The sequence below is a fragment of the Elgaria multicarinata genome, chromosome 10, assembly GCF_023053635.1.
Source record: "Elgaria multicarinata webbii isolate HBS135686 ecotype San Diego chromosome 10, rElgMul1.1.pri, whole genome shotgun sequence".
In the NCBI taxonomy this organism is placed as follows: domain Eukaryota; kingdom Metazoa; phylum Chordata; class Lepidosauria; order Squamata; family Anguidae; genus Elgaria; species Elgaria multicarinata.
Window position 1 is genome coordinate 58,373,560 of NC_086180.1, and position 61,108 is coordinate 58,434,667.

Here is a 61,108-nt window from a genome sequence, read left to right on the forward strand (position 1 = left end):
TTCGCAATAGAACTGTTGTTTTTAAATGGATACTGTTGTTTTTATGTCTTTGATGGTTTTAAATTTTGTATACATTTTAATTGTTTACTGTTTTTAACGTTTGTAAACTGCCCAGAGAGCTTCAGCTATGGGGTGGTATATAAATGTAATAAAAATAAATAAATAAGTAAATAGGTAACTGCAGAAACAGAGGGTGAACAAAGAGGGGAAATATATCCGGTCCTATATAAGTACCCAGGTGTGTTCTACTGTTAGCCATAGCTGCTTACAGGAGACAAACACACTTTGTTAAAGAGAGCATTGACTACAGGCTGCTTATGATTAAACAGCATCTCTTACTTTTCTCCCAAAAAGCATGTTCGAATGCTTCTAGTACAAGAATGTGATCAAAACAGATTCTCTGCCTGGCACCAAAATCCTAAACATATGACTTTGGAAGTTGCTCCTGCTGATTTTAGGTTTGGAATATATAGCTCTTTTCTTAAACAAATTTACTTAAGCTTAAGATCCACTTTTTAATTATGACACCACTGGGCTATATTCCTTCTTTATTTAAGGTATTATCCTCCCCAGGCTTTTGGGTTTTTTTAATGTACAAATGTCCTTTCCAGCAGATGGCTTTTCAAGTGTGGATCACTTGTTGGATATGCTTCACACACGCAAAAGATAAAAACATGTGGATCTTCCTTAGATCCACATGTGCATCCCATAATAAATAGCTAGCACTGTCAGAACTTTTGTATGTTAAAACGGCTATTGTCTATCCTGAAATTTGGGGACAAAATGAAATATAACTTTTAATTATGAAGGAAGTACAATTGAATAATGCTAAAAATAATTTGAAGGACTGTGGCCAAATATTTGTATAAAAGCAAGAATAGTTTGAGGCCTTAGCTAGACCTAAGGTTTATCCTGGGATTGTCCCGGGGTCATCCCTGTTCATGTAAATGACACACAGGAGATCCTGGGAGCAGGCAGGGATGACCCTGGGATGATCCCAGGATAAACCTTAGGTCTAGCTAAGGCCTCAGATACAATATGATACATTCAACATATATCATTTCTTATTATTGCTTTGAATCTTACCTGCAGGATGTCTTGCTGCCTCCTTTGTTTTGGGCAAATATGTAACAGATGCTTAAGCTTTTCAAAATTGTTGTTCTGCTACACAAAGAAAATGTAAACATTATCTAGTGCCTTGATTGCAGCCTAGCTATTCTCCTTGATACTTGGGATATCTTGTACAGTATAAAGTTGTAGAATGCAGTCATGGGTACCCCTTTCACCTCTGTATTTATCTTGGAATGACTATTTTCTAGAAACTGGTTGCAGCATACTTTAGAGATGTACTTCTTCAAGAAAATAATCCATATATATGCATGTTTTCTTGGAAGTAAATCCCATTTTATTTAATAGAGATTTTTCCACAGTAAGCATGCAAAGGACTAAAGCCATAGGCTATAATCCAGTGCATTCCTAATCAGGAATAAAAACTGAACTGAGTAGGACTTAATTCCAAGTAAACATGCATCCTGTAGGTTAATCTGTTGCAGCAAAAAAAAAAAAAAAAAAACCAGAGTCCTTTGTTGCACCTTTTAAAGGTGTAAGCTTTCATGGACATGAGTCCACTTCACCAGATACATGAAAAGCAACAGAAAATAAAGATGTCCTATCTTGCCGCAAGTATTAATTAACAATGCAAATTTAGGATGACTGCTTATCACCAGTTACTGCTGTTGTGAATGGTTACTGTGTTTTTAACTGAATTGCTTCAGACTATGTTTTGCCTTCTATGTTGCCATCTGATACCACTGTTTACATTTTTCCTCTACATCTGCACACATATACTATTTATTTAATTTATGAGTCACTCTATAACAAAAATATTCTTAGACCAAACAATAAGTAAAAACAAACAAACAAAAAATGGTATGTGTATATATAATCGAACTGAACATTAAAATCAACACGTAAAAAGCAGCACAAACAACTACATTCCCATCAATAAATGTAATTTGTTTTATCATATCTTTTGAATGTTTCTGAAGTTTTGCAAAGGCCCACGTCCATAAGCAGTAAATGTTTAACTGGCAGGCAATAAATACAACACAGAAAACACAAGAGCTTACAGACATTTAGGGCAGAATCCATGCTGGCTGGGGCATGCTAGTATTTGTAGGACCTTTTTTTGTATAAACATGCACAAGATTGCACACTTAGATAATAAAGCCTTTAAAACCCTGGATGAATTAAAAAAAAACCTATTTTCTTGATGCTGAAAAGGTATCAGCATAGGTGCCAGGTGAGCCTCACTGGATAGTCACAATGGAGAAGGCCACCTTTCTCGTGTAGCCACACTTGAAATATCCGACCAAGAAATGGTGCTCAAGGTGATAGCTAATGAAGCTTATGCTATCATAAATTAATTTGTCTTTAAAACTCTATTATTTATGCACAAGATTGGCCTTAGATTTAGGGGTTGCATTATTAAAATAACAAGCCTGATAATAACAAAATTGTTCTGTAATTTGAACAGGATTTTCTGCTAATTCATTGACTTGGATCTAGAGAACTGCAAACAGAGTTCCCCTCATGAATCAAGGCTTTTTTGCCGCCTCCTTCCTAATGTAGCCCCTTGTGTCCCCAGAAAAGCCATTCCTGAGGATCATGGGACAGAGCACTATAGAACTGTGTACAATGTGACATGGGGAATGGTGGGGCTACAGCTGGAGACACCTCCCTTTACAGGGGCAGGAAGTGCTCTCTGCTTGTGCAAGGGGCAGTCTAGATACAAGGCATAATTAGTGGGATTTTTTTTGGAGCACATTCAATGTTATGTGCCTCTACAAAATGCTGATCACCTTGTTCCCAAACAAAAAAGAGGGTGTGCTTATATTCTCCCACTAATGTATCCATCACCTTCTGGATGAGGATCAGAATTAATCAAAGAAAACTCTGTGAACCTTCAGGCCAAAGAGTGGTATAGATTTTTTTTAATAAATACACAAACTGTGACCAAAGACTCACCAAAAGCAATATTTTCACTCTTAAGAAATATGTTCACTATTACATCTCATGTGTTAATGTTGATTCTAATATAGCACTTTTATACATTTGGTCATTTGATTTACTGTGCCAGAAGAATAAGCGCTTAGGATGGGATATACCAACCATCACCAGAGATGACATCTCCCTAATGAGGTGTCAAAATTGTTATCTTTTCAGCACCAGGTTAAAACTGCCCTCTTCTCTCAGTCATTTGGAAGCATACCAGTCTTAAATTAGGTTTTGGATCATCTTTGGCTGATGGTTTAGCAAATTGCTTTTAGATATATGTTGTCTTTCTATGTGTTATCTGTGTATATGGTTTTATGTAAATACTTTTCTTTTTGAACTTTGCATGTGCTTTAATGGTTTTTATTTTTTTGTGAAACGCTCAGAGAACTTTGGCTATGGGGTGGTATAGAAATGTAATAAATGAAATGACAATACAAAGTATAATGTTCTGTACAAATGCTTACAACTGAGAAACTATCCGGTATAGAAATGTAATAAATAAATAAATAAATAAATAAATAAAATATCCTTTAAATAGCCCTTTAAGATTTGGCACTATTACCTCAATTTTGCAGATAGTGAAATGAGGCTAAGAGTTTATGACTCACCACTCGCTCAATCCATGGAAGAAGCTAGAACAGAAACCCAATTTTCTGGGTCTACATCCAACACTCAGGAGCAAGTGATCCATCCTGGCTGCCAAATCTGGAGATGCATTTTTAATTTACAGCTATTTAAATGAGAAAGCATAGCAGCTTTCCCCAAGTGTATAGGTTTCCACATGACTTATGCGAGAGAGACCACAGATCATTTTCCAAACAATTCACATGCATAATCTCAAAGCAATCTTGTAGGATAGGCAAATATTACTTTCCCCATATAACAGATGGAAACTAAGGCTGCATACAGCCACCAAGCAAGACCCCATCACCTTGGCTTTAGAGATTAAATGTTCATGAAACATAAGAAGGCCCATGCTGGATCAGACCAAGGGTTCATCTAGTCCAGCTGTTGATGGAGAATTCACAAGCAGGCCACGAGTGCAACACACCCTCCTGCCCATGTCTCCCAGCAACTGGTATACATAGGCATACTGCCTCTGATACTAGACTAGAGGAAGCACATAACCATTAGGACTAGTAGCCATTGATAGCCTTCTTTTCCATCAAAAATACTCACAAATGGTTGTTTAGAATAATCACTAACGTTGAACAAGAGGTCACTTCTGAAGTTCATCTGCCTCTTCAGGTGAAATTTTGCCCATTGCACTGCTGGACTCCTTTCAATATATCTACACAAGGGGGGGGGGAATGCCGTAATGAGCTATTCTGAAGCAAAAAAGCTTACACATTATTTATTTGTTATTGTCCTCCCCTTCCTCAAAGAGCTCAGGATATCCTGCATTTTAAAAAGTAACATATATTTCTGTATACCAATATGTTTTTATTTATGACTTTGTGGGCAAATTTAATGTTCAGCCCATGTATTCTTAGTATCACTTGATTTTTGAGTGAGTTGTGTAAACTGTTCCTAACCAAAGTATTAAGCTAAGGATGCAATCCTAAACACACTCACCTAGGAGTAAGACCCACTGAATATAGTGGGCTAACTTCTAAAGCAACATCCATAGGATTTGGCTGCACATTTCTCAAACTCAAATCCAGTGTGAGCCAGTATTGGACTGGGAGTCAGGAGATCCAGGTTCTAGTCCCCACTTGGCCATGGAAATCCACTGGGTGACTTTGGGCCAGTCACAGCCTCTCAGCCCAGCCTCTCACAGGGTTGTTGTTGTGAGGATAAAGGGGAGTAGGAGGATTATTAGGTTCTTTGGAGGAAAAATGGTGGGATATAAATGCAATAATAAAATAAATAAATAAATCTGTTTGGAAGTCAGATTATTCAGGGAAACAGACTCAGAAACAGTGGCTTCTCTGTTCATTTGATTTACCACTTCACAATACTAGGGTTGAACCCACTCACTGAAAGTAATTAAAACCAGGTTATGGGAGAGAAAGTAAACTCTGGGTCTTCTAAGCATGATAAGCTTCTTCTTTTTAAAATCTATCTAGCTATTTCCTCTGTGTTAAGGAACCAGTCAAAGACAAGGGACCAATTATATAAATGCTATCTAGTAAAAGCTAAAGAAAGGCATTGCTCCAAATTGTGGGCACCACGTATGTCAAAAAGCAACACAATGCATATAGCATGCGCAGAGTGCATTTCCTTCCCCACTGAGTAATGCCAACCTTATACACACATTCAATGAGGTAAGCGTTCCAAACTCAGCCTATGAGGCTTCAACACCAGCATATATGTATAAGCCAAGGTGTCGGGGGTCTTGCAAGGTGGCCTTAGGCATCTTTAATATGGTGTGTGTTATATACACTATATATATGTATATATATATATATACACACACACACATACACACACACACACCATATTAAAGATGCCTAAGGCCACCTTGGAAGTTCTCCAACACCTTGGCTTATACATATATCGTCGTCTGACCCCCAGTAACCATGAGAGAGTTGGGACGGAATGGAGCAGATCGCCTGCTCTGTGGAGGAGGTCGAGTAAGTGACCTTTTCCCGCTCAAGACCAGTCCGCAGAGATGGGCGACGGTCGTGGCTACTTCGCGGAACCGCTGCCGCCGTCTCGACGGCCCTCCTGGCGCTCCCTGCAAGGCAAAAGGCGCGCGTGAGGGAAGGAGAACGACTGCGACCGAGGGCTTCCTCAGGGGACAAAGCGCGCCTACCTCCTCCGCTTGCTCTGAGGCGTCCATGGCTCAGTCCTTCTCTAGCACCAGCAGCCGCCTCGTCAGGGGTAGCCTTGGGCGGGCTCATTCCTGTGGTAACAGAGAACCACAACGAAAAGACCGCGCCAAGGGAGTTGCCTGCTCTTTCCATATCAGCATAAGCAAGCAAGGGCAGGACTGACCCTTCCTCAGCTTAGGCAAACATGGAAACTTCAGGCCACAAGCGAAAGAGAAATATACCGTTGCCACCCCCCACCCCTAGACTCTGTGTATCTTACACAAGGGCGTCTTACTGTCGTCAAGTTCTTTCGGGCACCTATTTCTATATTTGCACTGCATACACTAATATAAATACATATCACTTTTCTCTGTATAGCTAGCACATTTTTTTTTGTAGTTGTTGCGTGTCTCAAAAACAAAAACTCACCACACCACCCCTATCCTCTGTCCCCCCCCCGACCCTTTGTTTTGTTTGCATAATAAAACTTAAAAATATGTTTTTAAAAACCCTATTAATTAAAAAAAAAAAAACTCCAGCTACAAGACAGAATTTTAACAGGTGTGGCTTCCCGTATTGTTCTGGGTGAAGTTGGATTTCTGTCTCAAATATTTATTAATGTATACAGTTCTTCCTCAAGTTGTGACAGTGGTTTGATACCAGGCTGAAAACTGATGGCTCTGAGAAAGAACTTGTATCTAAACATATTGGGCTTAATAGAATTGTTATTTATTTTTGTTGGGTTTTGTTTTCTGGGTGCACCAAAAAAGGGGAAACGGAATAAGGAGGGAATATGAAAATAAACAAATTCAGGTACTAATTCTTCATAAAAGTCTGTACTGAGTATTCAGAAAACTGCCATGCAGAATCGCCTTAAAAGCGGTGATGGGGGAATCACACATGGCCCATGCAGCAATCCTATTTTTACATTTATATGTGGGTGGCTTTGGATGAGATGTAGAAGAGTGAGGAGAGGAAGCACAAGCCAGTAACACTTCTGCTTTGCATCACATCAGAAGTAAGCCCAGCTGAGGGCCAAATCACACATTATGGGTGTAAAGGCCCCTCTCTTTTTTTGCTTGAAAAGCTGTTTTGGGCCAGAGCGGTTTGGCAAGTGAGGAAAAGATTAGCACTTTCAGTCACCCACTCTGGAAACAGTTTTTCAGAATAAAAAGGGCTGCCAGGCTTGTGTTTAGTGTATTTATTTGACCCTGAGTACAATTGCACTTGCTCCCTAGTAACTCTGCTCAGGATGGCACATTTACACTGCAGTCCTATGGATGTCTACACGTAGATAAGTCTCACTATGTTTCATGCGGCTTACTCCAATAAAAGTGCATGTAGGATTGCAGCCTTAGAGTGCCTTTGAACCTCCTGGATTCCATTTGTGTGCAGGACAGAAAGTGGAAGAGACTTAAGTTTAAATTGATTGTGTATTGTAACTAATATAGTCTTCATATTGCATAGGAAATTTAAAGCTGATTTAAGCATCACTTGTGAAAATGGCCTAAGTGGTCATGTATTGCAAACAGTCTCCTGGGGGAGGGGAAGAAAAGAGAAAGCAATTCTACTAATGAGCAAGGAGATGAATTAAAGATATTATTCAAAATCAATAGTGTATGTAGATGCTCGTTCCAATCCAAATTGTGCATACAAGACTCAGCTGGCTAGCTCAGGATAGCTTGCCAATCTAGTACTTTTTGATTCCCCCCCCCCAAAATAGGCTCAATCCTGTTAAAATAGGCAGCAAATAAGTTGAGCTTAATGGGGGGGGGAGTGGCAAACAATGCAAGTAAAGTAATTAAGGTTGCATAGAAAACATGAATGGGTTAGAAAACTTTTCTGGAAGTGATTAGTGTTGAGCTTTGTGAGACACTGAAGGACATGAATAAATAAATAAAATGATTTACGACACTGGTATCATATTGGAATAAAATGCTAGCAGGGAAGGGGTTACAAAGAAAGATCAGCTTTCCACAATTATGTAACCCGGATGATGGATATTTTTTTTCCTAGTGACATGAAAGTGGAGACTTGGATTTAGTGCTGAATCCCTTTCTGAACTGGTAGTGGTTTTGGAGCCAGAACTGGCTGGCTTTCCTTTGCTTCTGAAGTGATGCACGTAGACTTGTGGGAAAAGTTAAGTGTTCAGATCAGCAGCAGCGTCATGATGAGGGCGGGTGAAGAGATGTAGCTCCTGCTCCTGTCTCTTCTTTCGCCAGTGGTAATATCCTTAATGGAAGATCATCCCAATCAATACCTCCAGGCAGCTGTTAACTGACTGGGGTAATGGAATCAAAATGAGTTAGTGCGGATGGGGCTTTCTTGCTGCTTTGGTATTAAAGATGCCTCTGACCTATGATTGTCAGGGGGTTGCTAAGACCCACAGGAAAGAATCTCCTATCACATCAGCAAACTATGTCAGAGGAGAGGAACTTCTTCTGCTGGTCTGGGTGCTGAATGGGGCTGCTGCTGCTACTGCTTCTCTGGCCAGCAAGCTGGACAGTTGGAAGCTGGGTGCGGTGCCCTGATTGCTGTGTGCCTGAACCAAATCCTATCTCCTGGAGGGACCCAAGAAGGAGAAAGAGGAGTGGGAACAAAACAGCATTATCACCTGTGATCGACGGCAAGGCAATGTCATCACTGGTGAAGGAGGACCTCAACAAGAAGCTGTTCAAAACCCTTGGGCAAAGCTTGCATGAGTTCATTGAAGTTGAATGTACAGGCCAGGATCGCTTCTACCTCTGTGCCTCAGGTAAGTGGGGCAGGGGCTAAAGGGAGACTAATTATGTCCAGGCACCAGGTATTCATTCTGGTATAGTATAGTGACTAAGAGTGTGACTTGGAAGCCTGGAATTCCTGATTCAAAACTCATCTTAGCCATAAAACTAACTAATTGACCTAAACAAGCTACTGTTTTCTCAGCCCCAGTCCATTTATCTGCAATAGGGACATAATACTACTGACCGACTGACATTAAGGGTTGTTATTTCAGTAATTTGTTACAATGTTTTGAACATTGTAAAATGCAATACTAATGTCAATGTCATTGTTATTATTGTTAGGCAGGGGATCTACAGTTGGGCTGTGATTGTATGCAGTTTCCATAAATGGCATAGCATTTATTTTCAAGTGAGACAGCAATCCTAAGCACATCTCCTTGGAAGTGCGATTTACTGAAATCAATGGTACCTTCTTGAAAGTAAATGTGACTGGGATCAGGTTTTACCCAGTTGACTGGGAATAAGGCCCATGGAACTCAATAGGACTTATGTTTGTGTAGACATTTGTAGGATTGCATTGTTAATGTGTTTAGGAATAAGAGGCTAGTCCTCCCAAGATGTTTGATTTTCAAAAACTAGCAATCTAGTTTTGCAGCACAATCCTATACATAGTTACTCAAAAGGAAATCCCAGGGCATTCAATAGGGCTTACTCCCTAGTATGTGTTTGTGTTTGCAGTTTGAGTAGTAATCCCTACTAAATTTATTTTCAAATCAATGTGCTCAGTATTGACTTACCTGTATTGTTAGTTGCTCCTCTTTCCTAGTTGACCCAATTTACATGACATGTTTATGGTTTCCCTAGATCTTCCAATAATTGGGAGCTGTATTTACCTGTATGGAGCTAGATGATATATTATTCTAGAGAGAGACAACAGAAAGATATATGGCTTTGTTTTAACAGTCTAGATATCTTGTGTTTGTTGCTATGTCTAATGTACAGACAGAGCATTTTCCAGAAATAGTTTGGAGATTTTGTTTGCATTGTGTAGGCTTTCCAAATGCAAGATATACAGATAATGCAGGTGAAGATGGATAGGTTTCCCCCTGAAATAGTGATGCAGCAATATTGTTTTGTAATCAACAGAACTGTGTAGAAGGGAATGGTGGAGAAAATTTGTGCAACATTTGGCTCTAGAGTTTTAGAAAAGATAAAGCAGGGACACCCTCAAAGGCCACATTTGATTCAAAGTGCAGAATCAGTCTGAATGATGAATGGATGGAAGCAATTTTTAAAGACTGAGGAAATGAAGAGCAGAATAACTCTGGGACAACACTTCCATTGTTATCTGTAGTTAAAGACTTTACATGAAATTGTTGGTAGTCTCAAGGAAGTCCATTCCCCAAAAAAACTCCTTTTATTCTTACTAGCCTCATTCAAGCAGCTCTTTTGCAGTCTTTTCAGTGGCCATCTGCAAAATCAGAGAAAACTCCCTCAAGATAGAATCATAGAATAGTAGAGTTGGAAGGGGCTTATAAGGCTATCAAGTCCATCCCCCTGCTCAATGCAGTTAACATCCTTTGGTATCTGTCTATATATTTCACACTTTCATCCAGTCATTTCTTGCTGCACTGCTTGGCAAAATGACTGAAAGCCAAGCTAAGGTTGGGAAAGTTACTAGATTATTTCAGAAATATTTCTGTCACTGAATCCACTTTGATAACCACACCTCTCACTTTAGTATCCACATTCCTCAGTTTGGTTTACTCAGGCTTTGCCCTGACACTATCAAAAGGAAACTCAATTCCAATAAATTTGCTTGACAAATTGTGTAGTCCAAAGAAGAAATATGTAAACTTCTCTTCCAAAAAATATTTCAAAAGGAAGATTATATTTATATTTAGAAATTGCAAGTTTCCAAAAGGGATTTGTGATTGTGTTTCTGAAACATTAATCAATCAAGCCAAAAAGTAAATCTCTTTTGAATGTGAGAGAGTTCCAAATACACTGTGATGTCACATAGGGATCTGCTGTTCAAAGTGGGGTGGGGGGAGTCAAATATTCCACTGGGCATGCCCAAACCTTTTCATGTGCCTAAAGTAGCTCTTTGGGTTTTGGCCAATGTATTTAGAACCATGATATAAAATGGCAGTTGTAACTATACTTACTTGAAAATAAATTCCACTGGGATGAATAGGGCTTTCCAAGTACATATGCTGATTACTGTCTATTGATATCCAAAAGGGAAAATATAATACCGTCAAAATCAAATTGTTGAATATGACATAATATTGAACTTTTTCAGGCAACCATTCCCCCCCAAAATACTCCTTTTATTCTTACTAGCCTCCTTCAAGCATCTCTTTTGCAGTCTTTTCAGTGGCCACCTGCAAAATCAGAGAAAACTTCCTCAAGATAGAATAATAGAATAGCAGATTTGGAAGGGGCTTATAAGGCCATCAAGTCCAACCCCCTGCTGTGGAATTGTGGAAGGAGGGAGTCAGTGCTCTATCCCTGCTATGAGTTCTGCAGGTTCATCTGATTGTTGTACAAAGCCTATGTGGGTAGAGCTTATATGCATAAAGTTTTTCCATGCAATAGGGAACTTTTAAAATGCATGGAGAGATTACACACAGAGAGGCTATGCATGTTCAAGTGGTACACATTTATCAGATGAATGTGCAGAGATCAGGATTAGGTACAGCAGTCATGTTCTCAACTCTCCTCCATGCATTCATGGCCATCTGAAGCATCTCTAGTGTTTGTCCAAAACTGATTTTCGATACTGGTGTTATATAACAATGATAAATACATATTTCATGATGCTGAAGGGCATTTAGTGTTAAAGGGCATTTCTAAATGAGGCTTTTATCCCACAGCTTTACTGGGGCTTCTACTTCTGGATTCTTTGCAGGATTGAGATCTGCTTCTTTACACATGCCTTTTTCCAGGGGTGGGGGAGTTCTCTCTGCCCTTCTCTGCATTTCATTATACAACCACTAGATGACACTGCAGTATAGTAGAATTGCACTTTTCCATGCAGCTTCTATGGCAGGAAGAAAGAAAATATCAGCGTTTCCTTGTTATGAAAAAAAGTAGCATTAATGGTTGCAAAGAACAGGAGATGCCCTGGAGGATGAAGATGTCATCTAAAGGACTCACAAACTACCATGAGTAAGCAATCACGAGCACACAATAAAAGCCTTGTGTAGAAATGCCCAGAAGAACTTTTTTCATTTAAGGTTCAAAATGCACCGTTCAGATTGAAGAAATTTGAAATTAATATTCCTTTGGATAGGTTTAATTAAGAAAAAGAAATCTTTGGATTTCATTATGATGATGATACAGACTGTGTATCATCATCATCATCATAGACCTATATCTAGGGATGGCAGAATTTTGTGAAATCCATCCCACATGTGTTTCATAGATCATGTAGTGTTGTTCGTTCCAGGATCCATTCACAGACAGACCTGATTTTTTTCCCCTGTTATGCAAAAAAATACGCAAATAATTCCATAAAAAAGTTTGCAGCAATTTACATAAGTTATGTTAGTACATAACATTTAGCGTATTGTCGCCCCATTCCATTTAACTTTTTCCTGCACATATTTTCCAGCATGGCATATGTCTCAGCAGAATTTTTCATATTTTCTGTGAATGAATTTGCATAAACTTTGGGAAAGTAAAAAAAAATCCAGAAAGTGTGTGTGTGTGTGTGTGTGTGTGTGTGTGTTTGTGTGTGTATGTGTGTGTATGTATGTATATATATATATATATATATATATATATATATATATATATATATCAATCCTGGGGAGACCAGTCCACAGCGGAATCCGCAGATCAGATTCTTAGAAATCCAAACTCATTTTTGTTCATCTCAAATTTCTCCTCTATCCCTACTTATACCTCTTTCATGCTAGATACATTTATCTGTAGGCATCCTGAGTATTTTAGGGAAAGCTTTCCCCATGTGTATGAGGATTCACCAATGAATCCCTTCTATGGTTACCATCAATAGCAGATGAGAGGCTGAGTTCAGCAAGAAGCAGGTCTGTGGTAGCCCCAATTCTTTGGAAGTCTCTCCCATTGGAGGTGCGTGAGCCACAGCCTTTCCTCTGCAATCTCGAAGCCAGTTAAAATGCTTTTGTTTCTAACCAGTACTTTGGGTGAGCTTTTTAGAGCAGGGAAAATGTGGCTTTTAATTGTGAAAGTGAAAGGAAATGTGACTGTGATGTTCAGCTGCCTTATATGCCATTATATTTGTGAAGTTGTTGTTTATATTATGCAGGTTTGAATATATGTCTTTAAAAGAGTTTAAAATACGTACAGTTCCAGGACATAAGTAGGTCTAAATGTACTTACAGTCTGGCTGACAGGAGCAGACAGAAGTGTATGATTATGTGAAGAGTAGTAGATGAATATATGTGTGTTAGATTATATGGTGTGAAGGGATTGATAGGCAGATACTGGATAAGAAAGATTTATGTGGAATATTGTGTTGGGGATATAGATATTTATGATAAGGAACAGTAGAATTCCACAATGAAACCTTTTAAGAGAGAATTTACAGAAACCAATATGCATTGAACCTTGTAACCATATGCACTGTAACCGAGGAAACCATCAAGCTTGTTTACATGCAATTACTTCTATTAATAAATTCCAATTAATTTGAACAACTGGTTCAAATCTATCAGTAACAACAGGCACCACTCTCCTGGGATGGACACAGGACACCTTCCATAAGCTGCAATCAGCACCCTGGATAGCTCCACAGAAACAAAGCATACTCATGGGCTTGCAATATACAATATTGCTAATATTGTGTTGGTTCAAATCAATATGGCAGATTAACCTGGCATTCCATGGGCTAAGAAAAGATTATTAGTTTAGAAGATAAACAATTAATTAACAATAACACACCACTTCCCTGACAATATGCACACACAATCACTGTACAAATAAATATAGTAAATATACAGAAGCATAAGAAAATTCAGTGGAGCTGAAACTATGTTTCCTTTACTGTTTTAAACTGCACTGAAATTAATATAGAATGCCATAATTTAAATATGAGATCCCCCCCCGTAAATCATTCTCTTGTATTCCTTAAACAGCATGCAATCTCTGAAAGGTCTTTACATGATTTGATAAGGAAGTGAAAAAGACAATTGAATGAGCAGATTTCTTCATATTGTTGTCTTTGATTATATTTGCTTTGTGAATGGATTTATAAAGAAGAATTTCACAGAACTGGTGCAGAGCACAGTGGGGACGGCTTCTAACCTACTCCACAACCCATGGCTTGTCCCTGTGCCTGTTTGCATTCTCTTTCCCTCCTTATTGTTTACTACAACTTTATTAGATTGTAAGCCTATGCGGCAGGGTCTTGCTATTTACTGTGTGGTCTGTGCAGCACCATGTACATCGATGGTGCTATATATATAAATAATAATAACAATAATAATAGTAGGGGTTGTGGGATGGATTCAAAGTCAGATTTGGTCAATGCAGCATGGCTACGTAAGCAAATGGCACATGCACAGGGGAAACAAGCTTCAGTGTGTAGTTTCCCCCACTGCTTGTATGAACAACCCCAAACAGTATTCTGCTAAAGCTTAACAAATTTCAGGCCCAGTTCACATGATTGCAGTTGGCGAAATAAGCCCTGGTGATTTATTTTTCTACTGCGCATACTGGTCACATGCCAGGGGGATTAGCATAATTCCATTGGGAGTGTGGCTTGTCTTGTCATGTGAACTTAGGATGGCTTGTTGCCATGGTTAACAAGCCACCTCAGAACCCTACAACAGCCCAAGGGTTCTTGGTGGCTTGTTAACCATGGCAACAAGCCACCCTGGCTGGGTTCTCACAACAAGCTGTACTGCCAAGGGTAATTATGCTAATCTCCCCAGTATGTGACCAGCATGTGCAAGGTTAATCATCCAGTGAAATATCACTGTTGGGCCTAATTCTTAATTGCCATCACAAAACAGGATTTTTTTTCCAGATGTGTATGAAAATATAGTATGTGTATACATTTTTGTCTTGCAGTGACAAAAGGTGAAGAAGTACAAATATCTATGGTGAAACACTTTAGAATAGGCCTTGATGAGAACTACGAAATATCTGAAAAATGGTTTCTTGATGATTTGGAGATGATTGATGGAAAAGAGGCTGATGCTGTAAGTACTGCATTTTATTGTAAGGCTTGCTTTTCCTGCAGTCTATGACGTAATAGCTGGAGTGCAGGACTAATGTAAGAAGGTATTATGTTCAAATGGGATTATGGAATTTCAGGTTTGATATTTCACAGCACCTCCATACCATGTTTGCCCAACAATACAAAGTAAGTATGGAGCACAGAGGATGAGTGCCTGCCAATACCCCTATGCAGTTTATTTGAACTTCATAATGTTTATACCAGCCTTGTCTTCAAGCAGTGGCGGTTGCCAAAGGCTACATGGAATCACTTGCAGGCGGATGGTGGAATTCCATGCAGGCAAGTGAGCAGGCTGGTGGAGGAGGGATGCTCCATTCTTCCTATCTGCCCAGCAAAGAAACCCAAGTGGGCTACCAGAAGGAGAAAGCCCTCTCCTCTGTGCTCAGCATAGAAAAACAGCAAGTTGCTGCAAAAGGAATCAAGGTCTTTGTCTCTCGTTGCCAACCCCCAGCAGATACTGAACATTTCTGCAGACCAGTAACTTTTGTGGGCTCATTTACAAGGGTAGTTTCTAAACACACACACATACATAATACTATTAAATATCAATTTAAAATGCACAAATAAACAATATATGAATTAATATATAAGTCAACAAAGTTAAATGGAAGACATGTAATTCAGGCAAGGCTGGTGGCTCAGATTTCGATGGGGCAGAGATTCCATCCTGGGTTTTAGTTACAACCAGCCAGAAGGCCAAAGGATCTATCCAAGGTGCTGAACCCTATCCCCAAAACGAGTCCAGCACATTGGATAGCTCATTTAGACTTCTGGCTGGTTGTAACTAAAACCCAGAATCCAATCTCTGCCCTACCGAAATCAGAGCCACCTCCTGATGTAGCTTCTGAGAAACCAGGTTGCTCTGTGGGTGAAGAACTCACTGTTACAGCTATTAAGAATATTGTGTTGTGTTCATCCTTAGATTTCTGGAATTTAAGGGTGCTTTCATACGGAGGTGGGGGTTGTTGTTTGTTTGTTTTTTGAGTTTCAGGTATGCTGAATCAGTTAGATGGGGATTGCGATAATCTCAGTGTGATCCCACTAGCAGGAAAACACTAACAGAAGCAGCAAAAGTGACATATTCCAAACTGTGTTTTCCCCAACATGCTACAAATTGACACCTCTTATATGTGCTACATTTCCCCTCACTCTCCATGTAATTCAGTTTTAGCACATTTTGAATAGCCAATTCGGCATGTGATGATATACTATTATAAATATAATTATTCTAACCTTGTGATCAAAATTGATAAGACTGTAAAACAGGATTCAGACAACTGCTCTGTAACATACCCAATTGTACCATGATTAGAATTCATTATATAAGAACCAATTCTGAATTTGTGTGAACTGGCCTTAACTATTGTACATAGAGTTGTTCTTGCATACCTGCTTTGACTGTATCCTGAGTTTTTGCAAGAGTGAATTGTCTTATAATTTTAACATAAATCCTGCATTATTTTGAGTTTAATTGTGGTCAGGTGATTCCCAAACAAAGACTAGCTTCAGTTGGCATGAGGTAAAAGATTTTAGCATTTTTCAGAAAAATATGAAAACCTCAAGCATTTTGGCAAGAGAAGCTGCTCTCCCACAAAAAGACATGTTACCTATGTCTTTCACCCTTCCCTGATTAATGGCAGTACATATTTTAGGAGCAAATTATAACTATTCAAATCATTTTATTTCAGCAAAAATTCTGCTACCCATAGAAAGTGCATTCCATCCTCTTCTTAAAGAACTGACTCCATTTGTAAAAATTATTACCTCTCAGCATTTTGAAAATATTTCCAAAAACTATTTTGGTTTAATACATAGTTTATTAAGCCAAAGCTCCAATGCGTTTGAGTGCAGTACACTAAAGGCTTCAGAGACTATGATACAAGCATTAATTATTCTTTCTTTCTTTCTTTCTTAGGATAATCCATGGTTTGATATGCATTTCAAGAAAGTCTACAGTTGGGAAGCTTACAGCTGTGCATCTAAATATGCCTTCGCACGAACACTAAATAAGTTGAATGAGATGTACCTCCAGAAGGACTTGAAGATTGTGAACTTTGATTTCACTTACATCAATGAAGAGGCACTCTGGTCATCCAGCAATGGGGACTGTGTTGTACTTATGAGGATATGCTTCTATGCATCCAACCTTTTGTGTCTGTCTCTGTGCCCTCTGCCAGGCTGACTGTTATTATTTTCTCCAGATTTCGATAAAATTTAGAATTAACAATTTTAAAAAAGATAGATATTAAGTACTGTCAAGGTTTCTATTTTTCATAACAGTTACAATTTTTAACTCAATCATTCTCTCAAAAATATAGTCTTGACCATATTTATCTGTTTAAATATTGATTTATTAACTATTCATTCAGCATCATGAAATGCATATTTAGGCTGCAATCCTTTCAGTTGCCTAGGAGTAAGCCCCATTATACTAAATGGGGCTTATTTCTGAGTAGACATGTAAAGGATTGCACTTTAAGCCTACATCTACATGAAAATGTAGGTTAGTTTCAGACCAACCTAACTGTCCTGGCTTATTTGAAATAATCCTTGGAATTGTAATTTGGCATGGGGTGGTGATTTGGGAGGAAGAAGCTCCTCCCCTTTGCTACTGTGGAGCTTCTACCTCCAAAACCAGTGGAGTAGGGACAGCAAACCCAACATTAGTTATTGTTCCATATTTTTATTATGTCATTTATATGATTATTTTCCTTTTCTGCCACCTCTGGGGTTCCTAATACCCTAAAGCAGGGATTCTCAAACTTTCAACCCCCAAAACCTGCATGAGAAAACAGAAAATGACTGACACCCACCTGTCACAAAATAGTGACAGATGGAGGTGAAGTTTGGCATAATCAGCTGGCAATTGCAGATATTATTTTATATTGCTATCTAATCCCTCTTTGAAAATGGATTAATTCTTTGCCACAATTCTTTCCTCGTAACAGGGAGTTCCATAATTAAGCTTTCCTTGAGTTAAGTACAGACATTGGCTCTGGATGTATCATTACTCAGCCTCCCCTTTCCAGGAAGAATTTGCTGATCTTGAGGCTTCAAGTTTGGGTTTCCAATATGATGTTCATGGGCACCAATGTGACCATGGACACCTCTCTTGGCACTCACCAGCTTCCCTGCCTCTCCTGATTTTAATTTTATTTATTAAGATTATATTAATTATTTTTAACTGGGAGATTGATATGCTGAAAAGCAAAGTACTGCCCTTTATTTGGGCACAAAATCTTTATTTTGGGTACAAAATCAAAAGAGTAGTTTTTGTATTTTGGAGCTCAGACAACACCTCTTGTCTCATACTTAGGTCCTTCAGCTAGTTACTTTTCTATTAGTCTCACCAGTTTGCCTTCTGGGAAAACAGTGTTTTGTGATGGGCTAGGCCCCCTTCATGGCGGTTATTATATGATGCTGCCCATGTCACTCTCAGAATTCAAAACGCACCCTACCAACCCCCAAATCTCTGCTCTTAAGTAGAGAAAACTGATTATTTTGTTTTGTTTTTCTCCTTCCCCCACATGCCTCTCAAAGTCTTCTTATTCATTTCCTCCTATAACAGCATCCTTCTTTTATCTTGTTCCTCTTTATTCCCAGTAATAGTTGTTGTTGTTAAAAGGATTAGCTTTATTCTCTAACCAACCACATGCAAAGAGGCACTGGGCATTCTGCAGCACTGAGGCCCACATGGCATATGGCTGAGACCCACTAGTGGGTTCCAATGCACAGTCTGAGAAACAGTGGCCTAGAGTGCAATGCATATGCACACTCCTAGTCTGGGGACTGATTATTGCAGGCTTGAACAACCTGTGACCTACCGAGCTGAATATAACCCACCATCTGCAGATAATGGCTCAGCAAAGATAAACCTGCTTTTGTTGGCTGTCCAGGACCACAAACAATGGGTTTGTCTTCCATCTGGCAGTCCCAAAGCATGGCTGGTTAACTGTGTTCATCATTGCAGATCACAGGCTGTGCATGCTTGGACTATAACAAACAAACAAACAAATTATGAAGACTGAACAGTGTGTGCAGATAATGGTTCCATTCAGTTAGGACTACAAGTAGTCATGAGGTGGGCTGACCAGTCTTGAGGTGTTTCTACATTAAACAAAAAAACAAAACAAAACCTGCTACCTCACCAGGGCTTTCTTCTTTCAGTTTCTTTGCAGGTTTAGAAGGGGCTTCTTTGCACAGCAGACATATGGTTTGAATTGAGGGAGGGCATCTCTGAATCAACAGAGGACGTTGATTCTGAGCTTGGTGGGGTAGGGGATCAGATCTATCTCTGTTCATTGCAGGAATGCATTTTACCATCTTCTCTGTCCAATTGGCCTGCAATTGAGAAATGTGCTCAAACATTTACATGGCAGATAAGTGGTTTGAATCGAGAAAAGTCCCTGGGCAAGTTCGTAGTACTGCCCCGGCATTACTCACTGCCGATATGGCACCATTAACTTGTATTACTAGCTTAACTCTGACTTTTTGAAAGGAAGATAAAGGAGGAAATGTGCAGGAGATGTCCTGGAGGTTGACAACATCGTGTAAAGGACCTGCAAATGTCTGTGGATGATCAATCACAAGCATGCAATAAATCACTCACATAGCGACACCCTTGAACTCAAAACTTCTTATAAAATTACATTACCCTAATTATGAGCTGTACAATGATTTGGTGAACAATGTACTATGCATTCAACACAGCTAAACTGAAGATTTTTTTGTCAGTATTATGTATTGATCTGATTCAAAATTAAGACATTTCCCCACAACTCTTGAAGCATATTTGAGCCTTTACATGCTGTTCATGTGCTTGTGTGAATATTTATGTATATTCAAGTGAATGTCCATTTCCAGCATCTTTTCACATGGACCCTAGCTATAATATATTTGCTGGTCTTTACGATATCACAGGACTATTTGTTTTTCCTGAAAACAGAGTCCGGGATGTATAGATGTTGTCAAGACTGGATAGGAAGCAGAGAACGATTTTTAAAAGAAATGTACGGCTAAATTGCCATCTGAAAAATACAAAGAACTTATCTAAGACTCACAACCTGAGGCAGTCCCTCATAACTATCAATGTCATATTTAGGAGGCATGAGGAAATACTGATTGCTGCAAGTTAATAGACTTTTAGAGTGCAATCATTTGCATGTCTAGACAGAAAAAGTCATACAACTCCCACCTTTCTCCAAACGGCATGACTGGCTGGGTAATGCTGGTGTGTGTGTAAGTAAACATGAGCAGGATTGCATTCTAAGCCTTTTTAAGACCTCTTAATACTTAAACAATATAAATTAACCAGCCAGCTGTAAATACTCTGTGCCATTCTTTCTTAAGAAATATACAAGTAATTGATACTTTTGACAGACTTTTTTGTTTTATGCTTAAAATTGATTATGTAACCCTAAATTTGTTACATTCAACTGTTTTTGCTCTTGCTTGGCTCTTATTGTATATGTAACAGGAATAACAAGGTAATAAAGTGTATACGTTAAATACCAGTGCTGTGAAAAATGGATACAATATATGCACTTCTGAACACTTTTGTGAAAGAACTGTGTAATGCCTCCTTTGCATTTTCAGAGAACAATAGCTCAATCCTTAATTTATTTCTAGAGGTGTACATCATTCACAAGAATCAATTTGGACCCTGATTCAATCCTTTGGAAAATGGCCTAATGCTGCTTGGACCAATTTGAATCCATTTCAATCCAATTTCAGGCCTTGATTTGGAACAGAAACTGCCCTGGTCATTCTATGGGGGTCGCACTCCTCTAGCAAATGGGGAAGTATGACTCTGTTAGTTCTTGTGGAACTCTGTGTCTTTCAATATCACTGACCACAGTATCCATGGGCAGGCTGTCTGAATTGTGATGTGGTGCACTGTATTGTAGTGATTCTGCTCCTACTTAGATGGCTGATTCCAGAAGTGGTGCTGGACTGTTATTTCTCTGTCCCATGGCAATTGTGCTAAGGGGTTCCTCAGAGCTCTATTTTATCCCCCGTGGTTTTCAACATCCACATGAAAATATCGGGAGGTTATCTTGGGATGTGGGCTGAGGTGTCACCACTATTTGGATGATACCCAGCACTACATCTCCATTTTATCTAATACAGACGAGGCAGTTGATGTTCTGAACCAGTGCTTGGGCAGGATAATGGACTGAGTGAAAGCCAATGCAAACAAGATGAAGATACTTGTGGGTGATTCATCTCTCCAGTTAAGTGGCATTCAACTTGTACTAGAGGGGGCTACATTCTCCCTAAAGAAGCAAGTTTATAGTCTGGGGGTGCTCTTAGATCAGTCATTGCAAGGCTGGCCCTCCCATAAGGCAGTGGATCAGAAGAGGCACACATACAACCTGCAAAAACATGGATCTGAGGAAGGTATCTTTGTGATTTTTTCAAGAAAAATACCCCTGAAAACCATGATATTCAAGAGCGCATCTGTCCCCACAGACTGAATCTGGTTCAGGGATTCACCACTCATGGGTGTCTCCACAGCACAAAAACGTAGATCCAAGGCAGGTATCCTCATGATTTTTACGTGGAAAATATCCCAAACCACAGTCCAATCACAAAGCTTATTTGCCTCCACTGTACAAGAAAAATCTGGGATGTGCCACTCGGAGGCATGGTCATGGCACAAAAACATGGATCTGAGACAGGGAACTAATTTGAATCCATTGCAGATATTGCCAACACCCCTTACTAAAAGTTATGTTATTTTGTTTCTCTGCTCTTTGATTTCATGGTGTTTGGGGGTATTTTTGTTGTAAAAATCTTGAAGATCACTCGGGATTCTTGCCTCGAATCCACATTTTTTTGTGCCATGAAGGCAGCCATGAGTGGCAGTCTGTGGAGGCAGATGTGCTCTGTGATAATGCTGGCGTTTTTTGGGGGGGATTTCCTCCGTACAATTCATGGCCTTGGAGCCATGTTTTTGCACTGTTGTGATGCTCAAAAGTGATGGATCTGTGATTTTTCTAGGGCCGCATCTACAGTACTGCTTTAAAGCGCTTTATAACAGTTATAAAGCGCTTTAACTGCTTTAAAGCGCTATAAAACTGTTATAAAGTGCTTTAAAGCAATAGTGTAGATCTGGCCTAGGACAGTCGGTGGAGGCAGCTGTACTCTGTGATTGGATGGTGGTTTTGTGGGTGTCCTCTTTAAAAATATTATGAAATCATGAGGACCCCTTTTGATTTCATAGAGCATTGTTTTATTTTCTTCCCTGTAAAAACCATATGAAATCAAGAAAATTCCTGTTTCGGATCCATGTTTTTGTGCTGTGGCCATGAGTGGCAGATCCCTGATTTTTCTGGTTCAGTCCATGGAAGCAGATGTGCCCTGTCTGGATGGTGGTTTTATGAGTATCCTCTTTAAAAATCATATGACATCACGAGGGACCCTTTTTGATTTCATGGTTGTGATTTCACAGGTTTTACTGTTCCTAAACTGAGCCCCATTGGGCACCTTATAGTCCTGTCCTCTTTATCGCCTCACTTTTCTGGATTTGCATAGCAAGATGCAGCAAGGACAGCCTTTTCTGTGACATAAAATCAAAATTATTTTAAACTCTGCTAACCCACTTCTGGACTTATACAAGACAAAAGGATAATCATAGAAAACTATGATTCTTGTTTAATTGTTACCTTCAAGCTAAAACAAGATTTTTCTTCTTTCCCCACCAGGGGCGTTCTCGCGTATACCATTAACTTGTGGCCCATGTTGTTGGACTGCAACTCCCATCATTCCTCAGTATCGGCTACGCTGGCTTGGATTGATGGAAATAGAATCCAACAACCAAGTCTTGGACCAAGTCTTCTACCCCAATTGATTTCTCTACTGCCCTTTGCTGGGGAGAGCAAAGAAAAGACAACGCTACGAGCATCACTTTCTTCTCCCCGTTTCCCAAACCAACTCTCCTGCCCCCTTCTCCGATTCTCCGCCCCCTGATAAATCTCTCGCTCTCGCTCTCGCTCTCTGGCAGACGCCACTGAGTAGAGAATGTTTAGGCCTGCATTGGACGCCATTTTAAAACCTCCCTCTCGGGCCATGAGAGCCGCCTGTTGAAATCAATGGGGGACCCTAGACCTTTGTCGTTGTAGTGATTGAGAACTAGCGTGTCCAACTACAAGCAAAGGTCGCAGAAAAGACTTTTCATGCCCTTTTAAAGTCAGGCCTTGTTTCGTGTCGGAAATGTTTGGTTTGCGTGAGGGTGTTTTTAGTTTTTAAAATTTAAAAGTGCAACGAGAGAGAGAGAGAGAAGTCATTGAAAATGAACTCGGAAGTTCGTCTGTGTGTCACTCTATACTTTTCTATCTCTACGTGTTTTCCCCGTCCCCAAGTCTCTATGGTGTGCGCGCATCGTATCAAATGTTAAAAGTTAGTCTTTATGTACTTCCGCTTCTGTCACGTGACAGAAGCAGGAAATGCAAGTAGAGATAGAGAAGGCGGGGCGCTAGAGACTGGCGGTGACCATTGCTGTCTTTAGAGGACTTGGTCGGGAAGAGATCTCCGCCCAGCCCAGCCAGCGGGGTAAGCAGAGGGAAAGTGCTCTCGGCCTGGGGGCAGGCTGCGGGGCCCGGACAGTGGTTGTGGCGACTCCTTCGATGTTTCCGCTTGCCTCATCCTACCGCCACGCCTTCATCTCACACTGTACATCAGCATTTCCCAACCTGGTGCCTTCCAGATACTAGGAGTTGTAGTCCAAAACATTTGGAAGGAAGGCATCAGGTTACACACAGGGGCCGCTGTCAAAATCCTATTTATTTATTACATTTTTATACCGCCCAATAGCCGAAGCTCCCTCTTTCCCTCAGGCACTGCCCCATTCAAACAGAAATCACAAACTGGGCATGAAAATCGATTTTTTTTAAAATGTAAATGATCGGTTATTTTTCAGTAAAATCATACTGCAAGAATTCAGTGCTGGTTGTGCCCCCTTAAGGGAACATCCGAGTTCAGCCAAACTCTGTGTCTGGATAGTTAAAGGGTTTACTAGAACACTCCTATTATAATTGTTCCTTATTCCAGTTCTTTAGATCCTCACTAGGATAGCAGGTGTCATGTGCTTCATAACATTATCAGGTCCACAAATACTACAGCTCTGATGCCCCCTTACATGCTTTAAGTTTCCATTTTGTCACCTGTGTGATACAGGCTGCAATTCTGTTTCCATTTATCTGGGAGTTAGCCCCAGATTACCTCTTCACCTCTCCACCCTCCTGCCCTTCATTGGCATTTCAGAGAGAGGGGGTGGCAGAGGTTCAAGATAGCTTCTCCAGTCTCCTTTACTTCCTCGCCCCCCCCATGCCCCCTTTCCTCATCCTCAAAAGTCAAGTTCCTGATTTTTGAGAGCAGCCAGTGCAGTTTTTTTTCCATGCTGTATGTTGTGTTGGAGCGCCAATTCCCTCCTCCAAGGTTGGAGCGCTGTCTGCAGCCTTAGAGCTCGGAATCTGAAGTATCCAATGGCAACTCAGATGCTGTCTAGGGGGCATAGGATTGCTCCCTCCATCATTGTCAGCTGCCTTAACATTTTAAAATCTCCTGAACAGATTTTAATCTTATTCTACCTCTTGTTTGTTTGTTTTGGGTTTTATTTGCATGCAGCAGATTTTCTCATTTAAAATGAATGTAGCCATTGCACTCATTTGTGATTGTTCTCAGTGATCTAGGATATGATTTATATCCCTAAATGGCTTGAGACCTCGGTACTTGAGGGAGTGCCTCTCCCTATATAAGCCTGCCTGAGATTTGAGATATGTTGGAGGAGCCCTCCTCTGCATCCCACCAACATGAGACAAACCTTATGGTGGGACGTGGGAGGGGGCTTTCTGTGTGGTGGCACCCTCGCTTGTAGAATACCCTCCCCTTGGAGGCCTGACTGGCGCTGACACTGGCTTCATTCCGGTGCCAAGTTAAAACATGGCTTTTTATCATAGCTGTCAAGGGCTAAATTCTCCATGGTTACACATAGTTTTAATTGTTTTATTTCTTTTATAAAATTTATGCCAGTTTTAATTACAGAAGTTTGCATGTTTATCTTTGATTTCAGCCAAATCACAATCTAAACCCTGTTCAAAGTCCAGCTTTAACCAATACACAATATTTAATACACTGTTCTGTTGTTACATGCTGGTATTTTCAATTTCTCCTTCAGTTAAATATGAAAAATCTATACTGGTATTCCTGTAAGTGTTCAGCATCCATACAGTTATACAAATGAATTGTGTTTTCTTCACATTTCAGAATAGCATGTGTTGCAGCTTGAGAACTGAATCTGGCACACATACCTGTTATTTCTTTGCTTTTTTAAGTCAAGCCACTTTTATTGTATTTAGTCAATGGCCAATTGCAGCTTATTCTGTGGAAAAAGTAAGGTGTTTTGTAAAGAAACTAAACAGAATAAAATATTTGCCTGTTGAGAAATGTAATTGAATGTAGTGGTCTTGAGTATTGCCCATATCTTACAGCTTAGAGAAAATGACTGCAATCAAGCATGCCTTACAGAGGGATATTTTCACTCCAAATGATGAACGTTTATTAAGCATTGTTAATGTTTGCAAAGCAGGAAAAAAGAAGAGAAACTGTTTTTTGTGTGCCACAGGTAAGCATGTTTTTGAAGCATAAGTAAACATTTTCTCTAGCTCTTCTGTCAATGATGTGCACTAAGCTTAATTGAATGTAGATTTATGCTTTCTTTACCATAATTTTGTGCAACTTTCCCTATACAGTGTAGTTGATTAAATGTTATTTACATTAGCGGCACTACATTAAAAATAATCCTGCTTTGATAGGAAAAATGATGTGATTTGGTAGTCCACACATCAGTGTTGCTTTCATAGTTTGTTACCTTTTCTCTTGACTGCCCAAAATAAAGACAACATGAAAAGACCTTGGGGAGCACCTTATTTAAGATAATTGTAATGATGGTTCTACTCTCTTTGGCATATACAGCATGAGCCATTTTGAATGAAAGCTACATTTTTATTTTAGCTTTACATTTTCATATAAATTAAACAGGGGAGGGATATCCGTTTTAGAATTGATGATTGTCTTGTGGAGATTAACTATGTGTTGTACTTAACAGTGACAACTGAACGGCCTGTACAGGTGAATGTGGTAAAGGTGAAAAAATCTGATAAGGGAGATTTCTACAAGAGACAGACTGCATGGGTGCTTCGTGATCTTGCTGTTGTTGATGCCAAGGATGCCATCAAAGTAGGTTGTAATTATAGTGATCTGTACTGCAAATCTCCACTCTACAAAGACACTAAAAACGTCTTTAGTTTCAATATATTATCATGATGACTATCTGTGACCAGTGGCCTTGAAAACCAGGATTGCCATCCTATGAGAACTTACTTGAGAGTACATCCTATTAAACTCCATGAGACTTCTGAGTAAGGTGCACATAGGATCAGGCTACATATCAAATTCTACAGAAAAGAACCTCCTTTGGAGGATAGGTGTAAGGCTAGTTCTGAGGGGTTAGTTTCTATTTCTTCTATGTACTGAACAAGAATTGTGGTTTGAAATCAAACCAAGCATTACTCAGAACCTTTTGCATGAATATTGCCATGTTTGTGTTTCTTATAAAGCAGTTTATTTTAACCAGACAGACAATTATAATTCACAAGCCTTTTATTAACTTACTATAGAAGTATTAAACCTTGGTTCCCTATGCCACCTCTGTGTTTTTGTGTGCAGCAACTGGCATGTTCCATAACTATATTAAAGCAGCCCAGAATCCTATATAACATTTGGTGTTTAAAAATCTGTTGTGTAAAGAACATATTATGATTTGTATCTGTTTTTCAGGAAAGTCCTGAGTTTGATCTACATTTTGACAAGGTGTACAAATGGGTTGCTAGCAGTATAGCAGAAAAGAACATCTTCATTTCATGTCTTTGGAAACTTAATCAGCGGTATATTAGAAAGAAGATTGACTTCATAAATGTTAGTTCTCAGCTACTGGAAGGTAATATTTTTAGGCTTATCTTTTGTAATGCTATATTATAGTTTAAATATTAAATCAGCATACATTAAAACAAGTAAAAAATTCATATAATTGTTATTACCTTCTCTCCTGCATCTATTAATATGTATTTTTTCACCTTTGGGCTTTTTGTGTTTTTCACCTTGATCCTAAATTCGTTGCACAGAATGATTTCAGTTGGCTCTTACTTTCACATGGTAGTTGTGATCCAGACCTGATATTGTATGTATGTTATTTTTAAAAATCGTAATCCATATTTCCATTAAAGTGGATGTTAAAGGTGAGCGCCACTCCTTTCATATTTTTAATGTACTTAATAATTTTTAACTGCTTATCCCCCAGTCTAGTGGCCACTTTGATTCTTTGTGTTAGAATCCCTGATCTGTTGTAATGCAGATGTAGGTTTGTATTTGAATATACAGTGCATGGTTCATAGGGTGTAATAGGAAATTGATTCTACTGTGCCCTACCCCTCGCTCTCATTAGCGGACCATGGGGTCTCGTAAAAATAACAAAGAAGATTGCACAAGCCCCAGGTCTGCCCACTCCTGATCTACATTGACTGGCACTGGATCTCCAGGACTTTTCAGGCAGTCTTTCCGAGCCCTACCTGGATATACAAGGGACTGAAACTGGGGCCTTTTGCATGCAAAGCATGTGCTTTACCACTTAGTTATCGGCCTTCCCAATGTTCTCTGATTCCCAGCTTGGAAATAACTAAGCAGCAGAACTGAACTATTTGTAGCTTCCAAGCAGTCTTTTGTGGCAACTCTGTGTAGAGTTGTGCCAGTTAGACCTCAGTGGGAACATATGAATTTTTCCCGTCCGTATCTGGCTGCAGAGATGTCCCACTTGCACATGTGAGCAGTTTTATTGGATTGTGTCTCATGTATATAGGACTGGGGAATTATTTCTTTTTTTCTTTAAAATATTTTAAACCCACCTTTCAGACAACACTGCCCTTACAAGTCAGCTTATAATGTTATAAAAACCTGAATATACAAATTTCAATTTAGCACACGCACAGCAGGCAGCAGCAGTTAATGACTTTTAAGCAGCAAATGCAGACTAGAATAAATGTGTCTTCAGGATTAATTTTTTTAAAGCCAGAAGTGATGAGGCCATACAGATCTCCTTGGGCAGGAAGTTCCAAAGGTGTGAAACCACTACTGAGAAAGCCCTATCTCTAGTACCTGCCAGCCTAATGGCTCTTACCAGTGGATCAGAGAGTTATGCTTTTGATGCTGATGTTAATGCTCGAGCACACTCATACAAGTGTAGGTGGTCCTTCACATAACGTCACTTAAACCATTCAGTGCTTCAAAGGCTGAAACCAGCTTCTTAAATTGGGCCCAGAAATATATCAGGCAGCCAATGTAAATGTTACAGAATAGGATCCAAATGCTTTGCTATCATATGGAATTAAGCCATGCTCCACTTTCTTGGAAGTTCCATTGAAATCAATGCAAGTTGTAAGCCTTAGGATAAAGGTGTTTGATATGGTTTGCTTAGGAAATTCGGTAGTTCTGGGTGGCTTTTGACACATTTTAAATTCAGCTTTAGTAACAACTTATCAGATCAGCTTTGTAACATGTACTGCTTGGCAGGTCTGGCCTGTTTATTCCTGGAGTAACAACTGAATACAAGTTTATACAAGTTTATGTATGATTTTAAGGTGACTGCAGCTAATATTAATTGCTAAACTTGCACGTGGGTGTGTTTTTAAACGTAACAGTAAATCATGCGGTAATCCAGATGTTGCATAAGTTTGATGAAATCTGCTTTGTAGTCTACTTAAAAGTTCTCATAATTTTTCAAATCTGTGAAACTATGACAACTTATTGCCATTTTTTAAAAAAAGGTCTGTGTTCATTCACTGCTTGGCTAATATTCTTTGCTTCCTTTCCTCTGCTTTTCTCATACTTTTAATTCTCCAGAACTACCTAAAGTCACTGAAGGTGCGTAACACCTTTTCCTTGTGTTTTTCTTCTTCTGTGTGACTAATTCAGTTGCTTTTTGCTTTGTTAAGATTGTCTGTAAACAGTTTTGTTAAGCGAATCACATTCCTCAGGTCATTTCGGAATGTACTGAAAATGCAGGTGAAAATATTATTATTATTAATATTATTATTTTTTAAAATCCATAACTCTTTCAAGCCTTAATGATGGAAGTTGGACTAATTCAGTTCATAGATAGCTGCAAGTTGGACCGTCTCAGTTCATAGATAGCTATGGTGAAAGCAAAAATGAATACCTGATGTCACTCCACACCTGAATTTGTCAAAATCTGCCTTTTGAAGTACAATCCTTGTTGACTTGATTTGTGTGTGTGTGTGTGTGTGTGTGTTCGTTCTGTTAGGACTAAAGTTTCCAATAATAACTGAATAAATGGTCTGATTCCTTACTGAAAAATCTGCATTATAGTTTCCTCCAAACTCAAGATTATGCTCAAAATCTCGGATCAGACCATTTTCAACATGTTCTTTTGAACATATCTTGATGTTTAAAATATTTATCTTGAACTAATGCAATACGTATTACATTTAACATACCTACACCCTGATCTAATTTACACACTCAGGCTGCAATCCTACACAGACTTATCTGGGAGTATGTCCCATTGGATTAAGTGGGGTTTATGTCAGAATAGACATGCCTAGGATTGCACTGTAAACTGACCCTTTTATATACTAACTAATTTTGAAAAAGAAATTGATGTTTGGCATTTACTCAAATTCTTTCGGCAGTAATTAAAACTGACTTTGAGCTTATTTAAGTTTTTAAAGACATTTTAATAAATCGAGCTTAATGGCCCTGGAGTTTATTAGATTGGCACATGTTAGCAAGAATAAGGAACATATCAACAATGCACATATCCTTTTTTACATCACTTATGGGTTCTCTTTGCTGGTTTTTGTGATCCTGTTAGATATATTTCATTAATTCTGTTCTGGAAAAGAAAAAGCAGGTATTTCCGATATTAGGAAAGTCTCATACTTTGAGCTATTGCCAGTGAAACTTATGATGGATTAATACATAAAACTATGTGACTGCTGCCATTCAAAGCCAGTCAAAATATTGCTTTAAGTCATATAGCGCCTTTCCCAAGCCACAGCAGAAGTCAGAGTTCTTCCCTTTTAATAAAAGCTTGAAGCTTGTTATATTTGAAGGATGTTTTATGAAGCTCAAATTAAGGTAGGGAGGCATTCCTCATCTCAAAATTCAGAAAGGCATCTGGCTTTATAACTAGCTGGGGAATAGTTATAAATATTGTGCTATTTCGGGCTCTGTGGGTATGATTTTCATTTTCTGTATACCAGATAAAGAGCCAACCAGGAAGTAATTTGTCTGCAGTTGTTGCTACCTGCAAGTGTTATAGAATCCTTAGAGGTTTCCTGTATAGTAGAACATTCTTTTAGTATAGAATATTCTTTCAAAAATTGTAGCCCACAGAATTAGCTTTAAAGTGACTTTTTAAAAATACAAACCTAGAAAGTCAGTGTTTGCATTTTAACACCGCTAACTGACTAAGTGGGGAACAGGTGAGGAGTAAAATTCAGAGCTTCTCGAAATGGGGAGACATTTGTCAGGATCTTTCAGTGAGGTGACAATGAAGTTTGTTGATGTCCTGGAGGAGGTGGCTCACTATGTGCAGCATGGTGGCAAAAGCTTCCCCCTTTTTTGTTATGGCTTGTCATGGCAGCATCAGTAGCAACAGCAGTTCCACTCTTGGTGGCCTGGCTGCCTTTTTCTTTCTCCCTATAATGCCCCAGTTATAGCATCATTCCAGGATGAATTTTTATTTATTTATTTATTATGGTCATAGACCAGCAGATTAAAAATAGCTAGAAATACAGTAATTATAAAAGCAAGCCAAATTAAGAACAGGGTGACAAAAGTCACTAGCTGACAAGTTAAAGTAACTACAGTTACAACTATTGTGAAAGCAAGCCAGTTAAAGACAGAGGATCAAGAGTCATATATCTGAAACACAAGATGTCATAAACGTAATAGTAATGGTACCTCTATAAAGGCTTACTGTCCTGTCAGGGATGCTTTAGGGTGGATTCTTGCATTGACCAGGGGGTTGGACTCGATGGCCTTGTAGGTCCCTTCCAACTCTGCTGTTCTATGATTTACCATATTTTTTCTGTAGGTGATAGCAGATGCACAGAATTGTGCTACGTTGTGTGTAATCAAAGGGTTCCAATCTGATAGTAGACATTTTAAATAAAATGCTTCAGATCTGCCTGGGTTTTTTAAAAGAGGATTGGGGTAATAAGATCTTTGCAGAGGTCAATGGAGTGATACGTGGGCTTCAGTTTCCACACTAAATGATAAGGCAAGAGGTGAGGATTGGCTCTAGGAAAAAATGTATGGGGAAGAAAGTCAGATGTATACAAGTTCCCACGTATGGTCTCGATTGGAATAGCCCAATCTCAGAATTATCACCTTAGAACTAGGCCCTTCTGTATTGTAATATATGATATTTATGACAAATGGTAGTCAGTGTATTCCAAAGTTATCTTATTGTTTATTTATGTTTTGTTTGTTTTTTAAAAATCAATAAAATTAATTATAAAAAAGAACTAGGCCCTTGATTATTATGTCAGAGAGTAGCAAGCCAGAGCTGTTTACAGCTATTTGATTGCCTGTTAAAGTAATGAGTCTTCTGGTGGACTGTTGTATAATGGTAAACATTCTAAAGGGAAAATGTAAATAGTGGAAACCTTGCAATGGGATGGGAGAAGGAATTGACTAGAACTGGCAGAAGCAGGTTTAATATATTAGATTAAAAAGTATCATTAGAATGCTTCCAGATGTTTGCTTTTTCTAAAATCATAGTGCTTTTGTGGATGACCAGCACACCAACATGTCAGCATTCTGCAAACCTGAAAGGGACTGTGCGATAGGAACTGAGACAAGAAATTATAGCTTTGTGTGCAGGTTCAGTAAACCCAGTGATAGTTCAATTACATGTATAAACAAGGAGGTAAGAGAAACAATAGTATATGCTTTGTGATTTCAGAGGAAGTCTTTTTATATGGGTGCGAGTAGTAGGATAGGAATCAAATAGATGTGGTTTTGGATCTACTCAAACCTTTTGCGAGAAAAGAGAGAACACATGTTTTTTACTGAGAAAGTTGCAAGTACAATATAAATGGGGAATACCTTTGGAATTTATCTGAATTTCATACAGTTGTGTTTAAGATTTATTAAGAAGTTCTATAATTGAAATAATTATTCCTCTCTCTGAAACATCATGATCTAAAGATCTATTCTCCCAAAAGGCAGTAAGAATAATAAGGAATGATTTTAAAATAGTCACTACTAGCTTTCGTCTTTCTCAACATTCAAGTTGAGCAAAAACAATACAAGCTCTGAAGTCAGTTAACTTTCTTTTTCTTAATCATGAATACTATTCATGATTTCAACAGTAAATATTAAAATAATTAAATGAGAAAAATGGTCTCTGGGAATATATTAGTCCTCTAACTCAGAATGCATGATTGATAATGCATGTGCTCCCAAATTTTATCTTTCTTTCCTATTGCAGTATGAGTTACATTTCTGTACTATCTGCAAACTGAAATTGAAATTTATATAAGAACAAAAAAGCCTGTCTGCATAAAGACACACGGTGCATAAGGATTGGCCATTCATGATAAATATTACCTTGCATCCCAATGACTGTCTTTAGCTTATGGGTTTCTTTCAGATAAAACTTGTTTGATATAATATTTAATAGAATCAGTTAGAATCGTATTTTCTCCTTTGTTCCAAATTGATTGAAAGTCTGGTTTAAATATAAAAGTAAATTGTTGCCAAAATTATTTCTCGATTTTGCTATTGTATCAAATTGAGAAGGCTATAATGAGAGGTCCAGACTCATCTTTTTAGAATTAGAAGGGCTGTAGTTTGGTACATGGACAACATGTGGTCTCATTTCAAGGTGTAACAAGGGTGAATATAATATCTTGTATTTTACAATATCAAGAGTTAATATAGACCTGTTTCTGCAGGATATGAAGTATATCCCGGAATGATCTGCTTTTAAACATATCTTAAAAGGGACAATAAAGATTAAAGGAGTATTTAAATTATGTAAGCTTTTAATTATATAGGACATAGGAGAAGATAAATTACGTGGGAAAGATGTAAATAAAGCTATCCCTTTGATACATTTATCATATTTGTGCACATCAAAATATTCTTCAGTATGTGTTAAGAGAAAATTTTGATTATCTTGCGCTGGTGATATTGTAAATCAGCCAGAACTAAGATTTATGGTTCAAGTATTTGTTAGAGATATAATTAAGTAACACTAGCTTTTTGCATATCTGGTGATACTTTGTTTAAAATTCAATTGTACTCGGTAAAGATAATCAATAACATTCTGTTAGTTATTAAAATGAATGAAGAGAACTCTGTTTAGAAATCCCAGCAAGATTTTTTTTATAAATAGGCAGAAAATTGTAAGGAAAGAGAAATAGTTAAGAGCAAACCTAGAATGGATCTTTTAAAAACAGTTTGCGAATGAAAATGTTTTCCGCTAACTTCAAAATTTGTGGAGGAAATAACAGAGGACAAGAGTCAGTTTCAATTAACCAGGGCAAACATCTGCTGCCTTAAGATGTGAAGGTAGGATCCTGCATGAGTTCAGGTTGCTGGCTGGTTATAGTTACAGGAGTAGGTCTCTAATGTAGCTGGAACTTTTTTCTTGCAGAATCTTAAATTCTAGTTATCTCCCTTTCAGTGCCAAATTAAGGGCCTGAATAAATTAAAACAGAATGTTAACTTTTAGTGATGTTAGCTTCTTTAATATTCTAAAGAACCTGGGGGATAGTCTTTCCTGTCTTATCACTAAAAGAAATCTCAAGAAGCTTGCATTCTATGGACAGTTATCTTCCCTTTTCTTAGATGCTGTTGTCCATCAGTCAAAAAGATGCTAATGTATATGCTGCATCCATTTTTCATGCCCACAATTGTTCTTTTTTTGCTTCTCTCTCTAGAATCTGTTCCAAGTGGCGAGAATCAGAATGTGACAGGAGGAGATGAAGAGGCAGTGGATGAATATCAAGAGTTAAATGCAAGGGAAGAGCAGGACATTGAAATAATGATGGAAGGCTGTGAATATGCCATCTCTAATGCAGAAGCCTTTGCTGACAAGCTGTCTAGAGAGCTGCAAGTGCTAGATGGGGTAAGGATTTTTTTTGTGAAATAATGCATGACTGTGTACTTTACAAGGGCTAGTTGGAAAGTTCTATGTCTGTGTAAAATGTAGGAATTCTTCCGGCACTCCTCAGTTTCAACACATGCGCATAACACAGTTTGTACAGCTGACGTTTATATTTAATAGAGTATGTTTTTTAAAACTTATTTTCATCCAGTGTTCCCCAAACCTCTGTTTCTTAACCACCAACACTAGATCTGTGTTTGGACTTTGGACTGCTTCTTACTGGCTAAAGAATAAGAAATGTTTGGGATCCCAAGAACCAGAGACCCTGGAGAGCTTCTGCCAGTCAGAGTCAGCAGTATTGAACTTGGTGGCCAAATAGTCTGACCTGCTATAAGGCAACTTCCTGTGTCTGCTTCGGTTCACAGGAGTGACTTGTCTGGTACTAGTCCACTGGAACTTCTAGCTGTTTTCTTTGGACAGCTTCTTCGGTAGTATATCACAAACTGCATTTGAAACTGTTTCAAAAGTGCTTTGTCGTATTTGAGGATAGCAAGCCTAAGTCCCGTACAGCAGTCTTCCCCAACCTGGTGCCCTCCAGATGTGTTAGACTTCAACTCCCAGGGGTCCTGAGTTCTTATCCTGCTATGGCAACTTTGTTGGATATAATCAAAGGCTCATTGCCAGCTTTCACTGTTGTGGCTACTAGCTAAGTTTAAGTGAGAAACAAGTGGATAATAATAATAATAATTAATTTCTTACCGCCTCTCCCTTTGGATCGAGGCGGGGAACAACATTAGAACAGGAATCAATACATCTTAAAAATTCATGATTTAACATTGATCTGGATAGGCCTGCTGGAAAAGGTTAGTCTTTAAAGCTGCCTTAAAATCACATAGAGACTTAATTTTACGAATCTCCCCCGGCAGGCCATTCCACAATCTGGGGGCGACAGAAGAAAAGGTCCTCTGGGAAACTGATGTCAGCCTAGTTTTAGCTGACTGAAGTAAGTTCACCCCAGAGGACCTGAGTGTGCGGGGCGGACTATATGGGAGAAGGCGATCTTGCAGGTAACCTGGACCCAAACCATTTAGGGCTTTAAAGGTAATGACCAACGCTTTGTACTTTGGCCAGAAACTAATTGGCAGCCAGTGGAGTGATTTTAATGTTGGGGTAATATGCTCACCCCTAGATGTACCGGTGACCAACCTGGCTGCCGTATTTTGAACTAGTTGAAGTTTCCGAACTAGGTACAATGGTAGCCCTATGTAGAGCACATTGCAGAAGTCAACCCTTGAGGTTACCAGTGCGTGCACTACTGTCTTTAAGTCTACTGACTCTAAGAAGGGGCGCAGCTGGCGTATCAGCCGAAGCTGATAGTAGGCAGTCCTGGCCGTCGCATCCATCTGGGCTGTCATTTGGAGCGACGGATCCAGGAGCATCCCCAAACTGTGAACACAGTCTTTCAGGGGGAGTGTAGCCCCATCCAGAACTGGCTGACACACCTCCAAACCTAGGTCAGAGCCCTTGACAGCAAGCACCTCTGTTTTGTCTGGATTCAGCTTCAGTTTGTTTTTCCTCATCCAGCCCATTACTGCCTCCAAGCATTCATTCAGAGGAGACACACTATCCTTAGCTGACGCAGTTATTGAAGGTGATAGTGAGGAGGGATAGCAGCAAGCCTGTTAGGAGCCAAGGTCAAATTTGAGAAGATGCTTAAGCTCTGCTTTTGTAATGGACTCAGTTTCTGAACTGGGAGAGTTAATTTCTGAACGTTACCATCCTCTTGCCACCCTCAGTTCTACTTACCAGGCTGTAAGTCAATGCCACTATAATAATTCTATATTTCTTTTTACCTGTTAATCAGCTATGTTCCAAGACATATGTTCCGGTTTTATTCTTGAAATATCAGATTTCCTTGGAATAAAATCTTGACTAAAGATTGGAAACATAAGTGTTACTTAGTGTCTGACTGTTGGCTAACTGACATGATTTGTTTTGTAGGCAAACATTCAATCAATCATGGCCTCTGAGAAACAGGTGAACATTCTGATGAAACTACTGGATGAGGCACTGAAAGAGGTGGACCAAATCGAACTGAAGCTGAGCAGTTATGAGGAAATGCTGCAGAGCGTAAAAGAACAAATGGATCAGATTTCGGAAAGCAACCATCTAATTCATCTTAGCAATACTAACAACCTGAAACTGCTATCGGAGATAGAGTTCCTTGTTGTAAGCATGAGAAGTATTTATGAAATTGCTCATTCAAACACATAGTCCATTCATACCAAAAATTCAGGATGCATTACAATAGAAGAAAAGGCAATTATTACACTGCAGTTATATTAAACATCAATAACATGTTGAGTTGCATACGCTGGACTTCAAAGAACTGCTTTAGGTTTGCCCAATAGCTTCTTTTTACCAATTGTTTAATTGCTTCCTACAAACTAAAACAGCCTTCCTCAACCTGGCACCCTCCAAATGTTTTGGATTATAGATTGAATTGTTAGGAAGGCAGACTTAGTTTACTTTAATATTGTGATGGGTCATACAGATGGAACTTAGGTATGTAGGGACCAAGCAGATTTGTGAAAAAGCCAACATTTTAGGGAAACTAGTATCTTGAGTGCGGTTCAACAGACAAGAAGGAAAAAATGTAAAGACTGGAGCAGTGTTGTAATAGGCTGCTGTATCTGGCATCAGTTGAAGTTGCTGGACAGTCATCAAGGGCAGTCTCAGTAGAAAATATTGCAGTAGTCTAGCTTTAAGGCTATAAACTCGTAAAGGACTGTCTTAATTAAAGATGCACTGGCAATTCTACTGAAATTTTTGGCCTACCACCAGTGGCAGAGCCAGTAAGCCTATATACACCAGTTGCTGGGGAACACAGGTGGGAAGGTGCTGTTGCACCATGTCCTGCTTGTGGGTCCCTGGTCAACAGCTCGTTGGCCACTGTGTGAACAGAGTGCTGGACTAGTTGGACCCTTAGTCTGATCCAGCATGGCTTTTATTACATTCTTATGACATTTATACAAATGTAAACATGAAAGCTAATTTTCAGAACCATTATCATGTGTAGAAAGCAGTTTTTAGAGGATTGTGTTTGGGAGGTTAAAAAAAAATTGGCCCCCTTCCTCTGGCATTTGAAAAGTAAGTCCTTTAGCGCTGGGCCTAACCATGTGAATCTTTCTTCCTGCAGAACCATATGGATTTGGCAAAAGGTCACATCAAGGCCCTCCAGGAAGGAGACCTCTCATCCTCTCGGGGCATTGAGGCCTGCACTAATGCAGCCGATGCTCTTTTACAATGTATGAATGTAGCTCTTCAGCCAGGTATGTAGTTATATAAGCTAAACAAACAAAAAGTAACGTTAACGTCATGGTGTCTCTGCTTGAAGCGTTCTGGTTCCTTCTAGTCATTCTCTCTTTCAAAAATCCTCCTTATTGAAGCAATTGCTTTCATTTTTCTGATTAAAAGGACATGAGATGCTTCATGCTGTCAAGCAGCAGCAGCAGCGCTTTAGCGACCTGCGGGAGCAGTTTGCGCGGAGATTGGCCAGTCACCTCAACAATGTATTCGTTCAGCAGGTATTTTATTATTACTATGATTCTTTTCTCAACTTTAAGGTTTTGTAGCTGATTGCTCATTTTGGGTTTCAGAGCTTTCAATGAACTATGGGTTGAATCCAGATGTAGGTACGTGCAACTACACTGACTGAAGTGGACTTCCTTGCCATGGCACCCCTTCGGCTCCCCTTTCCCCAGCAAATGCTACACAAAGGGTCAGGAGAACCTGCTGAGGGGGAGATTGTGGGGCAGGGGGATCCCCCAAAATAGGAAAGAACCATCTTCCTGAGTGGAGCTCTGCTCATGGATGGTGCCTCCACCCGATTTCCGGGACTCCTCCATTCCCGCTGTAACATAGCATACCCTATCCAGCAGCCCCCTCCTGACTCTCTGTTTAGCATGGGCGGAGAGAGAGGGGTGGAGGAGCTGCCATGGGGAGCAGGGTGCTATTTCTCTCCTCCCCATATACACACGACTCGCCAGGCCTCTATGGAAGCCATTGTGTGACTCGCCACATCCTCCAGGCAAGCCAATTTGGTACCCATTGCAGTTTCTCAAATTCCCAAATGTGCCCACTGGTCCAAATAGGTTGGGAACCCTGCCTTAGAGGCTTGCCTGGTCCCTACATTACGGTCATTTTGCTGCCAGGTGAAGACCCTTTTATTCTTCCAGGCCTTTTAGTCTTTCAGGGTTGTTGTTGTTTTAAGTTTTTGTTTTATCTTTACACTGCCATTGGCTTGCACACTGGTTTTTACTGTGGTGTTAATTCTGTTTTGAAATTTTAAAGGTTTCTTATATTATGTCTTATTACATGATTGTATTTTATGGGTTTAACTTTGTGAACCATCCAGAGAGCTTTGGCTATTGGTGGTATGGAAATGTTAATAATAATAATAATAATAATAATAATAATAATAATAATAATAATAATAATAGAGATAAATACATCATGATGATAAACTGTTATGGTAGTTCCCTTTCTGTTCTTGCTATTTTGAGATGTTTGTTTATATATAACATTTTTTTTTGGTATGGTCCTCACAAAGGAATATTTGGTTAGACTTCTGTGTCATCCTTGTTTTGAAGCTTCGTAGGTAGTGCATTCACAATATATTGTCCAGAGTGGATTGCATGAGTGTCTCTACTCAACAGTTTTTTATTTTATTTTATCTCCCAATAGTTTATAGAGCTGGAGAGTAACAGGTCCCACTATCTTTCAGTTTCTGTGAGTACAGTGTTTGAATCAAGCTGCTTTAATCTACTCAGCCTCTTCTTAAAAATAAAAAAAGCTTGCTAAGCCTAACTATTTCCTGCAGTCTTGCCTCTGCAAAATAGAAAAAAAATATTGCTTATGATTTGAGGCAACAAACCCTCCTAGCTGTTACCTCAACTCTGCAGCTTCCATCATAAGTGATTTAATACGCTTTGTAAAAGATGATGTTGTTGAATCATCATGGACTGTGAAGTGTTTGGGAGTTGTAGTAAGTGCATTTGTTTGTGCTTGGGCTAACACTGTATCAAAGCGAGTTACTGTTGGAGGGAAGCCAGACGGATAGTTCTGATTCACTAGCTCTCAGAATTAAATGATAGTTCAGGCGTTCCAAAATATGACATTTCCCCCCCCCCCCCCATATAATTGAAAACCATTGAGACCTACAGCAGAACATTGCCATTTTCAGTGCCCACTGAGCATGCTCAGACCTTATTGGGCTCTTTGGGTTTTTTCCCCTCTTAGTCCCCTGCCCCCCGCAATATTTTTTGTATTTCTACAAGTCTTGGGGTTCTTCCAGCCTTTTGATATTTCCTTCTTGTGGGTAGATGGTGCCATTTTTATTACATAAGGATTCACACTTGGATAATGAGTTTACTATTAGTGTATAGGATTCCTAATTATCCTGGTAGCTTTGAGCTCTGTATGTGAATATTGGCACTGATCACATTAAGTTTACCTGACTCAAGAAGGAGAGAAAACGGCTTCCATTTTCAACTGCAAATTGTGTCTAACAGAAATTGATTCGTTGACTCTGTTGTGCTTGTATAGAGTGATGCTGTGTTTCCTTAAGCAGTTGAGTGAATGGGTGACAAAGTGGCTTAAATGTATGTGAATGATGTCTATTAACTGGCCTTGTTTTGTATTTAAAATCTTGTCTAGAGTTGCATTAAAAAAGCGTACATCACATTTTTGTTGAAAGCTCTCTTTTGTTAAAAAAAAAAGAACTCTGGAGAATCTGGCTTAATCAAGAGTCAAAACACAAAACAAAATACAAGGATTTGTTTTCACTCTGCCTAAGTGGGTGTGGAAGTTGATTGTACACGACCAACAGTGCAAACTGGAATTAATTCAAGAGACGGTATTTTATTCCTGAAATATAAGGTTAAGGAGAGCCCTTTTGAAAATGTCCAAGCAGAAAAAGCAACTCCTGATGAATTCTTCGTGCGTAATTTGTAGCTCAGCATTCATTTTGTCCTTTCAGTGTTTTGTTTTCGAAAAGTCTGTATTATAATTTTCTGCTTTTTAAAGTACAAAATGGAACACAGAACAGCTGGAAGGCATACCTAATAAATGGCAAGCCACATGTATCTGGCAAAGTGGCAATCTCTCAGGGTTTCCAGCTGTGCAGTTCTACCACTGTGTTCACTCACAAAACTTCCTTTTGTTGCTTTCTTCTGCCAAGGGCCATGACCAAAGCTCCACGCTGGCTCAGCACTCCATTGAGTTGACATTACCAAACCATCATCCCTTTCACAGAGACTTGCTCCGATACGCCAAACTGATGGAGTGGTTAAAGAACACGGATTACGGGAAATATGAAGGGCTAACAAAGGTGAGTGGCCCAGATTCCGAGTGAAATAGCGGATGAAACCTATTGCTATTTGGGAAAGTCAAGCCACCCTTTGTTTTGCTAATGTAAATGGCGATTTGAGATAATTCACCAGTGTGTTAACTGCTAGCTGTTGAATATTGGGGAAGCTACTGCTGTGCCTCTTCATTCTTCCTTTTGACTTCTCAAGATTGGGTCAAGAGCAAAGTTTGCTCATTGTAGCTACTGCAGACTTTCTCTGGTGCTTCTTATTGGACTCAAGGTTGCATTTTCAGCTGCAACACCTTTTGAAGTACTTGCACGTAGGGGTGGCCAAACCCACCTGCATCCATCTCCACTCGTCGGGCCCTGTGAGCTTCTGAGGCTTGACCCAACAAGCGCTCAGGAGCCCTTCGCCCTCGCTGCAGAAATTGAGCACTTCCCCTGCTGCATCAGTGGTGGCCGTAAAGGCCCCATTTATGCAAGGGTAAAGGCGCAAATGCTCTGTTGGTGCCTGTATTCTTGCGTAAATGGGGTCTTTATGGCTGGTATTTATGCAATGGGGAAAGGACACGGGGGAGTCCGTCGGGCTCCCAGACTCAGTCAGGTGCTCATAACATCCCTCCTTGCACACGCTTCTTTGGTGTTGAAGCTAAGAGCAGGACCCGTGGCTTATTTATTGCTTTTTTGCATTTATATGTAGATATATTCTGTATTGCACTATTTAAATAATATTTTTACCTGCCTGCAAGGTGGTGGCGATGATGATGATGATATTTATTTGTATCCCGCCTTTTTCCCATGCTGGGCCTCAAAGCGGCGTTACAAAATTAAAACCTATACAGTTAAACCTATAAATAGAATTATACAAAATTTAAGGATATATTAAATACGTTCCATTATTAAAACATTTAAACATTTAAAATGCATGACCTTTTTAAAAGTCCTAGGTTGCTACAGAAACAAAATTGACGAAGTCAAGCCTGAACTAGATTTTATACATAAGGCAGCCAGGTGTGTGGATTTTGGGTGCTACTTGGAATTTTTGCATCAAGGGCAAGTGATGGGTAGTATTCAAGTCAACACAGACGGCAATGTAAATGCCATTGTGCTAGCAGGTGGCCTCTTAGCACAACTCCAGTAGGGCTTGCTAGAGTGACGGGTTTTCTGAGGAAACCTGTCACACTGCAGATGCTATTGGCATTGTGCTACAGGTTGCTTATGCTAGTGCAACATAATGTATGTTAGCAGTAGTGTCGACTTGGATGCTTCCCAATATTCTGAGGACTTTGCAATGTAATATCAGACTTCGGCTTTGCAAGCTAATGGCTATATGTTGGTTTGTACTTTTCTGTCATTGAAAAGCAGGGATTATTGGGTGTATGGTCTATGGTCAAGTAAGGGGAATAAGGGGAATCTCTTTTTTGTTTTGCTCCAGTCAGCTTATTGTATGATGCAGGAAGGCATCTCTTGGTTTGTCAAAATGATCCAAAATGTGGGCAGTATCCAATACTGGTCCTGTTCAGACAACACTTTTGAGCTAATCATTATGGCTTAGCATGTTGTGCGAACCATTCTTAACCATAGTGGCTACATAACCATGGTTTAAACCTGCTCGCAAAAGGGCATGTTTGCGGCAAAAGGGTTAGTGGCCTAACCATGGCTTAGTTTATTGTGTGAACAGGCCCATCGCCACTGCACCTCTGCTAATGCTCTTCCCCCTTCAGGACCTACTGCAGGTGCAACAACTAGTAGTTCCCAAAGCAAACCTGGAAATTAGCAGAAACGCTTGTTTCCAGAACAGGACAGGTCAGCAGAGCTCCCTTCTGCAAGCACCACTGACCTGCCCCATTATGGAAACCACTTGGTCGCCTCAGGAACTGCTAGCTTCCTGTTATGCAAGCAGTAGGGCTGACTAGTAGGCAGGCAGCATTGGATACTGCCCCTCTATGTCTACACAAGTCATGTTTTCTCTTCTTGAGGAGCCCAACTATGCCTATAATTCTGCATTTGTTTTTCTTTAAGAACTATATGGATTACTTATCGCGGTTGTATGAAAGGGAAATAAGGGATTTCTTTGAAGTTGTCAAGATTAAAATGACAGGTGCAACCAAGGAAGGGAAGAAGTTTGGTAAGTTTCTTACAAGGGCAACCTTTTTTCGATGTTGTTTCTTAACGGTAGATAGTGTCAGAATAATTGGAAGAGGTTCCTGCTTTTGCAAGTGTTAACAAATATTTTAGTAATCGTTACAACAGGCTTTGAGCAAGTAAATTTCAGGTCGTCTAGTAGACATGATGCAGTTTTTCGAATTAAATGATGCACTCTTTGTGGAGTCTGTCTTGTTCTTGACAAGTAAAGGAGTGCTGGACCACTGACAGTCTAACTGTGCTTGATGTTGCATGATTTTCTGAAGATGTGGTCATGTGAATCTGTTGTGTGGCAATCCCAGTGCCATCAGTTTGAGCTGTGTTCAGAGGTCTCAGTGAACCATGGCACTTGTAAGTATTAAGTGCAGATATTTGGAAACTATGAGGGGATCATTTTAAATAAATAAATAAAAATCCAGTAGGCGTTGAACAGTGTGTCACAATTGGAAGCGTAGGAAGTATTGGCATGGTACATAAAGACTTATGGCGGAATTCATGAAAGGTTCTTGGTTTGCCCCAGTTTGATGCTTTTTGTTCCTTCCCTAGTCTCCTGAAAGTAGCCAAAGGAACCTCTGCACTTACTAGTCTTGCAAAATAACCCTTACTCTGTATTCTTCTGAACATAAATTACATAATCTGTCCCAAAACCTTGGAATAGGGTAGGATTTTACAGGGTAAGGAAGCTTTCTTCTATTCTGAGCCACATGCCCTCAGAGGTAATCTTTTAGGAGCTGCAAGCCAATAGTGCGTGAGGCTTTCTCACTCCCACAGCTGAACCTCCTTTGGTTTGTCTTTTTTAAGGCAAGTTGCTAGCCCTTAAGGCTGCAAAGATAAACGCAAACATAAATGAGTAACACTTGATGACATATCCAGAAGCCAGAGAGGTTGGACAGAGCAGGTTTTCCAGAGTCGGGGGTGAGGCGCTTCTGTTGTTTCATCTCTCATTTTATAACACACACACACACACACACACTATATATGTATACCAGTGAGGAGAAAGAGCAAAAAAAAATTAGTATTGTCCTAAATATTCCCTTCTCTCCCACCCCTACGCCAAGCCTAAGAGAATTGGCTGCCATTGTGAGGGATTTTCTTACTGCATGGGGAAAAGATGCAAATTTCTAGCAGTTCTTAATCTGCTGGCTGATGCTAAGAGCAAGGTTGCCTTCCTTTTGGAGCCACAGGGCAAACAGAATGACATATGTATGTGTGGGGGTGGGGGGGAGAAACACTTCATTGTCCATGTGCATAATTTGTACAGATTGAATATTCACTTTTTCATGATATGCAATTTGGGTTACTTTGGAACCAGAACCTTGATTTCTTTCAACTACAGAATATATATAGTCCTACCCGTACTATGAAAAATCATACCTTTAGCTATATGCAACTGAAATTTGTTATGTTCTTGTTTTGTTTTCGAAAGATTGCTTAGAGGCTGTGTGTCAAACACTTTATTCTGTACAATTATTCTCTTCGTATGCAACTTGTAACAAAATGCTTCCCTGGAGCAATTTCAGGATACTGATTCAGTAAAATCAAAGCAACATCCATGCAATATGCACAGTTCGTTATACATGGCAATGGAGACATCCAGGAATTTTAAGCTTGCTGACATCTTGTGTTTTTAATCTGGATGGATTAACAATCCTACTGTACAATACATGTACTGTAAAATAAAACAATACATGCTAAGCAAGACATATAAATATCCTGGCCCTTGCAAGTTTTATTCATAACACTAACATTAAGGCCTTTTAAAAAGTTTAATAAGCCCAATGAAACTTAAGGATGGTGTAGAATACACCAGAATTTCATAGTGTTCTAAAAGTCGTACCAACTCACATGTTAAAATGAAGTGTTTGTGGATTGTAATTATTTTTTTCAAACAGAAGAATCCCGTTGAAACCATAAATTTAGAACAGGACATGGCAAACAGGGCAATCCTATGCATGTTTATTCTGCAGTAAATCCCACTGTGTTCAATGGAGTTTTATCCTCATTAAGTCTGTGCAGGATTAGAGCCTAAGGTTGCAATCCTGTGCACATTTAGAAGTCAATCCAATTGAACACAGAGCAACATAGTAAACGAGCGTAGGATTGCAACGCACATGTATTTATTTCCTGCAGACATTGTTCATCAGATCTTCTACCTATGTAATCCATCTTTCCATTTGTAAGTACTCAATGGGAATGCAGTTCCAAGTCTCTTTTAGTAAGAGGTAATGTAGAGTCTGGTGATTCTGTGTTTGCGGTCTGACAGTTTCTGTTCTCCAGCAGTGGTTACATCCTGCCAGGTTTGTATTTGTCTAAAATGTGTGGAAGTGAACATCTTTGCTGTAAGCACAGGGGGAAATATTTATATTTGGTAGCTCTTGGGGACTCACACTAAATATAGTTTGCTTCCAGAAATGCTGCCTGCCCTCCAGTGGTGGGAAGGAAGGGATGAATTTTTCTAAAGTATACGTTGTATTGTGTGTTTCAAATGGAATTAATGTTCTCCACCCTGGACTTAATCTCAAGATTGGAAGGCATTTAATGTAATCCTATATACCACATGGAAAGGTGTTTACAGCATTGAAATGTAGCTAAGTAACCAATAATGAGATAGTACAAGCTTACCAGATTTACAAGAGATTGCAATTTAGATATAATTTCCCCTTAAAATGTAGATTTTCCTCATGTAATGCCACACCATACAAATTGTTGCAAGGCCTTCTTGTAGCCTTCATTACTGGACATAAGAATGTCATGGTCTCTCCCAACTCCACCCTAATAATGGACCATTTCTCATGTTTTTAAATGTTAATCTGTGATTTTGACTTTTTCTATGTATCTTGTAACGTGCAACTCTTTGCATACCTGTTGAGCTCCCCCATTGTCAGCGCCAGCCTCACCGCACAAGTATTATAATAATTATAATAAAACAATATGATGTTTTAAATAAATAGTTACTTGGAGTGGCACTTGACCTTCAATAGAAGTTGGCCAAGGGAAGTGGATGCTGTATACATCCCAAGAGCAGCCACATTTGCAGAGGATATTGGGACAGACCTCCTGGATCATGGGCAATCCAAAGATATGTCTCAGAATCTCCTGTAAAGGGTCCTTGGCCACACCTCTACAGTTAGCATCCTATAGCCTCTTTGAGCAGCCAAATGCCTTGAGCAAGACCTGCCTTCTCTTACCTGTGTTGTGTCCTGTGTGCTCTGGGAGCTCCATCAGCCATAGCTGGACAAATGGAGGCCCTTGTACAGTCGGGGCTCACAGTCATTGATTTGTTCTCTCCCCTCTGAACGCATACTGGTAAGCTTTCCATGGGCAACTTGAAACTTAACACACACTTCCTGCGTAGCTAAATATCCCAGATTGGTATCTCCCCAGCTATGTTTGTTTGCAACTTGTAGTTACTTGCTTCTCATAGTTCTCTGCATGTTTCTTTCCAGCTAGTGCTTAACTTGCATCTCGTGCATGGTTTGTGCAAAAATGCATTTTTAACTTGTCTTTGTCTTTGATGCTTGCAACCTAATCCATCCCAGCTACACTTCCTCGAAAAGAAAGTGCTGTCAAACAGGAAACGGAGAGTGAGTATGACTAGCACTTTAAGTGGTTATTGCCAGTGCATTCATGTCTCTGTAAAAAGTATTTGTCATGGCAAAACCTATTAACCCCAGAATTGTTGGGTGCAATGTTTTTGCGCAAATGTCTGTGTGCTACGACAAAACTAAAATTTCAGTTGCGAGACCAGGAAAACTTGACGATAGGATCCTGCTTGAACTACAGGCTAAATACAATATAAATGTGTTCTGAGGTTTGTTTTTAAATGTAGGTAGGTAGGCAGACTCTGCACAGATTATGTTTTGGAGGAACATTATGCATCGCATCACTTTAAAGCTTACACTGAATCTGTAATTCAGTCCATGAGGATTCCCTACCAATTTGCAGTGCAGAACAGGGTGATTGCAAGCACACTGTGGGGATCACAGGCAGCACTACCAGAGGAGTAATTGTGTTGCACACATAATCCTTACCATTGTGAGAGAACACCTTTTTCTGCATATGCGGTCTGAGACAGATCACTGGTAAAGTCCCCCCTCTCCACCACCAGGCATTATCTGCACTTCAGTTCAAACTGCCGTTATTTGATCTTGCACAGCCATTTGTATGCAGTGGTTTTGTAATAGCTGCCCATAGTTTCCACGGCACTGGCCTAATCCTTTTCACAAATAAGTTCCCCAGGCTTTTGTGATCTGACTTTCTGCTTATACCAAGTTAGCAGGATTTGGCTCATCTTAGAATAAAAGGACTCTGAGCTATAGGGATATAGTTTAGTATTTTAAGAATGAACCTCAGGCTTGCACACTCTCCTCTCCAATGCAGTTGTGAAGAGGAGTTTGGAGGGTTTTGCTTCTGTTTTAAATTAACCACAGTTTACTGCATTGGCCAACTGTGATTAATCTTAACTATGGTTAGTGAAATCAAGCCTGCATTATAAATGAACATTTGAAGTTCACTTGTTTCTACTAATCATAGCTGAAATTAAACAAGAAGACTTCAACTCTAGTTTATGAAGCCGGCTCATTTTCACTTATAGTTAAGATTAACCACTGTTTAGGGTTTGGACAACACACTAAACTGTGGTTAAACTAAAATGGAAGCAGAAACTTGTGGTCTCTTTGCAGCTACATTGGAGGAGAGGCAGAGCATGCAATGCCCAAACTTGCCTAGGCTTATCCAAACATAGTCACTGTGTTTCAGAGAATTCCCCCACCCAAACGCTCAGGAGATACTTGGTAGTGTGGGGTGCAAGTGGCTGAAACAGGAAGGATGGGAGTAGAAAGACATTTTCATTCTTGGTTTTTAGAATCCAAGACAGAATCCCTCACTTTTAAATTCTCGCCGAGAAGGTGCGTGAATGCATAAATATATCTGCACAGAAAGAGACTGGTAGTCCCAACACCTTTTAAGCTAAAGAAGCTCTTTATTGGCAGAAAAAGTCTATCTGTAAGGGATAGCCAAGCAGTTGAAATACTTGTACCAAAAAAGGCCAAAACAGGCCTTGAAGGTTTCCTTATCTTTCCAGCAGGTGTTTGCTACTATTTTCTTTTTAAGAAAAATAGTAACTTCTTCCATTTGTTCTGCTTTTGCTTCTAGTAGATGCCCTTTTATGAATTGCACCTGGCCTTTCTATCTACCTTACCTGTGCTCTTTTCTGGCCCGACAGTAGTCCTTGTATTTGCTAATCCCAAGTGTCTGTCACTGAGTGTTTGTTCCTGGGGTAGTTTCTTCCCTGTGATTTCACCTAAGTGAAGAAACGTGCGAGCACAACAGTAGTCTGCCTATCCTGAAAGAGAGGCACTGACAACCTTAAGGGAGACAGGGCAAAGCTATATAACATACAGTGTTTATTGCGTTGCAGCATATTATTCCATCTAGGACAGCTTCTCACCTGGCTTTCATTATAATCCTAGGCCTTCATGGTAGCTCTGGGAAATTGACAGGCTCAACCTCCAGCCTAAACAAACTCACAGTTCAGGGCTCAGGGAATCGCAGGTCTCAGTCATCCTCGTTGCTGGATATGGGCAACATGTCTGCGTCTGACCTTGATGTGGCTGATAGAACCAAGTTTGATAAGGTAAAAGAGCACTGGCTCATCCTGTATTCCATAATAGAAAATACGAACGTGATGCATGATCATGAAGGACATCCCATTACTTTTAAATGTAATGTAATGGCAGTAGTCATGTGTATCAATCATATATTTTTATCTTTATAGATTTTTGAACAAGTCCTAAGTGAACTGGAGCCCCTGTGTCTTGCAGAACAAGATTTCATTAGTAAATTCTTCAAACTTCAACAGCACCTTAGTATTCCTGGAACACCAATGGTATGTCTCCCTTAATTTTGGAGATTATTGACTTAAAAATTGAATTGTTAATAACTCTGGAGTGATCTCCATCTAAACCATGATTCCTTTTTCAGAGTGATGCTGAGGAGATGGATGGAGGAACTTTATCAAGGGTGCACAATATTGGTGGTCCTCAGTCAATATCTTCAGAGTATGTTTCTGTATTTTAGCATTGCTTACATTTGAGCATGCAAAAACTGCATGTGTGTCTAATTAATTGTCAACCTTAAAAATGGATGCTCCTTGTATGATATTGGGGGAGAAAAAAAACATTGGTCCCTGCAGCCACAGCGGTAAACCTGTTTAGTGTATCTTTAACGATGAAACATTGTCTTTTTTAGTCTGCCTATGTGGTAAGACGGTGGCTGAAATCTACATACAACATTGGGCTTTTTATCAAGTTTCGGGAGCAATACATGCCAGAAATATCTGTAACCAAGTACTGGTAATAGGATAAATTCTACAAACTAGGCAGTGAGAATGGTTGTGTCGCAAGAACATTAGCTTTAGGCCCGAGGGAATCAAGTTAAAATCTCTGATCAGAATTGGCTAGTTATTGTAAAATTGAGGGAAATGTTGCTTGTATCATGGCGGCATTACAAGAATGAAGGGTTTTTTGAAAGACTGTTTGGAATTGCAAGTATTTCAGGAACTATAGATCATACAAAAAATCCTTGGATAGTGTGTGTGTGTGTGTGTGTGTGTGGCAGGGGGCATAGCTCTGTGGTAGAGCTAATATACCTGATACTCCTAGTCAGAAGGATTAGGTAACAGGTGAAATAAAAAGATCTCTGCCTGAGACCCTGGAGAGAGACTGTCAAAGGGTAGGGAAAAATGCTGGGCTAGTTTCCTGTGTTAGTCTGAATTATGAGAGGTAAAGTTTCTTAAAAGTTGAATGCTTTAAGGCCAAGGCAGTGTCTCATTATGCTCTGTACCAGAAGATTTGGAGGCCAATTTTTACCTGCAAATGAAAAAAAAAACCTATAGATTTTTTTAAAAAACAACCAGCTAAATAATCACAGTACTCAGCTAATTTTGATCTGTATTTTCCGCTTCCCATTTTACAGGAATCACATGATCCGGCAGATGATGATAAAAATATTTCGCTGTGTTGAGCCAGAACTGAATAACCTTATTGCTTTGGGGGACAAGATCGATAGCTTCAATTCCCTTTATATGCTAGTGAAAATGAGCCATCATGTATGGACAGCACAAAATGTGGATCCGACGTCCTTCCTTAGCACAACGCTTGGAAATGTTTTAGTGACTGTCAAAAGGAACTTTGACAAGTGCATTGTAAGTTTTCAATAGCTTTAGTAATTGGGTTCTTTGGGTTTATGCAGACAATTGGCAAACTGGGTAAAACTCCAGAGGAAGCAGCACCACATCACAACACCCCTTGCCTAAATGCATTTGGCATAATATCTAAATGGTGCATTCATGCATAATTCCTACCTATATATGCCCAGTATCATGGAATCCTGTGCATGTCCAAACCTATTGTCTCTCTTTGTGTTCCATTTTGATATTACAGCAGATACATGGAGATCCAAGGGCTGAATGGGGCACTGCTCTCTAGTCCCATCATGCATTACCCTTAACACAGTTTTCTGAATATAAACAAAGGGCCCCTGCCTTGCAGTTAAACTTCCTGTCTATCTCCTAAACATTGGATCTGTCTGCTTGGCCTTGGGAGGGGTGGGGGTCGGGGGGCAATAACCGCTTAGGATAAAAAAAAATGCTGTATATTCCCTCTCACTAAAAAAATAAGTGTAAATGTAAATACTTCTCAGCAGAAAGTTGACCAAAGAGAAGAGTACATGGAGCATATAAAAGTGCTGGTTAAGCAAAGACTGTCCACTTTAGGGAAGGATTTGGTGATGAGGGATTCAGAACTACAGGTAGATAATGTTCTGCTATAATTAGAGGTCTCTGGATTCCATAACTGTCCACCAGTAGTATGCCTATGGCAGGTGTCCCAAACTGTTATGTATTGGTGGGCACATTTGGAGTTTTGAGAGTTTTGTGGACATTCATACAAGATGGCTGCCATGTGGGAGCTTGCCCATTCATAAAATGGCTGCTGTGCTGGGTGTGGCTGGTCACAAACACCCATCTCATATATATATTATTATTTTATATATATATATATATGTATGTGTGTGTGTGTGTGTGTGTGTGTGTGTGTGTGTGTGAATGATTCATTCATTCAAATTCAGGAGTTACTTGGCCATCCCTCTGCCTTCCTGCTGACCAATTCAATACTCACCTTCTCTTCCAGCACTTCTACTGTCCCACATCACCTGATAACTTGTTTTGCTTTTCTTTCTGTTGTTGTTGTTGTTGTTGTTGTAAAATGGTCTTAAATCCCTCTGCAGCCAAAATTAAATAGCTGGGCATTCATGCTGCCTTCTAGTTGATTGTAGTTTGGATCCACCTCTTTCCATCCCTTAGTCAGTTCAGAGTACATCCGTTCCGTCTCATTGCAAGTTTAAGACAAACACTTATGGCCTACCTGCTTTACTTTTTCATTTCAGAGTAACCAAATAAAACAGATGGAAGATGTAAAGATATCCAAGAAGAGTAAAGTTGGAATTCTTCCCTTTGTTGCTGAGTTTGAGGAGTTTGCAGCACTAGCTGAATCTATTTTCAGAAATGCTGAACGCCGAGGAGATCTAGATAAAGCCTATCTGAAACTTATTAGGGGAGTTTTCACTAATGGTAAGATTCCTCTTATGATCAGAAAATCAGTGGTCTGCTGTCTCATATAAATGACCTCATCCAAGGACCCCAGGACAGTGTTCATGATCCTTCCCCTCTCCGTTTTTCCCTAATCACTCACCATTGGCAGGGCTGATTAGGGCTGATAGGAGCCTACATTTGGAAGGCCATAAGTTGCCTAGCCCTGCTATATCCACTTACCTGAGGGTATGCCCCACTGAACTCTGGAATTACTGCTGAGTAGGCATCTATAGGATTACACTGTCAATCACTCTTAAACCCATTTTGCCCATCTGTCAACTGTGCATTTGCATTGTGGCAGTATTAACAAATGTGTAAGCATCACACGATAACCAACGGTGGTTTAAATAATCGACATTTGGTTATTTAACGCACCGTAGGTTATTGGATTGTGTGGAGGAAGTTTTTTAACTAACGGATGGTTATTTGGCCAAAATAACAAATGCAAATAACCAACACTTGCAGAGTTGGCTATTTGAAGCACCATTGGTTATAGTGTTGTATGGAGGGCACCATTGGTTATTTCCTCGGCCACTGTTGGTAATTTTGTCGGCCGCAGAGTCACAAGGCAAGAGCGATCAATGAGACAGCTGCCAAACTAGTCCCGCCAGCAGGATAGATTTTCGGCAGCAATGGTTGATGGGATTCTAGGGGGAGGACTAAAGGGGAGGGGAGGGGTGGAAGGGACCGCAGACAGGTGGATGGGGGAGCATAGCCACATGTTGATAGCCACAGTCTTAGTTGCACCTCAAAGTTCCTAATATATTTAAAATCACATAGATATCATCTCCAAAATTGAAAACAAAATGTGTATGCTTATGGTTGAGGATTTTATTGCACTATCATCTTGCCCAATTCATGGAATTTTACAGGCGGATCCATATGTCATTTGTCTCTCACTCCTTCACCCTTCTATTTTTTCTTACCACTACCATCTTTCCGCTACTAGAAAAAAACTGTTACGGAGAAAAGGACAGAATAGCTTCACAGTGCCTTCTAATTGCTATCACTATATAGGAGGGTTATAGGAGTTAAAGACAATGACTCTGTCTTTTGACCCCTGCTATGACTGTGTGTGTATGGGATATGTTTTATTTTAGTGGAGAAAGTAGCAAATGAAAGCCAAAAGACACCCCGGGATGTGGTCATGATGGAGAATTTTCACCATATTTTTGCAACGCTCTCTCGATTGAAAATCTCATGCCTGGAGGCTGAGAAAAAAGAAGCTAAACAGAAATATACAGATCATCTGCAGTCTTATGTCATCTACTCCTTGGGACAGCCTCTTGAGAAATTAAATGTAAGAAATTTCTTTTTTAACTGGATTTGTTATCTAATGAATATTGTCTGACCTTTTTCCAATTTGGGTTTTCAGAGCTCCTTGCTGAATAATAGGAGATATTAGGTTAAGAACATAAGAAGTGCCGTGCTGGATCAGGCCAAGGGTCCATCTAGTCCAGCACTCTGTTCCCCAGCCATTGGCCAGGGACCAACAAGCAGGACATGGTGCAACAGCACCCTCCCACCCATGTTCCCCAGCAACTGGTGCACACAGGCTTACTGCCACAAATACTGGAGATAGCACACAACGATCAGGGCTAGTAGCCATTGATAGCCTTCACCTCCAGGAATTTATCCAACCCCCTTTTAAAGGGATCCAAATTGGTGGCCATCAATACATCTTGTGGTAGTGAATTCCATAGTTTAACTATGCGCTGTGTGAAGAAGTCCTTCCTTTTATCTGTCCTGGATCTCCCACCAACCAGCTTCATGGGATGACCACAGGTTCTAGTATTTTGAGAGAGGGAGAAAAACGTCTCCCTATCCACATTCTCCATACCATGCATAATTTTGTACACCTCTATCATGTCTCCCCTTAGCCTCCCTTTTTCCAAGCTAAACATCAGTTGGACTTCGAGTTTAGTTCGTACTACCCTATGACACTGACAGGATTTTTCTAACTACTGGATAATTCTGCATGCTTTTCACCTTCTGCTGTATGAAGGGAAAGTATCCAGAGAGTATCAGCTAGCTACATTAGCTGAGGAGCTATACTGAGATTGTGGGACCTGAATACATGGTTGATCATGAATTTAAGCAAAGGGCCTTTCTCAGAGCAGACCTAGTACTGAAATATTAGTTTGAAGTGTTTAATTCCATAGTAGAAATTATCACTATTAAACTGTATCTTATGAATAATAGTGTGGGAGGCCCACATTATTATTATTATTATTATTTATTTATATAGCACCATCAATGTACATGGTGCTGTGTAAGTTCTTACTCATAAGCTCAGCACTGAGCCATCTGTCACACATGTATAATGTTACTCTGAATTGAGGGACAATTGGGTGTGTTATAAACTCATCCACACAAATTGGCGTCACAGAGGTCACTGCCACAAAAGAACTGAGTGGAGGCTCTTCTGTTGCACCCCTCTGATGCAATAGTGTGATAGCGAGATTTGGGGAAGGGAAGGTGCTGTTATCGAAACAGGAAAGGCATTTTAGGACACAAGCCATCACTGCAGCATCCCATCACGTTTTGGAGAGGCAGGCTTGTAGATAGTTAAATATGTCCACTTTTAATCATTATTGGGAGCAGAATGGCTCACCTGCTCTCTTACTGCTTAATCTGACTAATATCCACATGATTTAATAGCACTGTAACTATAAAACAGAACCAGCAGAAATAACTGCACAGGGAGCCTATAGTGCAAGCAGGGAATGCGTACTTTTGTGGAAATGTGATGCCTGCTACTAATCAAGATGGTTTATGACATCTCTGGATAGCAAGTAAGAGAGAACTGAGTCGGTATCACATCTGTGAAATCAATAGAAAAACTGTTTCCCAACCAGTTTTAGTGTATAGAAATAAGGCTCACTATTATAAGATGCTAAGGGTGAGCAGCACCCTGTTTGAGAATCTAAATCATAAATTATATTTCCCTTCAGCACTTCTTTGAGGGCGTCGAAGCTCGCGTGGCCCAAGGTGTGAGAGAAGAGGAAGTGAGCTACCAATTGGCATTCAATAAGCAAGAGCTAAGAAAAGTTATAAAGGAGTATCCTGGCAAGGAGGTGAAAAAGGGACTGGATAACCTTTATAAGAAGGTGGATAAACACCTGTGTGAAGAGGAAAACCTACTTCAGGTAATATAATAGATGGTAGATCGTGATTTAGGGAATAATCCCAAATTGACTTGGTTAATGTATAAAAGTTTTTATATTGTTTTTGTGAATAAAGCTAGAAATGTCTGGCATGACAGTAGGTATAGTGGACTATAGATCTGCATGCAAGTTTGGGGAAACTCTCACCATTGTCACTGGAGCACCATTTACCAGCTAAGGCTAATATACCTATTATGACCCTATCTGGAGAGAGTTATCCATTGGCTGCAATGTGTTATATGTGGTCGATATGATGATTTACACCAGTGATTTCTATTCGTTTAGGGGCCCAGTTCAAAGTGCTGGTATTAACTTTTAAAGCTCTAAATGGCATGGGGCCAAGTTACATGAAGGATTGTCTCTTCCCATATATACCTGCCCAGACCCTAAGATCATCTTCACAGACCTTTCTCTAGGTCACTATTAAGGAGGAGGCCTTTTCGGTGGGGGCACCCTGGTTGTGGAGTGCCTTCCCCAGAGAGGCTCACCTGGTCTTGACCTTTTTATTCTCCCAGGCCTTTTATTTATGTATTATTTATTATTAACATTCATATATTGCCTTATCTGCTAAAAAGCCATCAAGGGATTTTTAAGAAACGTGCAACAATACAAATAAGAGCATTAAAAACAGTAAAAACATTAACAGCTACGCATTTTAAAGGTTACATTAAAACAATGTTTCTTTACACCCTTTCTAAAGGCCAAGAGATTGGGGGCCAATCATTATTCTTGAGGGAGTACATTTCAGAATATAGGGGCAACAAAAGAGAAAGCTCTTTTATGTGTGCCCGACAAACAGGCCTCTATGTGTAATTGTCCCCTCAAAGGCCCTCTTTTGCAGTTCTTGGGCGGATTCATAACAATATTTATTTAATTACATTTATATACCGCCCCATAAACCACACTCTCTGGGTGGTTTACAAAAATACAGGCTGTCGCTTAGATAGTCAGGTTTTAAGCCATATTGTGCTTCAAAGGTTAAGACCCACAACTTCTGAGCCCGGAAAGCAATTGGTAGGTAGTACACGTCTTTCAGGATGGGTGTAATATGATCCTGATACCATGTCCCAGTTAACAGCCTGGCGGCCACCTTCCAGATGCTCTTCAGGGGTGGCCCCCACATAGAGTGCATTGCAGCAGTCTAAGCATGATGTAACCAAACCATGGACAATTGTTGCCAAGTCAGACCAATTCAGGAAGAGTTGCAGCTGACCTTCAGTTTTAAAACTGACCCTTCAGAGGTTTTTTTTAAAAATGTGTTTTTAGACCTTTGCACTGTTGCTAGCTTTTACTCCATTTTTCCCCTTATGGTTTCATTATGTTTTAAACAGAATAAAAGTTTTAATTTTTGAATAAAGTTTTAGTTTTTGTGAACCACTCAGAGAGGTTTGGCTATTGGGTGGTATAGAAATGTAATAAATAAAATAAAATAATTCAGTCACTTGGGCAGCATGTTTTAAGGCCAGGGGAAGAAGGCATTTGAGGAGGAGTGGGATGCATCTGTTAACCTTACAGGCCACAATGAAGGCAGCTTAGCTGTGCGTAATCCCTGCACACAATTACATGCTTTTGGTGTGGTGATAAATCTGTGTTTCAGTCGAACTGCCTCAGATTGTAGGTGGGGCCTTGCATGATTGAATACTTAAGTATTCAATCTTTACAAAGAAAACTAACATGTCAAGGAGAAATCTAGTTTTGTCTCCTCCCTCACTCACTAATGTTCTAAGTGGACGGAATTGTTTTTATAGCGAAATCTTCAATTATGTAGGCCCTCAGATATAGTCTGAAGTAAAGCAGCCCAGAGGTAGGGTTGCCCCTTCGTGTTGACACTCACGTGCACACTCCCTTGGCATGTGCAGAACTATCCTCAGCACTAAGGTCAGTCAGTGGGGCAAGCCTGGGGAGGTTTGGATTTGAACCATGGATAGTATTTGCTTTATTAAATTTCCGCTTCCTTTTGGGGGGTAGGTTGTGTGGCATTCGATGCAAGATGAGTTCATACGCCAGTACAAGCACTTTGAAGGCTTGATAGCACGTTGTTATCCTGGATCTGGAATTACCATGGAATTCACTATTCAAGACATTTTAGACTACTTCTCCAGTATTGCACAGTCTCACTAATATCTGACTGGGAAGAATCTTTGACACCGGAGATTTATTTTGAGAGATGGAATTATAAGGAGTATTCTTAACTATCGTCATGCCTATCAAGTGATGGCCTATCAGAAGATTTGCTTGCTTACTGGATAAAAACAGTGTTAAAGCATATATTTTACACATAAATCAATCCACCTAGTTTCATGTTGTTATATTCACTCTGGATATTTCTAGTACATTACACACTGAACTCATCTGCTTTCCTAATCATCTGTAGCTTCTAGAAATTACGCAAGTGTTAAAATTATTGTAAACAGCTTGGGGGGGGGGTTGGGTTGTCCTGCATCAAAGTGTATTAATATATGTATCAGGGGGACATTCAAGCATATGTTCTTGAGAATCAGTTTACATGACTATGTGGCTGTCATTCTGAACTGAAGTAAAAAAATGTTTATGAAGAAATCGATTGTATATTTCTTCAGAATGTTTGTAAGCTATGCTAGAGCATTACACAAAGGAAAAATTCCCACCCACTTCTCCAAATTAGACATCAAGAGAATGTACTGTAGTTGTTTTACCTTTTTCTTACTACTAATAGGCTTACATACATCAGCTGGAAACACAAAACATCTCATTTTTAAAGACCATAATTTAAAATTTTCTCAGTTAACTATATTTATGAAGAAAATAGCAAGATGTTACAGCTGATTGCTGGAGAAAGTCTGCCTGAATTGCTTTGGCTTCTATCTAAGCGTAGGAAGAATTCCTGCATCTGTAGTATACCTGAATTGCAGGACAAATTGTTAAGACAGGTTTTGAATGAGATGACTTGAAAAAACACTTCAACAATATGTATTTTTTATTTCAACTTATATTCTGCTTTAACACCTATTGCACTTAAGGTGGCTAACAATCAGAATTAAAATAGAGCAGATAAAAATACATATTTATAACAATCTTCACTTAGAGAGAGAGATTTAGTAACTTCCTGCAACAACTTTTGTTTGACACAGCTCAGTCACATTGGTTAGATCAAAATGTTGAAAAGTCTCGATGGATATGACACTGCAATGAAAATGAAAAAGAGTTTTTTTCTAGTTTCTCTGTATATACTTAGGATTCTTTCAATTTGATGGAAAAGAAATTCAAAGGAGAAGAAAATGGAGTTCATGTTTCTTATGCTTACCTTGCTTAGGAGGTAGCCAAGGAGTGAGCAAAAGTGTCCTGACTTTTTTCTTTTTAGTTTTTAAAGTTTCTTTAAATAAACATAAATTTGTATATGTCCATAGCAATGAATACATATGCAATGTTTACATATCAAAATACAACTTAATAGCAATTATATGTAGGCTTCAACAAAAGCGGACCAGGTAGCCAAATAAATAACCATTTGAAAGTGGTGTCTATATGCCACCCACTCAAATGCTGAAAGGACCTCAGTGCATTGCATTCTAGGTAAGTGTTTATCCTTTTAATGTTATGATATCAGTCTTTTAGTTGTCAAGAAGGCACAGAGAATCCATTTATTAATTTCTATCAAACAGGTAAATAATTTAAGTGTACATCAGTGAATATTAAAGACTGTTTCATAACAAAATTTACCCATGTAATAACCTCCAAAAAAGAAGCAATTGCTGGACATTGCCAAAACACATATTTAAAAGCAAGCATTAGCTGCATTGCACTGCCAGCGATTAGCTGAATTAGATGGTGCCTTATTAAAGAGATATTATGGTGTCCAATAGACACAAAATAAAAGGTTTTGCTGAATAAGAGCCATAGATGCAATAGGTATAGATGCCAAAGTGGCAATCCATTATTAAGGCAGAATGGGACAATCCAATTTCTATACCATTTCTGCTTAAAATCTTGTATATCATATTAATTCACCACTAACAAGTATTTGTGGACCTGGATTGTGGCCAGCTTTGCCTGACCAGCCCCAGTAAGTGCTTCCAATAATGACACAGACTGATGCTGTAAAAGCGGCTGGGCCAAACCTCGATGCTGCAACTGCAAGTATTCAGCCATAGCTGCCAAATCATATTTGTTATGCAAGATAGAAAATGACAAAAACTCATTATTGGCATCCACCATTTGCTCCAAAGTAAAAATTGCCTTTATCTGTACATGTTCACCACACACGCGATGTGCACAAAATCCTTACTAATTTTTAGATATGGATTTCTCCATAAAGTCAATTTAGCCTGAGAAAATGAATCAGAGTGTAATAGTGACACCGCACACCTCTAACTGTAGAGGGACCCTAGACATTTTTACATATCTAGAACCCTCCATTTAGACAGGATTCCAGACAATATTCCAAAACTGACCAGTGCAGAAGATCCGGTACAGATGGGAAAGACCAAAATTCAGTATGAGTTAGCAGATAATCTCAATGATATAAGGCAAGATCCAGAAAACCAAACCCACCTTCTGTAATTAGAAGTTGCATGTGTGGAAAGAAGTGCTGTGCTGAAAATTTCTGCCACATTTTTAGACCATTCTCATTCAATTTGATAGAAATTGCTTTTGAAAAGAAATTCAAAAGAGTAGAACATTTTGGGGGGGGAAACCCCTAATGTGTTGGGTTCTGGCCAAGGAGCATACACAAGTGTCCTATCTTTCCTGTCTTTCATTATGCAATAATCTCTCTGGCAGCCTATAGCCTCCACAGCTTCCTGTTTTTCAGTTAAAGCCCAGTGGAAGACATTATTAGGTAATCCCCCCACCCCCGGGCGTTTTCAGCTCAGGAAGTTCAAGCAGCCTGGGAGGCTGTAGAGCAACAGAGAGGTGTGTAATAGAAAGAAAGCCGCACAGTGATGAAAGTAAAGCATTCTGCATATGCTCAGAGACACTACATTTAAGAACATAAGAGCCGTGCTGCATCAGACCAACATCTAGTCCAGCATTCTGTGCACACAGCGGCCAACCGCCTATGGGAAATCCACAAACAGAACATGTGTAAAAGCATCCTCCCACCCATGTTTCTCTGCTGCTAACGGTGAAATGTAAATAAATTCTAGTATTTCTAAATTTGCATGCGTATGTGTGCATTGAATTCAGACCAAATCATGAGGATTCTTGTTTCAGATCCATGTTTTTGTGCTATGGCAGCGCTCACGAGTGGTGGATCCATGATTTCTCTGGTTCAGTCCGTGGAAGCAGATGTGCTCTCTGACTGGATGGTGGTCTTGTGGGTGTCCTTTTTAAAAATCATGAAATCATGAGGATCCCTTTTTGATTTCATGGATCCTCGTTTTACTTTCTTATTATTTATTTACAATATTTCTATACCGCTCAATACCTAAAAAAAATAATCCGTAGCAGTGAACATAGGTATAAAAAGAATTAACAACAATAATAAATTTATTTCTTACCCGCCTCTTCATCCTGATCGAGGCAGAGAACAACAGTAAGTATAAAATACAGATTAAAACATAGTATATATTGTTAAAACTTCCTAAAAAACATACTAAAAGCATCCTAAAATTCCACTGGATAGGCCTGCCGGAAGGGATCAGTCCTCATAGCTTTCTTAAATGGTAAAAGACTTTTAAGTTGACAAATCTCCTCCAGCAGGCCATTCCACAGTCTGGGAGCACCAGAGGAAAAGGTCCTCTGGGACCTGTCAGCCTAGTTTTTGCTGGCTGAAGGAAGTTCTTCCCAGAGGGCCTGAGTGTGCAGGTCGGATTGTACGGCAGAAGGTGATCCCGCAGGTAACCTGGACCCAAACCACGTTAGGGCTTTAAAGGTAATAACCAACACTTTATACTTCACCCGGAAACTAATTGGCATCCAGTGAAGAGATTTTAAAACTGGTGTAAAAAAAGCAAATTAATATACCGTAGTTCAATTTAAAATAAAGAACCAGGGGGAAAGTATTTTGTATGTATCTATCTACACACACATACTCACCGGTTGTGCACTGACCCCCCTCACCCAGATTTGACTTGATAAGAAGATGCAAATATGAGTTATGAGCCTGTGCCCTGGATCTTTTAAGAAGTTCCTCTCAACACCTCTGGTTGAAGGTAACTTTTTTCAGCAGTTTTTCACAATACACGTTTCCGAGCTGGCGCCCTGCATTCAATTTACACAGTCCATCAAACCGCTGCAGTTTTGAATGGGGATGTCATTGGCCATCTGTAGATCAGCCCTAAGCTGATCTTAGGGGAAAGTGTAGTGTGTTGATTGACTGTAATTGCGCAGTTTCAGGCTGCTGTACTATTGTTTTTGCACAGAAATATTTGTTTTTAAAAAATTAAAATTATTAAAACAAACAAAAAAACTGCAGGCGAAAGAGAAGGTAGGGGGCGGAGAGGAAGATTTTGCTGGCATAGTAGCACTCCAGGTGAAAAGATACAGGAAAGGGAGAGGGAAACCGCTGATGAAAACCAGATAGAAAAATAGGTGAGATGGAGCTCTTTATTGTACTTTGACTGGTTCATGGAGCTTTTCGTGGATGGATGATGGGTGATCAGGCAGCGGGAGGTTGATCAAGGGGATGAAGCTGCGGAGAAGAGCGGTCGCGTATGTTTTGTTCTCACTACCCACCACCAGGATGCGCTGTAGAGACGCGAGGGGGCTTGGCCCGTCAGTTGGTTCCGAACGCTCGCGCGTTTGAACGGTTGCTGGGGCGACGCTGAGCGGAAGTAGCCGACGCTCCGCGCGCCATTTTCAAACGGCTCGCTAGGCCCATCCGTTCGCTTTCTAGGT

At 39.6% G+C, this 61,108-nt stretch overlaps 2 protein-coding genes across 4 annotated transcripts; both read left to right on the top strand.

The window, feature by feature from the left end:
- The first annotated feature begins 8,447 nt into the window (after window positions 1-8,447).
- On the top strand, window positions 8,448-16,984 carry EXOC1L (exocyst complex component 1 like). Its single transcript, XM_063136123.1, has 3 exons — window positions 8,448-8,568; window positions 14,597-14,727; window positions 16,681-16,984. Exons 1-3 carry the CDS (start codon window positions 8,448-8,450, stop codon window positions 16,945-16,947), a joined length of 519 nt encoding a protein of 172 aa, XP_062992193.1. The 3' UTR covers window positions 16,948-16,984.
- A 6,262-nt stretch (window positions 16,985-23,246) lies between these two features.
- On the top strand, window positions 23,247-56,853 carry EXOC1 (exocyst complex component 1). Of its 3 annotated transcripts, XM_063136327.1 has the most exons (21): window positions 23,247-23,318; window positions 25,256-25,389; window positions 25,873-26,003; window positions 26,604-26,763; window positions 28,719-28,739; window positions 33,794-33,981; window positions 35,962-36,189; window positions 37,160-37,292; window positions 37,438-37,547; window positions 38,707-38,751; window positions 40,202-40,351; window positions 42,353-42,458; window positions 46,015-46,059; window positions 47,947-48,110; window positions 48,252-48,362; window positions 48,458-48,534; window positions 49,451-49,679; window positions 50,921-51,104; window positions 52,226-52,425; window positions 54,080-54,274; window positions 56,261-56,853. In XM_063136327.1, the coding sequence occupies exons 2-21, from the start codon at window positions 25,266-25,268 to the stop codon at window positions 56,411-56,413; spliced, it is 2,754 nt and encodes a 917-aa protein (XP_062992397.1). In that variant the 5' UTR covers window positions 23,247-23,318; window positions 25,256-25,265; the 3' UTR covers window positions 56,414-56,853. The 3 variants fall into 3 exon arrangements, with proteins under 3 accessions (XP_062992397.1, XP_062992399.1, XP_062992398.1); XM_063136329.1 differs by lacking the exon at window positions 46,015-46,059; XM_063136328.1 differs by lacking the exon at window positions 28,719-28,739.
- The last annotated feature ends 4,255 nt before the right edge of the window (window positions 56,854-61,108 follow it).

Bases quoted from the DNA above. Each gene is read 5' to 3' on its own strand.
- EXOC1L (XM_063136123.1), top strand. From the start codon at position 8,448: ATGTCATCACTGGTGAAGGAGGACCTCAACAAGAAGCTGTTCAAAACC. The intron at 8,569-14,596 runs GTAAGTGGGGCA...TTTGTCTTGCAG, and splicing joins CTTCTACCTCTGTGCCTCAG to TGACAAAAGGTGAAGAAGTA. The intron at 14,728-16,680 runs GTAAGTACTGCA...TTTCTTTCTTAG, and splicing joins ATGGAAAAGAGGCTGATGCT to GATAATCCATGGTTTGATAT.
- EXOC1 (XM_063136327.1), top strand. From the start codon at position 25,266: ATGACTGCAATCAAGCATGCCTTACAGAGGGATATTTTCACTCCAAAT. The intron at 40,352-42,352 runs GTGAGTGGCCCA...TTTTTCTTTAAG, and splicing joins AATATGAAGGGCTAACAAAG to AACTATATGGATTACTTATC. The intron at 48,363-48,457 runs GTATGTCTCCCT...TTCCTTTTTCAG, and splicing joins GTATTCCTGGAACACCAATG to AGTGATGCTGAGGAGATGGA.